This window comes from Ranitomeya imitator, chromosome 1 (assembly GCF_032444005.1).
Source record: "Ranitomeya imitator isolate aRanImi1 chromosome 1, aRanImi1.pri, whole genome shotgun sequence".
Taxonomy (NCBI): Eukaryota; Metazoa; Chordata; class Amphibia; order Anura; family Dendrobatidae; genus Ranitomeya; species Ranitomeya imitator.
In genome coordinates this window covers 636,237,492-636,309,580 of record NC_091282.1, presented here as the reverse complement: position 1 = coordinate 636,309,580, position 72,089 = coordinate 636,237,492, and the positions used below count along the sequence as shown (strand labels likewise).

General features: G+C 43.4%; 1 protein-coding gene across 1 annotated transcript; it reads left to right on the top strand.

Moving 5' to 3' along the window:
* Nucleotides 1-24,104: 24,104 nt before the first annotated feature.
* Nucleotides 24,105-65,617, top strand: ECM1 (extracellular matrix protein 1). Its single transcript, XM_069727064.1, has 9 exons — nt 24,105-24,242; nt 44,670-44,750; nt 48,553-48,618; nt 49,996-50,058; nt 56,094-56,425; nt 58,750-59,217; nt 59,457-59,677; nt 62,228-62,315; nt 64,911-65,617. Exons 1-9 carry the CDS (start codon nt 24,179-24,181, stop codon nt 65,067-65,069), a joined length of 1,542 nt encoding a protein of 513 aa, XP_069583165.1. The 5' UTR covers nt 24,105-24,178; the 3' UTR covers nt 65,070-65,617.
* Nucleotides 65,618-72,089: the final 6,472 nt, after the last annotated feature.

The window sequence follows — 72,089 nt, the reverse complement described above, 5'->3', positions numbered from 1 at the left end:
ATAGCAGACGTGGAATGCAGGAAGAATTTAATCAGCGATATGAGGAAATTAGCTCAGTTATGGCCCAATCCGGACCTGGTAATTTTTCATTTAGGTGGAAACGACGTGGGTAAGGTTAGCACTCTAAATCTTTTAGCGTTATTGCTAATTTTGAAAACGGAATTTTTTAGTTCAACTTTTGTTTTTTCTGAAATTATTTCTAGGTATTTATGGTCAAGGAAAGATATGTTATTTTTTGAAAAAATTCGTAAACTGGTTAATCGGAATATGGAGAAGTTTATGCTCTTAACTAACGGTTTTTCTTTTAGGCATGTAGATTTAGAAGATGTCATTCCAGGCATGTACAGGTCCTTCTCAAAAAATTAGCATATAGTGTTAAATTTCATTATTTACCATAATGTAATGATTACAATTAAACTTTCATATATTATAGATTCATTATCCACCAACTGAAATTTGTCAGGTCTTTTATTGTTTTAATACTGATGATTTTGGCATACAACTCCTGATAACCCAAAAAACCTGTCTCAATAAATTAGCATATTTCACCCATCCAATCAAATAAAAGTGTTTTTTAATAACAAACAAAAAAAACATCAAATAATAATGTTCAGTTATGCACTCAATACTTGGTCGGGAATCCTTTGGCAGAAATGACTGCTTCAATGTGGCGTGGCATGGAGGCAATCAGCCTGTGACACTGCTGAGATGTTATGGAGGCCCAGGATGCTTCAATAGCGGCCTTAAGCTCATCCAGAGTGTTGGGTCTTGCGTCTCTCAACTTTCTCTTCACAATATCCCACAGATTCTCTATGGGGTTCAGGTCAGGAGAGTTGGCAGGCCAATTGAGCACAGTAATACCATGGTCAGTAAACCATTTACCAGTGGTTTTGGCACTGTGAGCAGGTGCCAGGTCGTGCTGAAAAATGAAATCTTCATCTCCATAAAGCATTTCAGCCGATGGAAGCATGAAGTGCTCCAAAATCTCCTGATAGCTAGCTGCATTGACCCTGCCCTTGATGAAACACAGTGGACCAACACCAGCAGCTGACATGGCACCCCACACCATCACTGACTGTGGGTACTTGACACTGGACTTCAGGCATTTTGGCATTTCCTTCTCCCCAGTCTTCCTCCAGACTCTGGCACCTTGATTTCCGAATGACATGCAAAATTTGCTTTCATCAGAAAAAAGTACTTGGGACCACTTAGCAACAGTCCAGTGCTGCTTCTCTGTAGCCCAGGTCAGGTGCCTCTGCCGCTGTTTATGGTTCAAAAGTGGCTTTACCTGGGGAATGCGGCACCTGTAGCCCATTTCCTGCACACGCCTGTGCACGGTGGCTCTGGATGTTTCCACACCAGACTCAGTCCACTGCTTCCTCAGGTTCCCCAAGGTCTGGAATCGGTCCTTCTCCACAATCTTCCTCAGGGTCCGGTCTCCTCTTCTCGTTGTACAGCGTTTTCTGCCACATTGTTTCCTTCCAACAGACTTACCATTGAGGTGCCTTGATACAGCACTCTGGGAACAGCCTATTTGTTGAGAAATTTCTTTCTGGGTCTTACCCTCTTGCTTGAGGGTGTCAATGATGGCCTTCTTGACATCTGTCATGTCGCTAGTCTTACCCATGATGGGGGTTTTGAGTAATGAACCAGGCAGGGAGTTTATAAAAGCCTCAGGTATCTTTTGCATGTGTTTAGAGTTAATTAGTTGATTCAGAAGATTAGGGTAATAGGTCGTTTAGAGAACCTTTTCTTGATATGCTAATTTATTGAGACAGGTTTTTTGGGTTATCAGGAGTTGTATGCCAAAATCATCAGTATTAAAACAATAAAAGACCTGACAAATTTCAGTTGGTGGATAATGAATCTATAATATATGAAAATTTAATTGTAATCATTACATTATGGTAAATAATGAAATTTAACACTATATGCTAATTTTTTGAGAAGGACCCTGTATAGGAATGATTTGGTTCATCTTTCAGATGTTGGCTTGGATATATTGAATTTGGATCTCCAATCCATCATCGAAAAATGTCTTTGGCGTTTTGGAGGGGCCTCGCCTTGTTAAAGCTTGGCGTTTGGGAAAATCGCCCAGTCTTCCGGGTGGATTTGGTACTGTTGGTTTGATTTAATTCAGTTATTACGTTTAAATGGATTAATCTTTTGTAATGGAGTAAAATAAAATTTAAAGAGTAACTCAAAATAAACGCCACGGCCATTTTATTCCAAATCAACCTGGTTGTCATGTGTGAGTTATTGGGGATGTTTTTGCGGGTTTGTGTTACCATGGACACCCTCCCCTTTGAAATTAAAAGGGGGGTCACATGATAACACAGCACCCAGAACAATATGATAGTTTTGGTTATGTTTTTTCTTCAACTAACAGGCTAATTGAGAGGTTTATTAAGGGTTAATATTCTTGGTAAGCTGTGCTATTGCACGAGCAGATTATTTCTGGTTTGATCTGGTAATGTTTCCCCCACTTTGTCTGTGTTTTGATTGGTGGTTTGAAAAAGTGCGGGAAGAATTTATGCTATAAAAACAGCTGTTTCCAACGGTTCCCTGTCATTCACTTGAAGAAGATTGAAGATCCCTCCCTCCCTCCCTTTATTATATGTTTCCTCTTAGTCTGTCGTGTCGTTTATTTGTGGGAAAATCGCCCGGTCTTCCGGGTGGATTTGGTACTGTTGGTTGGTTGATTTAATTCAGTTATTAAGTTTAAATGGATTAATCTTTTGTAATGGAGTAAAATAAAATTTAAAGAGTAACTCAAAATAAACGCCATGGCCATTTTATTCCAAATCAATCTGGTTGTCATGTGTGAGCTATTGGGGATGTTTTTGGGGGGGTTTGTGTTACCATGTAAGTCCGCAAGGACAGGGTCCTCTCTCCTCTGTACCAGTCTGTCATTGTAAATTTGTTTACTGTAAACGTTATCTATAAATCTGTACTTAACCCTTTTCTCATGTACAGCGCCATGGAATTAATGGTGCTATATAAATAAATAATAATAATAAAAATAGTAATAATAATAATAATAATGAAGTGGACACATGTGGCGGAGCAGAAAAAGCTGTAAGGATAGGAAGTTTCCGCTAAATGTAGGTAAAATGGGTATGGTATCACTGGAGAAGTGACATTACTATGATATGGAGGCACAGAGGAGGAATTAATAAAAGACGTGGGCACAGAGGAGGCATTGTTATTAGATGGAGGCACAAGAGGGGGAATTATTATTAGACGGAGGCACAAGGAGGGGGCATGATTAATATAGACGGAGGCAAAGACGGTTCACAGAGGGGACATTATTAAAAGACTGAGGCACAGGAGGGAGCATTATTAATAGACATGGGGCACAGAGGGGACATTATTAAAAGACGGAGGCACAGAGGGGGCATTATTAATAGACGGAGGCACAGAAGGGGGCATTTATAAAGAAATGGAGGGACTAAGGATATAGATTTGTGTTTTGTTTTTTTATTGAGGAGGAAATTATATAGATGCTAGCAACGTCCTTGGGGCATTAGCGCGACAAGCTTGTGGTGAGGTTTGAAAAGCTGCACTGGAGGCCATAAAACTCTGGCTTCAGTAAGAAGCCATATTCACACTCTCAGGAGTGTCGTATATGAAGCTGTGATCGTCCTGACTTCTTATTCTGTGAGGATTTCTGGATATGACAAGTATAGGCAGGTCACAGTGAGAACCAGTTCTGCATATTTCTGGCTGTGTGTTCTGTCTGTTTACATACAGACTGGCCTATATCATGGGCAGCTCATTGGCACATGTATTGGACCCACCTGCCCTGTGTAGATAGACCATGCATGGTGCGGCTGGAGGGGGCCAGGTGGCTGCAGATTTGCTCTTTATTATGTTAACCACATGACCTGTCAGCTCTAGAATTCCTCAGCGGTGTAACCCTTTCTCCACCAGGACTGAACCTATGGGCCATTCTACTTCTGAATATAAATGTGTATATGAAGGAGGGCTCTTAGAAATAAGAAAATGGTCCATCTTTTTTCAGCCCAAAATACCATCCAAAGTTACAAAAGGAGTTCTCTGACACCTCCATTAATATCTCTTGCTGGAGACAAACCCACACTTGACCTACTGGTGACACGTCCATGGGGGGCTGGACTGCCGGGTAAAGTAGTATTCAATTCCGATAGGAAGTTACCTGACTTACAGTTATATGCAAAAATCCTGACTGCCAGTAGTTTACTGGCCAGGTGGCAATGCAAACTTCCAAGCATGTGGCTAAGCTGCTGTAACACCCTTTTAGGGCTACCCCGGTACACTGGGTGTTATTGGGGTCTCACCTCTCCAGGGTGCAGTGCCTCCACCCGAATCTTGACTGGAGCTCTCTCTGGGACTGCAGAAGGACTATTATCTTCTGCCAGGGGCTGACTCGGGAAGCCCCTGCCACACTCAGTACACACTCACAGGGATCAGGAGTAAAACAGTTTAACAGGTTTATTGCTATGCAAAATGAGATGGAGTTAAAAGAATAAAATGCAATACAAGTAACTGTGCTCTGTCAAAGTCATATACACATCACACTCTAATTCTACTTCCAACCTGCAAGTATAACGTAGCAGGTTTTTTGTCTCTTCTGGTTTAACTCAGTCCAAACGCTGGGGCCCAGTTGCTGCGGATGTTGGCACGCAAATTAGAACAGTTTGTGCACTTAGATGAATATTAACGGCAATAGTGTGGGCTGTAGTGTACTCACTGTAAATAGTGCTGGTAGAACCACAAGTCACAGAAGGGCACTCACTGCGTGTCTCCAACTGTCAGATGAGTCTCTGGACACCAGCTGGGGGCGGCCGGATTCAGTCCTTTATACGGTGGGAGTGCCGGCATAACTCTCCAAGTTCTTGACGTAATTTGCTCCAGAGGGTAAACAAAAGCCGCGCTCTCTCCAGGAGCGCGGGTATATCCGAGGGGACAGCAACACTGCAGCATAGAGGGATGCAAATCCGCCGTGCTCAGTCTCTCACAGCAAGTTGCCACACACTTTTCTCATCCAATCCAGGCTATGTCATCTGACTGAAACAAGGGTCCCTGGGAATTGTAGTCCACTGCAGCTCATGGGAAAATCTGCTAATGTCTGTAGGTCCCTGTTTAACAGCAGCTGCAAAGCTCTTCTTAGTGTCTGTAAGTTCCAGTATACCAGTACCTGCCCTGACAGTTCCCAGTGCAGGTGTTACACTGCAAAGAAAGAAAATCGGCATGTGTCCTTCAGATTTGATAAGAGGTCTTTTAGCTGAAAGCTAGTCCTTACTGTTGGCTTGCTGTTCTACCGTAACCATACTCTTTCACCTCCTAGCCAAACATCAGTGATAACTGCTTGATCAGAAAAGCTCTGACTGCTGTGATCACCACTGATTTCCAGAACAGAGGTCCAGTCTCACACATGCGCACTGCCGCTCCATTCATTCTCTATTGAACTGGTTCAGAGGTCTCCAGCTGTTCTACTTGACATGAAATGGCATTGTGCATGTCTACCCCCATTTCTATCCACCTTCTGGTGGTTGGTGTGGGGGTCTCAGTGTTGACCCGCACTGATCTAGCAATTGTCATGACTTGTATCCATTGAATATGGGATAACTTGTGTATTTCTGGAGACCTCCAGTGATCTTGTGTTTGGGGTTCTGTAATCTCTTCCTTTGCAGTCCTATCCTAAATAGACCAGAGGAGCGCCTTCACGACCTCCACTCTATTCATCTCTGTGAATGCCATGTACGATGCTTAACTATTTATAGCAGTCCCATAGATTAGAAATGGCGTGGCGGTCGTGCACCTCAGCTCCGTTTAGGACACGGCTACATTCAGGGCCGGCTCCAGGTTTTTGAGGGCCCCGGGCGAAAGAGTCTCAGTGGGCCCCCCCTTTAACATATACCACAATTCATGATCACATATAAACACAGCCATGTAGTATATAACACTGCCCACTTAGTATATAGCAGCCCATGTAGTATATAGCAGCCCATGTAGTATATAGCAGCCCACGTAGCATATAGCAGCCCACATAGTATATAGCAGCGCCACTCACTCATGCACTGGTAGGACTAGGAGCTCCTCCTGAATCTGCCTCATAACTTCAGCAGCACAGCAGCCAGCCAGGGGCAGAGATCAGAGCAGAGAACATGCTCTCTCCCCCCACAAACAATGTCATGCTGGCTGCCTTCTCTTAACCCCTATGTGTGCCTGCCTGGCTGCACTCACTGAGTGATAAGATGCTTGTGTCAGAGCTGGCACATAGGGGTTAAGAGAACGCAGCCAGCAGTGACTTTGTAGGCGGAGAGAGCATGTTATCTCCTGCTCTGCTCTCCCAGCTGTATCTATGACAGCGTGAGTGGGCCCCCTTCTCTCCCCAGGGCCCCGGCATTTGCCCGCTGTGCCGGGTGCTGACGCCGGCCCTGGCTACATTGCCCCTATCTCAGGACCACAGGGAGGGTAAGTTATCCTTTTTGCAATGGATAGGGGATACCTTGATTTTTGGGGGAATAACCCTGTATGAGTCTGGTCACCTGTAGCAATAGAGACATGTAAAATTAAGTAATAATTATGGGGCAAAGATTGTAGTGTGCTTCCTGTAAATCTCAGTATGGTCAAGGAGCAATCTTCGCCCTTGTTCTTTGTTATTGAAAATTGGTACATAAAACCCTCTCGATAATTACAGCATGTAAATGTTTATTAGGCGGGCACCGATGGCATTGCTATCGCCGTTGCCACTACTTATGGCCAGTTTTGTTGGCCAGGCAAAAGGATTATTTTAGCCTTTAAGTATGACTACACCCGTTTCCCTCCCTCCTTAATGTCCCTGTGAGGAAACAGGGTGTCGACGGGCACCCAAGTCTGCTAGCCGAAACCGCGTGGATCAGGGATCGTCCTGCCTAACGCCCGCTCTCCTATTAAACATGGGCATAACGCTACTCAGACAACACTTGGTTAGGGCAAAACAGTGTGACAATACTTTATTGAACCACAACACGCAATAGCAAAAGAACAGTCCCAGCAATTACCTCCAAGACGGTGCACATTACAGGGTGCCACCCTTCCGCTGACTCACCAGGATAATGGTAGATGTTACATCAGAGCTCTCAGGGTCGCTATTACACCTGTGATGTACCCACACAGACAAGAGATATCGACAAGCGTAAGGAGATGACAGAGAACAGTCCATAGAGTCAGTACAAGGTCAAAAGCCAGTTGGCATGACATCAGAGCTTCCAGAGTCACTATTCTACCTGTGATACACACACAGAGAAGAGGTACCAACAAGCGTAGGGAGATGACCAAGAACAGTCAGTCCATAGAGTCCATGCAAGGTCCAAAGCCAGTTGACACGAGAGTCACCACCTGGCTTATCTGACTATCTCCATGGAACCAGGCAACCAGTGGGTCCCAAACCTGGCTTTCTCCAAACATATCCATGGTTCAGAGATGGTCACTGGATCAGATCTGTGTCCTTCCAACTGGAGCCGAAAACCACTAGGTTGTTTCCTATAGAATCATAGATCTGTGTCCCTCCTGATGGTACCATGATGAATAGGCTGCCGTCCTGTCTCTTGTCCAATGGGTGGTTTGCAGAATGTCGGGCTGGTAGCTCTATTTTACTTCAGATCTAATGATGTGATCTCTGAGTCTTTTTATACCCAAGCATGTAAGCTATTTTTAGAATTACCCAGTGTCCTTCAGTCCAACATCAAGATAAGGTAAACAATGGTGATGAGATCAAGTAGCACTACTTGACCATTCAATCTATTTGCCCAGTCTTTCCCTCTCTGCTTTCGAAGTCAACAAGCTGGTTCCAGAACTTAATGCACAATTAGCATATCACACATCAATAAACAAAGATAAACACACACTATGTACAAGTCACTGTTACAGACTTAAGGTACCGTTACACTAAACGACTTACCAACGATCACGACCAGCGATACGACCTGGCCGTGATCGCTGGTAAGTCGTTGTGTGGTCGCTGGGGAGCTGTCACACAGACAGCTCTCTCCAGCGACCAATGATCAGGGGAAAGATTTCGGCATCATTGAAACTGTCTTCAACGATGCCGAAGTCCCCGGGTAACCAGGGTAAACATCGGGTTACTAAGTGCAGGGCGGCGCTTAGTAACCCGATATTTACCCTGGTTACCATTGTAAAAGGTAAAAAAAAAAACCAGTACATACTCACATTCCGATGTCTGTCACGTCCCCCGCCGTCAGCTTCCCGGACTGACTGTCAGCATCGGCCGTAAAGCAGAGCACAGCGGTGATGTCACCGCTGTGCTCTGCTTTACTGCCGGCGCTGACAGTCAGTGCAGGGAAGCTCTCAGCCGGAGCGCGTGAATTAGCAGCGCTCCTGCCGAAAGCAGTTTTAACCCTGTGGACGCCGGGGGACGTGACAGACATCAGAATGTGAGTATGTACTGTCTTTTTTTTTTTACTTTTACTTTTATTATGGTAACCAGGGTAAATATCGGGTTACTAAGCGCGGCCCTGCGCTTAGTAACCCGATATTTACCCTTGTTACAAGTGAACACATCGCTGGATCGGCGTCACACACGCCGATCCAGCGATGACAGCGGGTGATCAGCGACCAAAAAAAGGTCCATTCCCCAGCGACCAACGATCTCCCAGCAGGGGCCTGATCATTGGTCGCTGTCACACATAACGAGATCGTTAGCAGGATCGTTGCTACGTTACAAAAAGCGTGACGTTGCAACGATTTCGTTAACGATATCGTTATGTGTGATGGTACCTTTACACAGTATATTAAATAGTATATCAGTTTGCAAGCCTGTCTTAATTCCACAAGCCAATATACAGATAAAAAGTCAGTTCTTATTGGATTGCAAAAACATAGTTGTCTGGGTAATTGAGATATACTCTGGTTTCTTCACAGTCCCATCCTTACATGGGACCGTATAGAGTCAGTTACAGGAGAACTGGAAAAAGATACATGGAGCTGTTGGATGAGCTCTTCCCACTGTAAAGCTCCATTAGTTGCTGAATCCCTGCTCCTTAGGCTGTGTGCACACGATGCAGATTTGGTGCAGAAAAATCTGCTGCAGTTCTGCACTAAATCTGCATCTCCTGGCAGAATCTGCAGGTGCGTTTTTTGTGCGTTTTTGATGCGTTTTTTATGCGTTTTTTACAGTGCAGTTTTTGTGCAGATTTGAAGTGCATTTTTGTGCGTTTTTTATGCGTTTTTTCATGCAGTTTTGTAAGCATTTTTTAAAGCTAAGTTAAGCCCTAACCCTAGCCCTAACCCTAGACCTAACCCTAGCCCTAACCCTAGCCCTAACCCTAGCCATAACCCTAGCCCTAACCCTAGACCTAACCCTAACCCTAGCCCTAACCCTAACCCTAGCCATAACCCTAGCCCTAACCCTAGCCCTAACCCTAGCCCTAACCCTAGCCATAACCCTAACCCTAGACCTAACCCTAGCCCTAACCCTAACCCTAGACCTAACCCTAACCCTAACCCTAGCCCTAACCCTAGCCCTAGCCATAACCCTAACCCTAGCCCTAACCCTAGACCTAACCCTAACACTAACCCTAGCCATAACCCTAACCCTAGACCTAACCCTAGCCCTAACCCTAACCCTAACCCTAACCCTAGCCCTAACCCTAACCCTAACCCTAACCCTAGCCCTAACCCTAACCCTAACCCTATTTTAACCTTAGTGGAAAAAAAAATCTTTATTTTTTTATTGTTCCTACCTACTTATGGGGGTGACAAAGGGGGGGATCGGTCATTTACTATTTTTTTTATTTTGATCACTGAGATAGGTTATATCTCAGTGATCAAAATGCACTCTGGAACGAATATGTTGTATGGAATGTATGTTTTATGTGTGTTTGTGTTTTTAACCCATTGTAGTCAGTCGCCTGACGATGGGACAACTCTCCCGTCATCACATTTCGATGGGAGAAGTAGTCCCACCCGACGAATGACTACAATGAGTCACTACTGACAGAGAGACAGACACACAGATCGACACACACACAGAGACCGACACACACACACAGACACTACATACCATTTCCACCATACGCTTCACATCGACCATACACTAACTTCACTACACTCCGCCCACACACTTCCTCCACATCACTGACGTCACTTCCGTCTGCTGCGGTTTTGACACCCAAATCCGCATAAAATCTGCAGATGGTTTTTACATCTGCAGTTTTTATGCGGATTTGACCCACAAAATGGGAGCCTATGGGTGCAGAAACGCTGCAGAACTGCACAAAAGAAGTGACATGCACTTCTTTGAAATCTGCAGCGTTTCTGCACGAATTTTTCTGCACCATGTGCACAGCTTTTTTTTTTCTATTGATTTTCATTGAATTGTAACTCACAGTGCAGTTCTGCAGCGTTTCTGCTGCAGAAAAAAGCGCTGCAGAACTGCACTAAATCTGCATCGTGGGCACATACCCTTACTCCTATAGCGTTCATATATTAAATCTGTCTACGTGCTGACTCCACTAGAGGGAGCTTGTTTTGTACAGCACCAATTGAACTCTATAACAAATCTGTCTTCAGCTAACTCCCCCTAGTGTCAGCAGAGAGTACAACACCTCTATTGGTTCACAAATAATGATTTCTTTCATGTGCTTCCAATAGCTGACACTCCTGGGGCAATAATTCATTACTAAACCAAGTAATAGTCATGATGATGAGTAAGCGACTAATTGTAATAAGTGAATGCAGGATGGTGTTTCCTAGAGAAGTTTCCTGTTGTTATGTGCGTCTCCATAAACAGTTTCTGTACGTAATGTCTCACATGCAATCCATTATTCATGTATCTAGCCTCACACAGATTACACATCCTGGCTGCCGACATCCACCACTAGGTGGAGGCTGACTTATTTGATCTCTAATCTCTTTACACCCCTCTTGTGGTGGCTGCAGGCAGATTTTGTTTTATTATTGGCTCTTTGAAGGAAAGCTGGCTCTTTTGAGCTCTCTGAGAAAATCAGAGGCACTATGAGGTTATACTAGGGCTAAGTTTTCCATTATAGGATGTATATGTATCTGGTCAATGTTATAGGAGGCTGCAAGGCCTAAAGTTATCTGAACCCAAAAAATGTTTTTAAATGGTGTTAACTGTTTCAAAAACACTTTGCATAAATCAAGAGAACAGATGAATATACAAAAATTTGTAATAAGTCTCATAAAAGAAATATTCTTTTTCCACTGCGCCATTTCTCTTCCTGCCCACTGAACGCATCACGATAAAATGTACTGACTATGGGATCAGGATACATGTGCCTATTAAAGTCATTGGTGATGGGAGAGGTTTATTCAAAGCTACACTCCTCTGTATGCTGCATAATATTTTCCATGCTGATGCTCCTGAGACACACAGATGAGAGCAGGAATCCCTCATGTCTGTGTGTTACATAGAGACAGGAGAGCAGGAATCCCTCATGTCTGTGTGTTACATGGAGACAGGAGAGCAGGAATCCCTCATGTCTGTGTGTTACATACAGACAGGAGAGCAGGAATCCCTCATGTCTGTGTGTTACATACAGACAGGAGAGCAGGAATCCCTCATGTCTGTGTATTACATACAGACAGTCTAGCAGGAATCCCTCATGTCTGTGTGTTACATAGAGACAGGAGAGCAGGAATCCCTCATGTCTGTGTGTTACATGGAGACAGGAGAGCGGGAATCCCTCATGTCTGTGTGTTACATACAGACAGGAGAGCAGGAATCCCTCATGTCTGTGTGTTACATAGAGACAGGAGAGCAGGAATCCCTCATAGCTGTGTATTACATGGAGACAGAAGAGCAGGAATCCCTCATGTCTGTGTGTTACATGGAGACAGGAGAGTGGAATCCCTCATGTCTGTGTGTTACATGGAGACAGGAGAGCAGGAATCCCTCATATCTGTGTGTTACATACAGACAGAAGAGCAGGAATCCTTCGTATCTGTGTGTTACATTGAGATAGGAGAGGGGGAATCCCTCATGTCTGTGTGTTACATAGAGACAGGAGAGCGGGAATCCCTCATGACTGTGTGTTACATAGAGACAAGAGAGCAGGAACAGCTCATGTCTGTGTGTTACATAGAGACAGGAGAGCAGGAATCCCTCATGTCTGTGTGTTACATAGAGACAGGAGAGCAGGAATCCCTCATGTCTGTGTGTTACATGGAGAGAGGAGAGCAGGAATCCTTCATGTTTGTGTGTTACAAACAGACAGGAGAGCAGGAATCCCTCATGTCTGTGTGTTACATAGACACAGGAGAGCAGGAATCCTTCATGTCTGTGTGTTACATTGAGACAGGAGAGCAGGAATCCCTCATGTCTGTGTGTTACATAGAGACAGGAGAGCAGGAATCCCTCATGTCTGTGTGTTACATGGAGACAGGAGAGCAGGAATCCCTCATGTGTGTGTGTTACAAACAGACAGGAGAGCAGGAATCCCTCATGTCTGTGTGTTACATAGACACAGGAGAGCAGGAATCCTTCATGTCTGTGTGTTACATAGAGACAGGAGAGCAGGAATCCCTCATGTCTGTGTGTTACATAGAGACAGGAGAGCAGGAATCCCTCATGTATGTGTGTTACATAGAGACAGGAGAGTGGGAATCCATCATGTCTGTGTGTTACATGGAGAGAGGAAAGCAGGAATCCCTCATGTCTGTGTGTTACATAGAGACAGGAGAGCAGGAATCCCTCATGTCTGTGTGTTACAAACAGACAGGAGAGCAGGAATCCTTCATGTCTGTGTGCTACATACAGACAGGAGAGCAGGTATCCCTCATGTCTGTGTGTTACATGGAGACAGGAGAGCAGGAGTCCCTCATATCTGTGTGTTACATACAGACAGAAGAGCAGGAATCCTTCATGTCTGTGTGTTACATTGAGATAGGAGAGGGGGAATCCCTGTCTGTGTGTTACATAGAGACAGGAGAGCAGGAATCCCTCATGTCTGTGTGTTACATGGAGACAGGAGAGCAGGAATCCCTCATGTGTGTGTGTTACAAACAGACAGGAGAGCAGGAATCCCTCATGTCTGTGTGTTACATAGACACAGGAGAGCAGGAATCCTTCATGTCTGTGTGTTACATTGAGACAGGAGAGCAGGAATCCCTCATGTCTGTGTGTTACATAGAGACAGGAGAGCAGGAATCCCTCATGTCTGTGTGTTACATAGAGACAGGAGAGCAGGAATCCCTCATGTCTGTGTGTTACATAGAGACAGGAGAGCAGAAATCCCTCATGTATGTGTGTTACATAGAGACAGGAGAGGGGGAATCCCTCAAATCTGTGCACTACATAGAGACAGGAGAGTGGGAATCCCTCAGGTCCGTGTGTTACATAGATACAGGAGAGGGGGAATCCCTCAAGTCTGTGCATTACATAGAGACAGGAGAGTGGGAATCCCTCATGTCCATGTGTTACATTGAGATGGGAGAGGGGGAATCCCTCATGTCTGTGTGTTACATAGAGACAGGAGAGCGGGAATCCCTCATGACTGTGTGTTACATAGAGACAAGAGAGCAGGAACAGCTCATGTCTGTGTGTTACATAGAGACAGGAGAGCAGGAATCCCTCATGTCTGTGTGTTACATAGAGACAGGAGAGCAGGAATCCCTCATGTCTGTGTGTTACATGGAGAGAGGAGAGCAGGAATCCTTCATGTTTGTGTGTTACAAACAGACAGGAGAGCAGGAATCCCTCATGTCTGTGTGTTACATAGACACAGGAGAGCAGGAATCCTTCATGTCTGTGTGTTACATTGAGACAGGAGAGCAGGAATCCCTCATGTCTGTGTGTTACATAGAGACAGGAGAGCAGGAATCCCTCATGTCTGTGTGTTACATGGAGACAGGAGAGCAGGAATCCCTCATGTGTGTGTGTTACAAACAGACAGGAGAGCAGGAATCCCTCATGTCTGTGTGTTACATAGACACAGGAGAGCAGGAATCCTTCATGTCTGTGTGTTACATTGAGACAGGAGAGCAGGAATCCCTCATGTCTGTGTGTTACATAGAGACAGGAGAGCAGGAATCCCTCATGTCTGTGTGTTACATAGAGACAGGAGAGCAGGAATCCCTCATGTCTGTGTGTTACATAGAGACAGGAGAGCAGAAATCCCTCATGTATGTGTGTTACATAGAGACAGGAGAGGGGGAATCCCTCAAATCTGTGCACTACATAGAGACAGGAGAGTGGGAATCCCTCAGGTCCGTGTGTTACATAGATACAGGAGAGGGGGAATCCCTCAAGTCTGTGCATTACATAGAGACAGGAGAGTGGGAATCCCTCATGTCCATGTGTTAACATTGAGATGGGAGAGGGGGAATCCCTCATGTCTGTGTGTTACATAGAGACAGGAGAGCGGGAATCCCTCATGACTGTGTGTTACATAGAGACAAGAGAGCAGGAACAGCTCATGTCTGTGTGTTACATAGAGACAGGAGAGCAGGAATCCCTCATGTCTGTGTGTTACATAGAGACAGGAGAGCAGGAATCCCTCATGTCTGTGTGTTACATGGAGAGAGGAGAGCAGGAATCCTTCATGTTTGTGTGTTACATAGAGACAGGAGAGCAGGAATCCCTCATGTCTGTGTGTTACAGACAGGAGAGCAGGAATCCTTCATGTCTGTTTGCTACATACAGACAGGAGAGCAGGTATCCCTCATGTCTGTGTGCTACATACAGACAGGAGAGCAGGAATCCCTCAAATCTGTGTTACCTAGAGACAGGAGAGCAGGAATCCCTCATATCTGTGTGTTACATACAGACAGAAGAGCAGGAATCCTTCGTATCTGTGTGTTACATTGAGATAGGAGAGGGGGAATCCCTCATGTCTGTGTGTTACAGGCAGACAGGAGAGCAGGAATCCCTCATGTCTGTGTGTTACATAGAGACAGGAAAGCAGGAATCCCTCATGTCTGTGTGTTACATAGAGACAGGAGAGTGGGAATCCCTCATGTCTGTGTGTTACATGGAGAGGGGAGAGCAGGAATCCCTCATGTCTGTGTGTTACATAGAGACAGGAGAGCAGGAATCCCTCATGTCTGTGTGTTACAAACAGACAGGAGAGCAGGAATCCTTCATGTCTGTGTGCTACATACAGACAGGAGAGCAGGTATCCCTCATGTCTGTGTGTTACATGGAGACAGGAGAGCAGGAATCCCTCATATCTGTGTGTTAAATACAGACAGAAGAGCAGGAATCCTTCATGTCTGTGTGTTACATTGAGATAGGAGAGGGGGAATCCCTGTCTGTGTGTTACAGGCAGACAGGAGAGCAGGAATCCCTCATGTCTGTGTGTTACATAGAGACAGGAGAGCAGGAATCCCTCATGTCTGTGTGTTACCTTAAGACAGGAGAGTGGGAATCCCTCATGTCTGTGTGTTACATGGAGAGAGGAGAGCAGGAATCCCTCATGTCTGTGTGTTACATAGATACAGGAGAGCAGGAATCCCTCATGTCTGTGTGTTACAAACAGACAGGAGAGCAGGAATCCTTCATGTCTGTGTGCTACATACAGACAGGAGAGCAGGTATCCCTCATGTCTGTGTGTTACATGGAGACAGGAGAGCAGGAATCCCTCATATCTGTGTGTTACATACAGACAGAAGAGCAGGAATCCTTCATGTCTGTGTGTTACATAGACACAGGAGAGCAGGAATCCTTCATGTCTGTGTGTTACATTGAGATAGGAGAGGGGGAATCTCTCATGTCTGTGTGTTACATAAAGACAGGAGAGCAGGAATCCCTCATGTATGTGTGTTACATAGAGACAGGAGAGCAGAAATCCCTCATGTATGTGTGTTACATAGAGACAGGAGAGTGGGAATCCCTCATGTATGTGTGTTACATAGAGACAGGAAAGCAGGAATCCCTCATGTCTGTGTGTTACATAGAGACAGGAGAGTGGGAATCCCTCATGTCTGTGTGTTACATGGAGAGGGGAGAGCAGGAATCCCTCATGTCTGTGTGTTACATAGAGACAGGAGAGCAGGAATCCCTCATGTCTGTGTGTTACAAACAGACAGGAGAGCAGGAATCCTTCATGTCTGTGTGCTACATACAGACAGGAGAGCAGGTATCCCTCATGTCTGTGTGTTACATGGAGACAGGAGAGCAGGAATCCCTCATATCTGTGTGTTAAATACAGACAGAAGAGCAGGAATCCTTCATGTCTGTGTGTTACATTGAGATAGGAGAGGGGGAATCCCTGTCTGTGTGTTACAGGCAGACAGGAGAGCAGGAATCCCTCATGTCTGTGTGTTACATAGAGACAGGAGAGCAGGAATCCCTCATGTCTGTGTGTTACCTTAAGACAGGAGAGTGGGAATCCCTCATGTCTGTGTGTTACATTGAGATAGGAGAGGGGGAATCCCTCATGTCTGTGTGTTACATAGAGACAGGAGAGCGGGAATCCCTCATGACTGTGTGTTACATAGAGACAAGAGAGCAGGAACAGCTCATGTCTGTGTGTTACATAGAGACAGGAGAGCATGAATCCCTCATGACTGTGTGTTACATAGAGACAGGAGAGCAGGAATTCCTCATGTCTGTGTGTTACATACAGACAGGAGAGCAGGAATCCCTCATGTCTGTCTGTTACATAGAGACAGGAGAGCAGGAATCCCTCATGTCTGTGTGTTACATGGAGAGAGGAGAGCAGGAATCCTTCATGTTTGTGTGTTACATAGAGACAGGAGAGCAGGAATCCCTCATGTGTGTGTGTTACAAACAGACAGGAGAGCAGGAATCCTTCATGTCTGTGTGCTACATACAGACAGGAGAGCAGGTATCCCTCATGTCTGTGTGCTACATACAGACAGGAGAGCAGGAATCCCTCATGTCTGTGTGTTACATACAGACAGGAGAGCAGGAATACCTCATGTCTGTGTGTTACATGGAGAGAGGAGAGCAGGAATCCCTCATGTCTGTGTGCTACATACAGACAGGAGAGCAGGAATCCCTCATGTCTGTGTGTTACATAGAGACAGGAGAGCAGGAATCCCTCATGTCTGTGTGTTACATAGAGACAGGAGAGTGGGAATCCCTCATGTCTGTGTGTTACATGGAGAGAGGAGAGCAGGAATCCCTCATGTCTGTGTGTTACATAGAGAAAAGTGAGCAGGAATCCCTCATGTCTGTGTGTCACATAGAGACAGGAGAGCAGGAATCCCTCATGTCTGTGTGTTACATGGAGACAGGAGAGCAGGAATCCCTCATGTCTGTGTGCTACATACAGACAGGAGAGCAGGAATCCCTCATGTTTGTGTGTTACATAGAGACAGGAGAGCAGGAATCCCTCATGTCTGTGTGTTACATAGAGACAGGAGAGTGGGAATCCCTCATGTCTGTGTGTTACATGGAGAGAGGAGAGCAGGAATCCCTCATGTCTGTGTGTTACATAGAGACAAGTGAGCAGGAATCCCTCATGTCTGTGTGTCACATAGAGACAGGAGAGCAGGAATCCCTCATGTCTGTGTGTTACATGGAGACAGGAGAGCAGGAATCCTTCATGTCTGTGTGTTACATAGAGACAGGAGAGCAGGAATCCCTCATGTCTGTGTGTTACGCAGAGACAGGAGAGCTGGAATCCCTCATGTCTGTGTGTTACATACAGACAGGAGAGCAGGAATCCCTCATGTCTGTGTGTTACATACAGACAGGAGAGCAGGAATCCCTCATGTCTGTGTGTTAAATACAGAGAGGAGAGCAGAAATCCCTCATGTCCGTGTGTTACATAGAGACAGGAGAGCAGGAATCCCTCATGTCTGTGTGTTACATAGAGACAGGAGAGCAGGAATCCCTCATGTCTGTGTGTTACACAGAGACAGGAGAGCAGGAATCCCTCATGTCTATGTGTTACATACAGACAGGAGAGCAGGAATCCCTCATGTCTGTGTGTTCCATACAGAGAGGAGAGCAGGAATCCCTCATGTCTGTGTGTTACATACAGAGAGGAGAGCAGGAATCCCTCATATCTGTGTGTTACATACAGAGAGTAGAGCAGGAATCCCTCATATCTAGATTATTGTACTTGTTTTTATTATGTATACCCCTCCTCACATGTAAAGCGCCATGGAATAAATGGCGCTATAACAATAAATAATAATAATAATAATCTGTGTGTTACATAGAGACAGGAGAGCAGGAATCCCTAATGTTTGTGTGTTACATAGAGACAGGAGAGCGGGAATCCCTCATGTCTGTGTGTTACATACAGACAGGACAGCAGGAATCCCTCATATCTGTGTATTACATACAGACAGGATAGCAGGAATCCCTCATGTCTGTGTGTTACATAGAGACAGGAGAGCAGGAATCCCTCATGTTTGTGTGTTACATACAGACAGGAGAGCAGGAATCCCTCATGTCTGTGTGTTACATACAGACAGGAGAGCAGGAATCCCTCATGTCTGTGTGTTACAGACAGGAGAGCAGGAATCCTTCATGTCTGTTTGCTACATACAGACAGGAGAGCAGGTATCCCTCATGTCTGTGTGCTACATACAGACAGGAGAGCAGGAATCCCTCATATCTGTGTTACCTAGAGACAGGAGAGCAGGAATCCCTCATATCTGTGTGTTACATACAGACAGAAGAGCAGGAATCCTTCATGTCTGTGTGTTACATTGAGATAGGAGAGGGGGAATCCCTGTCTGTGTGTTACATAGAGACAGGAGAGCAGGAATCCCTCATGTCTGATGGAGACATGAGAGCAGGAATCCCTCATGTGTGTGTGCTACATACAGACAGGAGAGCAGGAATCCCTCATATCTGTGTGTTACATACAGACAGAAGAGCAGGAATCCTTCGTATCTGTGTGTTACATTGAGATAGGAGAGGGGGAATCCCTCATATCTGTGTGTTACAGGCAGACAGGAGAGCAGGAATCCCTCATGTCTGTGTGTTACATAGAGACAGGAGAGCAGGAATACCTCATGTCTGTGTGTTACATAGAGACAGGAGAGTGGGAATCCCTCATGTCTGTGTGTTACATGGAGAGAGGAGAGCAGGAATCCCTCATGTCTGTGTGTTACATAGAGACAGGAGAGCAGGAATCCCTCATGTCTGTGTGTTACAAACAGACAGGAGAGCAGGAATCCTTCATGTTTGTGTGCTACATACAGACAGGAGAGCAGGTATCCCTCATGTCTGTGTGTTACATGGAGACAGGAGAGCAGGAATCCCTCATATCTGTGTGTTACATACAGACAGAAGAGCAGGAATCCTTCATGTCTGTGTGTTACATTGAGATAGGAGAGGGGGAATCCCTGTCTGTGTGTTACATAGAGACAGGAGAGCAGGAATCCCTCATGTGTGTGTGTTACAAACAGACAGGAGAGCAGGAATCCTTCATGTCTGTGTGCTACATACAGACAGGAGAGCAGGTATCCCTCATGTCTGTGTGCTACATACAGACAGGAGAGCAGGTATCCCTCATGTCTGTGTGTTACATGGAGACAGGAGAGCAGGAATCCCTCATATCTGTGTGTTACATACAGACAGAAGAGCAGGAATCCTTCATGTCTGTGTGTTACATTGAGATAGGAGAGGGGGAATCCCTGTCTGTGTGTTACATAGAGACAGGAGAGCAGGAATCCCTCATGTGTGTGTGTTACAAACAGACAGGAGAGCAGGAATCCTTCATGTCTGTGTGCTACATACAGACAGGAGAGCAGGTATCCCTCATGTCTGTGTGCTACATACAGACAGGAGAGCAGGAATCCCTCATATCTGTGAGTTACATACAGACAGAAGAGCAGGAATCCTTCGTATCTGTGTGTTACATTGAGATAGGAGAGGGGGAATCCCTCATGTCTGTGTGTTACAGGCAGACAGGAGAGCAGGAATCCCTCATGTCTGTGTGTTACCTTAAGACAGGAGAGTGGGAATCCCTCATGTCTGTGTGTTACATGGAGAGAGGAGAGCAGGAATCCCTCATGTCTGTGTGTTACATAGAGAAAGGAGAGCAGGAATCCCTCATGTCTGTGTGTTACAAACAGACAGGAGAGCAGGAATCCTTCATGTCTGTGTGCTACATACAGACAGGAGAGCAGGTATCCCTCATGTCTGTGTGTTACATGGAGACAGGAGAGCAGGAATCCCTCATATCTGTGTGTTACATACAGACAGAAGAGCAGGAATCCTTCATGTCTGTGTGTTACATTGAGATAGGAGAGGGGGAATCCCTGTCTGTGTGTTACATAGAGACAGGAGAGCAGGAATCCCTCATGTGTGTGTGTTACAAACAGACAGGAGAGCAGGAATCCTTCATGTCTGTGTGCTACATACAGACAGGAGAGCAGGTATCCCTCATGTCTGTGTGCTACATACAGACAGGAGAGCAGGAATCCCTCATATCTGTGTGTTACATACAGACAGAAGAGCAGGAATCCTTCGTATCTGTGTGTTACATTGAGATAGGAGAGGGGGAATCCCTCATGTCTGTGTGTTACAGGCAGACAGGAGAGCAGGAATCCCTCATGTCTGTGTGTTACATAGAGACAGGAGAGCAGGAATCCCTCATGTCTGTGTGTTACCTTAAGACAGGAGAGTGGGAATCCCTCATGTCTGTGTGTTACATGGAGAGAGGAGAACAGGAATCCCTCATGTCTGTGTGTTACATAGAGACAGGAGAGCAGGAATCCCTCATGTCTGTGTGTTACAAACAGACAGGAGAGCAGGAATCCTTCATGTCTGTGTGCTACATACAGACAGGAGAGTAGGTATCCCTCATGTCTGTGTGTTACATGGAGACAGGAGAGCAGGAATCCCTCATATCTGTGTGTTACATACAGACAGAAGAGCAGGAATCCTTCATGTCTGTGTGTTACATAGACACAGGAGAGCAGGAATCCTTCATGTCTGTGTGTTACATTGAGATAGGAGAGGGGGAATCTCTCATGTCTGTGTGTTACATAGAGACAGGAGAGCAGGAATCCCTCATGTCTGTGTGTTACATAGAGACAGGAGAGCAGAAATCCCTCATGTATGTGTGTTACATAGAGACAGGAGGGGGGGAATCCCTCAAGTCTGTGCACTACATAGAGACAGGAGAGTGGGAATCCCTCAGGTCCATGTGTTACATAGATACAGGAGAGGGGGAATCCCTCAAGTCTGTGCATTACATAGAGACAGGAGAGTGGGAATCCCTCATGTCTGTGTGTTACATTGAGATAGAAGAGGGGGAATCCCTCATGTCTGTGTGTTACATAGAGACAGGAGAGCGGGAATCCCTCATGACTGTGTGTTACATAGAGACAGGAGAGCAGGAATTCCTCATGTCTGTGTGTTACATACAGACAGGAGAGCAGGAATCCCTCATGTCTGTCTGTTACATAGAGACAGGAGAGCAGGAATCCCTCATGTCTGTGTGTTACATGGAGAGAGGAGAGCAGGAATCCTTCATGTTTGTGTGTTACATAGAGACAGGAGAGCAGGAATCCCTCATGTGTGTGTGTTACAAACAGACAGGAGAGCAGGAATCCTTCATGTCTGTGTGCTACATACAGACAGGAGAGCAGGTATCCCTCATGTCTGTGTGCTACATACAGACAGGAGAGCAGGAATCCCTCATGTCTGTGTGTTACATAGAGACAGGGGAGCAGGAATCCCTCCTGTCTGTGTGTTACATAGAGACAGGAGAGTGGGAATCCCTCATGTCTGTGTGTTACATGGAGAGAGGAGAGCAGGAATCCCTCATGTCTGTGTGTTACATAGAGACAAGTGAGCAGGAATCCCTCATGTCTGTGTGTCACATAGAGACAGGAGAGCAGGAATCCCTCATGTCTGTGTGTTACATGGAGACAGGAGAGCAGGAATCCCTCATGTCTGTGTGTTACATAGAGACAGGAGAGCAGGAATCCCTCATGTCTGTGTGTTACATAGAGACAGGAGAGCAGGAATCCCTCATGTCTGTGTGTTACATAGAGACAGGAGAGCGGGAATCCCTCATGTCTGTGTCTTACATATAGACAGGAGAGCGGGAATCTTTCATGTCTGTGTGTTACATAGAGACAGGAGAGCGGGAATCCCTCATGTCTGTGTGTTACGCAGAGACAGGAGAGCTGGAATCCCTCATGTCTGTGTGTTACATACAGACAGGAGAGCAGGAATCCCTCATGTCTGTGTGTTACATACAGACAGGAGAGCAGGAATCCCTCATGTCCGTGTGTTACATACAGAGAGGAGAGCAGAAATCCCTTATGTCTGTGTGTTACATAGAGACAGGAGAGCAGGAATCCCTCATGTCTGTGTGTTACATAGAGACAGGAGAGCAGGAATCCCTCATGTCTGTGTGTTACACAGAGACAGGAGAGCAGGAATCCCTCATGTCTATGTGTTACATACAGACAGGAGAGCAGGAATCCCTCATGTCTGTGTGTTACATACAGAGAGGAGAGCAGGAATCCCTCATGTCTGTGTGTTGCATACAGAGAGGAGAGCAGGAATCCCTCATATCTGTGTGTTACATACAGAGAGTAGAGCAGGAATCCCTCATATCTAGATTATTGTACTTGTTTTTATTATGTATACCCCTCCTCACATGTAAAGCGCCATGGAATAAATGGCGCTATAACAATAAATAATAATAATAATAATAATCTGTGTGTTACATAGAGACAGGAGAGCAGGAATCCCTCATGTTTGTGTGTTACATAGAGACAGGAGAGCGGGAATCCCTCATGTCTGTGTGTTACATACAGACAGGACAGCAGGAATCCCTCATATCTGTGTATTACATACAGACAGGATAGCAGGAATCCCTCATGTCTGTGTGTTACATAGAGACAGGAGAGCAGGAATCCCTCATGTTTGTGTGTTACATACAGACAGGAGAGCAGGAATCCCTCATGTCTGTGTGTTACATACAGACAGGAGAGCAGGAATCCCTCATGTCTGTGTGTTACATACAGACAGGAGAGCAGGAATCCCTCATGTCTGTGTATTACATACAGACAGTCTAGCAGGAATCCCTCATGTCTGTGTGTTACATAGAGACAGGAGAGCAGGAATCCCTCATATCTGTGTATTACATGTAGACAGGAGAGCAGGAATCCCTCATGTCTGTGTGTTACATAGAGACAGGAGAGCAGGAATCCCTCATGTCTGTGTGTTACATACAGACAGGAGAGCAGGAATCCCTCATGTCTGTGTGTTACATAGAGACAGGAGAGCAGGAATCCCTCATGTCTGTGTGTTACATAGAGACAGGAGAGCGGGAATCCCTCATGTCTGTGTGTTACATACAGACAGGACAGCAGGAATCCCTCATATCTGTGTATTACATACAGACAGGATAGCAGGAATCCCTCATGTCTGTGTGTTACATAGAGACAGGAGAGCAGGAATCCCTCATGTTTGTGTGTTACATACAGACAGGAGAGCAGGAATCCCTCATGTCTGTGTGTTACATACAGACAGGAGAGCAGGAATCCCTCATGTCTGTGTGTTACATACAGACAGGAGAGCAGGAATCCCTCATGTCTGTGTATTACATACAGACAGTCTAGCAGGAATCCCTCATGTCTGTGTGTTACATAGAGACAGGAGAGCAGGAATCCCTCATATCTGTGTATTACATGTAGACAGGAGAGCAGGAATCCCTCATGTCTGTGTGTTACATAGAGACAGGAGAGCAGGAATCCCTCATGTCTGTGTGTTACATACAGACAGGAGAGCAGGAATCCCTCATGTCTGTGTGTTACATAGAGACAGGAGAGCTGGAATCCCTCATATCTGTGTGTTAGGCAGAGACAGGAGGGCGGGAATCCCTCATGTCTGTTTAATACATAGAGACAGGAGAGCAGGAATCCCTCATGTCTGCGTGTGCTGTGAATGTTTAGAAAAGTCTCTATCAATTTTTATGAGCCCCAGAGACTTATGGTATGCAACTTGTGGAAGAAACCCATCAGCATGCTGCAGATTGTAGAGTCCCAGGTCCATGAGTCACTCAGGATCTGTATTATTTGCACCTTTACATTGTTGGCTACCAGAATCCAAATACCAGAAAGTGCTGCTGTAACTGAGATCACAAGACAGAGTTGGGCAGTGACCCAGCAGGCGTGACTCACCAGACAGAGGGGTGTGGGGCTGTACTCCCTCATATACTAGAGAGGTAGCACTCAGTGCTCATCCAGGAGCACAGACACCGACTAACAGGCTGCAACCATGAGACGCCCAATGCTGGGGATAGCGGCACAACTGCTGCTGCTAATCTGCTCTGTATGCACAGGTAAGACACAAGGATCTACTAGTGTATGGACATACGTAGGGAACACTTGTGAATTGTAATATATATATATATATATATATATATGTATATATATATATATATATATAAAAGACATATGGCAGCACAAACTTGAGCAGGTTTTGGGTGCAATACTTCCTGAATAGTGCAGTTGTCCAACGCAAAATATAAATGGAAAAAAATCAGGCAGCACTCCAGTTCAAGGAAAAATTGTGCGCTTTAATCCATGTTTCGAGGTCACATCACTGTCTTTGTCAAGCACTTTGCTGGATTAAAGCGCACAATTTTTCCTTGAACTGGAGTGCTGCCTGATTTTTTTTCCATATATACATATATATATATATATATATATATATACACACAACATACTTTAGCCATTTACGTAATGTCTGAAAAAGAAATTACATGAACGCTAATTACTTGGCTCCAGAGTACCCGATAAGTGGCCACTCTATGTATCCTGAAAGTTCCTGTAAAGTTCCCACCTGTGAATGGCTCCATTTTTGTACAAGCATTGCCATGTTAAAACGAGTTTTTCCATTCAATTTTAACTGCTTACAGGGTATAGACCCCTATTGACCATATTTGATCGACGGGAGTACCCAAGTGCAACTGTTTATCTAAACTGTATTGCCGCCACAGGAGAAATTAGGTATTACAAGGCAACTATACAAATCAATCTCTGTCCAATTATTGAGGCCCTCCAGGTCAAGAGGTGCCGATGGCTAAAACATATTCATATGTGTCTACATATGTTTGCACCTTTCATTTACAAGCTTCTCTGCATGAATGGAATTTTAATGATTTAATTTCCCATCCCAAAACTTGACCTACCTTATTAATGCCACACACCCATTTGTTATTGGCTTCGTTTTTGATACTCATGATGTCCTAGAAATAAATTGCAAAATATTTATGCTGCGTTTTAATTACTGGTATTCGAGAGTGGGTTGGGGTTAGGAATTTCCTTTTATATAAGATTTTAATGGTTTTTATTATAAAGGTATGTTATCTAATATTTGGTTACATTTATGACTTTGTATAACTACTATTTGGAGTTGCAGGAGAGACACCGTCTCTGTCTCCACTGCTATGCAGTAAGAGCAGATTTCTCAATGTATCGGCCACTTAATGGTGCCTTCACACTGCGTTTTGTATTTGTCATCAGGGGAAGATTCCCTGACGGACAGCACTGTATAGACATACATTTCCTCAGTATCTTTTTAGACTGAGAACACTTGATAGACCTTTCTGTGGCGTAGCCAAAGCCCTAGTGAAGGGGTCCAATTGCTGTTGGTTGGGTTTTTTTGTCATTTCATACAGTGGCTTACGCTGTTAATGGAAATCCTATCACTGTCTCTTTAGCTTAATGAGGACCTGTCACTTGCCATAAGTACAATGGGTGATTGAACTATTGAAAGCGTCACCTATTTTCTAAGCAAATCTTTTTCTAAGGGTGCTAATGACATGCAATTCTCAGCAGATGTGAGGAACAACCCGTCCAATCCACACAGGCAGAAAAATCAAACCATAGATGTCCATAAATTAAGTTGTGTAATAATGAGAAATGACACAGGGAAAAAGTATGGAACACATGAAGAAAGAGAGGTGCAAAATGCAAGTCATAACAGCTGAAATCTATCAGTAATTAGAAAGCAATCCGGCCACTTAGTGTAAAATAATGTCAGCTGGTTCAAATAATGGACTATAAAAAGGTATCACATTACCAAGATGCCACACAAGAAACATCTCATGATGGGTAAAACCAGTGAGCTGTCTCAAGACCTTCACAACCTTATTGCTGCAAAACATACTAATTTAATTGATTACAGAAGAATTTCTAAACTATTGAAGGTTCCAATGAGCACTGTTGGGGCCATAACCCAGAAATGGAAAGAACATCATTTTACCATAAACCAGTCACGACCAGGTGCTCCCTGCAAGATCTCAGACAAAGGAGTGAAAAAAAAATCATCGGAAGAGTTGTCCAAGAGCCAAGGAACACCTGGAATCTGGAGGTACAATTATTTCAAAGAAAACTGTAAGTAAACTATATAATAAAAAGAAGGGTGCACTCCAGCCGTATATAAAGGAAGGTCTAAGGTGTGCAGAGCCAAGTCCAATAATGTAAATACCTAAACAAACAGAAAGAAGAATGGACTACAAGAAGGCTCGCACAACCATATGTAATATGAAAATGCAAAAACGTTTATTCAAAACACCACAACACAACGAATAAAAACACTAAAAACACAATATCCTATATAAATCACCCACGTATATATATATATCTGTAGGAAATAAATCCATATGGCTGTATCATATGTACCATGCAATGAAACTGAGTTGAACACAGGATATAATACCTCAGACACTATAACAGCTGAGACCAGAGCCCACATAGATATAATAATTCACAGTGGCTCCGCTATGAAAAGAATACCCCCTAATAGAGTCTGGATGAAGACATAAGTAATAATGAGGTATAATACCTATACAGACCTAAAGGGTGACATAGCGCCAAAATGTCAATCTGTTCAACTAAGTAAAAGAGGAGCTGAGCCATCACCCGCACCTGAACCAGCCATGAGATCCTAAACAGGTGTCCATGCCTAAATGTCCGGCATAAGGATGCAAAAAATGGGGTGAAAGGAAAACGCCCCACGCGTATCGCCGCCGCGGCTTCGTCCCCTGACGAAGCCGCGGCGGCGGCGATACGCGTGGGGCGTTTTCCTTTCACCCCATTTTTTGCATCCTTATGCTGGACATTTAGGCATGGACACCTGTTTAGGATCTCATGGCTGGTTCAGGTGCGGGTGATGGCTCAGCTCCTCTTTTACTTAGTTGAACAGATTGACATTTTGGCGCTATGTCACCCTTTAGGTCTGTATAGGTATTATACCTCATTATTACTTATGTCTTCATCCAGACTCTATTAGGGGGTATTCTTTTCATAGCGGAGCCACTGTGAATTATTATATCTATGTGGGCTCTGGTCTCAGCTGTTATAGTGTCTGAGGTATTATATCCTGTGTTCAACTCAGTTTCATTGCATGGTACATATGATACAGCCATATGGATTTATTTCCTACAGATATATATATATACGTGGGTGATTTATATAGGATATTGTGTTTTTAGTGTTTTTATTCGTTGTGTTGTGGTGTTTTGAATAAACGTTTTTGCATTTTCATATTACATATGGTTGTGCGAGCCTTCTTGTAGTCCATTCTTCTTTCTGTTTGTTTAGAAAACTGTAAGTAATGCAATCAACCTCTATGGTCTGTATGCACGCTCACCACGCAAGCCTCCATTACTGAACCAAAAGCATGTTCAAACGCGTTTACAGTTTACTCAACAACATTTAGACAAGCCTGTGAAATACTGGGAGAATATCATCTGGTCAGATGAGACCAAAATTGAACCCTTTGGATGCCATAGTACACAACATATTTGGTGTCCAAAAGGCACTACATATCACCCCAAAAACACCATGCCAACAGTGCAGTTTACGTGTGGAAACATCATGACGTGGGCCTGCTTTTCCCCATAGAGCACTGGCAAACTTCATATAAATTAAGGAAGGCTGAATGGACAAATGTACTGAGACGTTCTTGATAAAAATCTGCTGCCGTCTACCAGGAAGATGATAGAACACAGGTGGACGTTTCAGCAAGATGAAGATGTATGAAGGACTATGGGGCGAGAAGGACCAGTACTTTCCTACAGCCCAAACACCCAACGTGCCCCTTGTAAATATCATATCGCTCATCTGAAGTTTTTTTTTCTTTTATAATGGAGGAGGATTGTTGGGAGTGAAGTATACTGGATTACCAGGGCTCACTCAGATATTCTGTCCCCCCCCCCTCCTTAGCTGAACCCCTAGTTACACCTCTGCAAAGATCCCAAACACACAGCCAAGGAAACTCTCAGTTGGTTTCAGGGAAATAAAATAAAGTTGCTAGAATGGCCGAGAAAATGTATGGAAGGAACTGAAGCTCAGTTTATAGGAGCCCACGGGACCTTCAGGATATTAAGAGTGTTTGTGTGGAAGAATGGGCCAAAATCACACCCGAGCAATGCCTGCGATTAGTTTCTCCATACAGGAGGCATCTTGAAGCTTCATCACCAACAAAGGCTTTTGCGTGAAACATGAATTACATTTCAGTAAATGTGTTCAATACTTTTTACCTGTGTCATTTCTCATTATTACACATAATTTATGGTCATCTATGGTTTGATTTCTTGGATGGGTTGTTATCGACATCTGTCAAGACATTGATTCCAATGGCACGTTTAGAAATATATATACACTACTCAAAAAAAATAAAGGGAACACTAAAATCCCACATTCTAGATATCACTGAATGAAACATTCCAGTTGTAAATCTTTATTCATTACATAGTGGAATGTGTTGAGAACAATAAAACCTTAAAAATTATCAACGTAAATCACAACTAATATCCCACGGAGGTCTGGAGTTGGAATGATGCTCAAAATCAAAGTGGAAAATGAAGTTACAGGCTGATCCAACTTCAGTGGAAATGCCTCAAGACAAAGAAATGATGCTCAGTAGTGTGTGTGACCTCCACGTGCCTGTATGATCTCCCCACTGTACAATGCCTGGGGATGATCCTGATGAGGCGGCCGATGGTCTCCTGAGGGATATCCTCCCAGACCTGGACTAAATCATCCGCCAACTCCTGGACAGTCTGTGGTGCAACCTGACATTGGTGGATGGTGCGAGACATGATGTCCCAGATGAGTTCAATCGGATTCAGGTCTGGGGAAGGGGCGGGCCATAGCTTCAATGCCTTCATCTTGCAGGAACTGCTGACACACTCCAGCCACATGAGGTCTGGCATTGTCTTGCATTAGGAGGAACCCAGGGCCAACCGCACCAGCATATGGTCTCACAAGGGGTCTGAGGATTTCAACTCGATACCTAATGGCAGTCAGGCTACCTCTGGCTAGCACATGGAGGGCTGTGCGGCCCTCCAAAGAAATGCCACCACACACCCACTGCCAAACCGGTCATGCTTAAGGATGTTGCAGGCAGCAGATCGCTCTCCACAGCATCTCCAGACTCTGCCACTTCTGTCACGTACTAAAAGTGAACCTGCTTTCATCTGTAAAGAGCACAGGGCACCAGTGGCGAATTTGCTAATCCTGGTGTTCTGTGGCAAATGCCAAGCATCCTGCACAGTGTTGGGCTGTGAGCACAACCCCCATCTGTGGATGTCGGGCACTCAGACCATCGTCATGGAGTCGGTTTCTAACTATTTGTGCAGACACATGCACATTTGTGGCCTGCTGGAGGTCATTTTGCAGGCTCTGGCAGTGCTTCTCCTGTTCCTCCTTACACAAAGGCTGAGGTAGCGGTCCTGCTGCTGGATTGTTGCCCTCCTACGGCCCCCTCCACGTCTCCTGGTGTACTGGCCTGTCTCCTGGTAGCGTCTTCAGCCTCTGGACACTATGCTGACAGACACAGAAAACCTTCTTGCCACAGCTCGCATTGATGTGCCTTCCTGGATGAGCTGCACTACCTGAGCCACTTGTGTGGGTTATAGAGTCTGTCTCATGCTACAATGAGTGTGAAAGCACAACCAATATTCCAAATGACCAAAACATCAGCCAGAAAGCATTGGTACTGAGATGTGGTCTGTGGTCCCCACCTGCAGAACCACTCCTTTATTGAGTGTGTCTTGATAATTGCCAATAATTTCCATCTGTTGTCTATTCCATTTGCACAACAGCATGTGAATTTGATTGTCAAACAGTGTTGCTTCCTAAGTGGACAGTTTGGTTTCACAGAAGTTTGATTCACTTGGAGTTATATTCTGTTGTTTAAGTGTTCCCTTTATTTTTTTGAGCAGTGTATTTAAAAGCTTGGTGACAGGCTTATTTGACCTGCTGTATGAAATTTTATTTTTACCTGGTGTAAATGCCGCTGTTCTTCTGAATCCGGCTATGTTTTTCTTTTCTTTCTGTGCCTCTCCGTTCCTGAGATATGACCTCCTCTTCCTTGTAGAAAAATCTTTGTCTTAGCCAAGTGAGTGTGGTCTGCAAATCTTCTCTGGCTGTTTCATTGAGGACTACACCCACTTGGCTAAATAGACTAGATTTGTATATAGATACAAAGAGACAGAGGCCATATCTTAGGAATGAAGAGGCACAGGAAGAAAAGAAAAACATTGCCGGATTTGGGAGAATGACAGCATTTACACCAGGTTACAAAAATACCAATTTATGGCACTTGACAGGTCCACTGTTTATCATTGTAAGTAGACTGTGTCTGTCATTTGAATCATGTTACTGTCCAAAAAGATGGATTTGTGAATTTTAGCGCACACTGTTAGAAAAAAATCGCTGGGATTTTATTAGATGCAAAATTGTTCCACATGTAAATTGTCCTATCTGGGCCACAAACACACAGCTTGTATGATGGTCAGATGATGTCTCTCCTGTGATCTCCGGCTTCCTGCAGACAGCTACAACACTCCAGAACAGAATGTGCTGTTGTTTTGTAGCCACCTGCAAACAGCTGTGGAAAGGCCCAAGGTTCTAATCAGCAGTTCTGTTATGTGACAGCAGGAAAGCTCGCTCATGAGAAACCAGAGTCCGAAATTAACAGATCAAAGGGTAAGAATGTACGGAACTCTAGGAACCTGCAAACATAGTTGTAGGACCACAACCTCACTGCATTGGGGATGTGCACACTATACCTGTGTTTGGTCCCCCAGTAGTCAGAGCAAAGCTCACAGCAATGTTTCTAATAAATGGGGTACGTTCACACAGGGTGGGTAATCCAAAATGGCTACCATCATCCCCAGTGGAACACCAACGAAGACACTTTGAATGTGAGGGTTTCCAGGATCCTGTCATATTTGGCCGAGATGACTCACTTCGGGATAACTTGCAATCACTAGAGACAAGTTTTTTTGTATACTAATAATCTTCTCAGGCAGGATAATTATTTTATAAGCGCCCTAGATCGTTCCACTTAGCATCCGAGGAGTCACACGTCTAGATCCTGGGAGGTAACATCCAACCTGCCACAGACCTTTTAGTGGCTGTCCTCTTTTGCTATGATACAACCCCTGGCAAAAATTATGTAATCACCGGCCTTGGAGGATGTTCATTCAGTTGTTTAATTTTGAAGAAAAAAGGCAGATCACAGACATGGCACAAAACTAAATTCATTTCAAATGGCAACTTTCTGGCTTTAAGAAACACTAAAAGACATCAAGAACAAAAAATGTGGTAGTCAGTAATGGTTACTTTTTTAATCAAGCATAGGGAAAAATTATGGAATCACTCAATTCGCAGGAAAAAATTATGGAATCACTCAATTCTGAGAAAAAAATTATGGAATCATGAAAAACAAACAAACAAAAAAAACACTCCAAAACATCACTAGTATTTTGTTGCACCACCTCTGGCTTTCAAAACAGCTTGCAGTCTCTGAGGCATGGACTTAACCCCTTTCTGACATTAGACGTACTATCCCGTCGAGGTGGTATGGGCCCGTATGACCACCGACAGGATAGTACGTCTAACGCGATCAGCCGCGCTCAAGGGGGGAGTGCAGCCGAGTGTCAGCTGACAATCACAGCTGACACCCAGCACTATGTGCCAGGAGTGGTCACAGACCACTCCTGGCACATTAACCCCCGGAACACTGCGATCAAACATAATCGCAGCGTTCCGGCGGCATAGGGAAGCATCGCGCAGGGAGCGTCTCCTCTGTCCTCCTCCCTGCAGGCCCTGGATCCAAGAAGGACGCAGGGCTCCTTCCGGGTCCTGCAGGGAGGTGGCTTGCAAGCGCCTGCTCAGATCAGGCACCGGCAAGCCTCCTGCAGTACCTGTCAGATCGCTGATGTGACACAGTGCAATGCAAAATGTCATATCAGCGATTTGACATTATAACATGATGTTCCACACTGGGACTAAGTAAAAAGGAAAAAAAAAATATTTACATGTGTGTAAAAAAAAACAAAAAAAAAAACAAAACACCTAAATAAATAGTAAAACAAATTGTTACAATAAATACATTTCTTTATGTAAATAATAAAAAATAAATAAAAGTACATATATTTAGTATTGCCGCGTCCTTAACCCCTTTACCCCCAAGGGTGGTTTGCACGTTAATGACCAGGCCAATTTTTACAATTCTGACCACTGTCCCTTTATGAGGTTATAACTGTGGAACGCTTCAACGGATCCCGGTGATTCTGACAGTGTTTTCTCGTGACATATTGTACTTCATATTACTGGTAACATTTCTTTGATATTACCTGCATTTATTTGTGAAAAAGCGGAAATTTGGCAAAAAATTTGAGAATTTCACAGTTTTCCAACTTTGAATTTTTATGCAATTAAATCACAAAGATATGTCACACAAAATACTTAATAAGTAACATTTCCCACATGTCTACTTTACATCAGCACAATTTTGGAACCAAAATTTTTTTTGTTAGGGAGTTTAAGGGTTAAAAGTTGACCAGCAATTTCTCATTTTTACACCATTTTTTTTAGGGACCACATCTCATTAGAAGTCATTTTTAGGGATCTATATGATAGAAAATAACCAAGTGTGACACCATTCTAAAAATTGCACCCCTCAAGGTGCTCAAAACCACATTCAAGAAGTTTATTAACCCTTCAGGTATTTCACAGGAATTTTTGGAATGTTTAAATAAAAATGAACATTTACCTTTTTTTCACAAAAAATTTACTTCAGCTCCAATTTGTTTTATTTTACCAAGGGTAACAGGAGAAAATGCACCCATAAAGTTGTTGTACAATTTGTCCTGAGTACGATAATACCTCATATGTGGGGGTAAACTACTGTTTGGGCGCATGGGAGAGCTCGGAAGGGAAGGAGCGCCATTTGACTTTTCAATGCAAAATTGATAGGAATTGAGATGGGACGCCATGTTGCGTTTGGAGAGCCACTGATGTGCCTAAACATTGAAACCCCCCCCACAAGGGAAAGCATTTTGGAAAGTAGACCCCCTAAGGAACTTATCTAGATGTGTGGTGAGCACTTTGACCCACAAAGTGCTTCACAGAAGTTTATAATGCAGAGCTGTGAAAATAAAAAATCATATTTTTTCACAAAAATGATCTTTTTGCCCCCAATTTTTTATTTTCCCAAGGGTAAGAGAAGAAATTGGACCCCAAAAGTGGTTGTACAATTTGTCCTGAGTACGCTGATACTCCATATGTGGGGGTAAACCACTGTTTGGGCGCATGGCAGAGCTCGGAAGGGAAAGAGCACCATTTGACTTTTCAATGCAAAATTGACTGGAATTGAGATGGGACGCCATGTTGCGTTTAGAGAGCCACTGATGTGCCTAAACATTGAAACCCCCACAAGTGACCCCATATTGGAAACTAGACCCACCAAGGAACTTATCTAGATGTGTTGTGAGAATTTTGAACCCCCCAAGTGTTTCACTACAGTTTATAATGCAGAGCCGTGAAAATAAAAAATCTTTTTTTTCCACAAAAATTATTTTTTAGCCCCCAGTTTTGTATTTTTCCAAGGGTAACAGTTGAAATTGGACCCCAAAAGTTGTTGTCCAATTTGTCCTGAGTACGCTGATACCCCATATGTGGGGGGGGGGAACCACCGTTTGAGCAAATGGCAGGGCTCGGAAGGGAAGGAGCGCCATTTGGAATGCAGACTTATATGGATTGGTCTGCAGGCGTCACATTGTGTTTGCAGAGCCCCTAATGTACTTAAACAGTAGAAATCCCCCACAAGTGACCCCATATTGGAAACTAGACCCCCCAAGGAACTTATCTAGATGTGTTGTGACAATTTTGAACCCCCAAGTGTTTCACTACAGTTTATAACGCAGATCTGTGAAAATAAAAAATCCTTTTTTTCCACCAAAATAATTTTTTAGCCCCCAGTTTTGTATTTTCCCAAGGGTAACAGGAGAAATTGGACCCCAAAAGTTGTTGTCCAATGTGTCCTGAGTACGCTGATACCTCATATGTTTGGGTAAACCCCTGTTTGGGCGCACGGGAGAGCTCGGAAGAGAAGGAGCACTGTTTTACTTTTTCAACGCAGAATTGGCTGGAATTGAGATCGGACGCCATGTCGCGTTTGGAGAGCCCCTGATGTGACTAAACAGTGGAAACCCCCCAATTATAACTGAAACCCTAACCCAACCACACCCCTAACCCTGACACACCCCTAACCCTAATCCCAACCCTATTCCCAACCGTAAATGTAATCCTAACCCTAACTTTAGCCCCAACCCTAACCCTAACTTTTTCCCCAATCCTAACTGTAGCCTTAACCCTAGCCCTAACCCTAGCCCTAACCCTAAAAAGTGGAAAAACACATATCAAAAAGACGGATATAAATAAACATTGTACCGCCGAAAACGTCATCTTGTCCCGCAAAAATCGGAATATGGCAGCATCATCATTGAAAAAATAAAAAAGTTATAGCCCTCAGAATAAATCGATGCAAAAATAATTATTTTTTCTATAGTTTTTATTGTATAAAAGCGCCAAAATGTAAAAAAAATATATAGATGAGGCATTGCTCTAATCGTACTGACCCGAAGAATAAAACTGGTTTATCAATTTTATCAAACGCGGAACGGTATAAACGCCCCCCCAAAAGAAATTCATGAATTGTTGGTTTTTGTTCATTCTGCCTAACAAAAATCGGAATAAAAGGCGATCAAAAAATGTCATGTGCCCGAAAATGATACCAATAAAAATGTCAACTCGTCCCACAAAAAACAAGACCTCACATGACTCTGTGGACCAAAATATGGAAAAGTTATAGCTCTCAGAATGTGGTAACACAAAAAATATTTTTTACAATACAAAACGTCTTTTAGTGTGTGACAGCATGCAAATCATAAAAACCCGACATAAAAACCCGCTATAAATAGTGAATCAAACCCCCCATTATCACTGCCTTAGTTAGAGAAAAATAATAAAATAAAAAAAATGTATTTATTTCCATTTTCCCATTATGGTTAGGGTTGGGGTTAAAGTTAGGGTTGGGGCTAAAGTTAGGGTTAGGGTTGGGGCTAAAGTTAGAGTTGGTGCTAAAGTTAGGGTTGGGGATAGAGTTGGGGTTAGGGTTTGGATTACGGTTGGGTTAGGGCAGGGGCTGATACAGACTGCAGAGGGCCCCTGTGCAAGAAATCTTACCGGGTCCCCTGCCCCCTCCATAGGCTGTAATATTTATTATCAGTTTAGAACACAACTATCAACTCTAAATAATAAATTTAAGTTCCATACTTAATAACTGAATATAACACAAAGCAGTCATGCAATTGATGTCATATCTGCACAGAAGACACCTGCAGATCATCCTGTCAGCTAATCACAGATGTGCTTGTAAGGCTAGGTTCACACTGCATTAACAGCAGCCCATTCAACACATGCGTTAAACGGGCTGCGTTAACACAAGTGCCGACATGCCATCGCGCTAGTGCAGATAGAGGACACAAAAGAGCAGTGAGGCCAAAAGTACTCTGTTGTAAAAAAATCACAGTAATAAGAAAATGCTAGTCAAAAGATGGAAAAAAAACAGGGTATTTAGTGGATACGTTTTTTTGCAAAAAAATGTATACTAAGCTGCTCCACCAATCGTCAAGGTATACCCATATAGAGCAGTCCTACCTAATGTATATAATCCCTATCTGATGTATTTAAAAACCTCATCATCTGTATAGTACCTGTATAAGCAGGGTTCAGAGAGGGAATATCCATGTGGACAATTATAGAACCAGAAACACATGGGCTACTTGCACATTGAACAAGTCTGTAGGAACACGTTCACACACTGTGCTCTTTTGTGTCTTCAAGTTTCTTGGTGGTGTGTGAACGTGTTCCTACAGACTTGTTCAATGTGCAAGTAGCCCATGTGTTTCTGATTCTATAATTGTTTTCTTGTTTCTACAAGACTGGGGAGTCCACCACTCCTTATGGGTCAATTGCACTAAAGCTGTTCCATCCAGCATGTCCACATGGATATTCCCTATCTGAACCCTGCTTATACAGGTACTATACAGATAATCAGGTTTTTAAATACATCAGATAGAGATTATATACATTAGTTAGGACTGTTCTATATGGGTATACCTTGAAGATTGGTGGAGCAGCTTAGTATACATTTTTTTGCAAAAAAAGTATCAACTAAATACTCTGGTTTTTTTCCATCTTTTGACTAGCACTTGCTTATTAATGTGATTTTTTTTATAACAGTATTTTTGGCCTCATTGTGCTCTTTTGTGTCTTCAAGTTTGTTGGTGGTGTGTGAACGTGTTCCTACAGTCTTGTTCAATGTGCAAGTAGCCCATGTGTTTCTGGTTCTAGTGCAGATAGAGCAAGCAGATGCTCTATCTGTGCTAGCGGTGACGAACCCGGAAACGCTGCAGCTCGCGTCCCAGGGTCCGTCACTCAATGACGGCACATCGCTAGTGCACGCCCATTTTGGGGCGTGCGCTAGCGATGCTTCCAACATAGGGCTTAATGGCGGCGTTAACGGACTGCGTTACACCGCGTTATGCCACGGTGTAACACAGTCCATCTAATGGACTACGGAAACGTAATGTGAACCCAGCCTAAGGCAGTGTGTGATTGGCTGAGAGGTCACCATGCACAAATATCACTGTGCACTCCATATAACCTTAAACATGTACCAGGCGCTCTGTAGATCTCTATCCCCATCCACCCCCTATATAGTGGATCGATTATTTTAATACATTTATTTCAGGCGGGCAACCCTTCCCTTACCTAGACTAGTGATTAATTCATTCCTACCCTCACCCCCCTATTTTCATATGTAATGTAAAGACCCAGTCCCACGGATCACTGAGGCTCTGGGAAGAGTGCACGAACTACTGCATGTGCACAGCAACAGTGAGTCACAAGCAGAGCAAGCTTCAGTGACTCACTGTGACTGAGAGGCCCTCCCCCTCCCTCCTCTCTTCCTGGTCCAGAGTCTGCTACCCGTCATCTCACCGCAGACCGCAGCAGTGACAGCCGGCAGGACAGCAGCATAATATATGCTAGCAGGTGAGGAGGGGGGCCCGTTTAACTGTCATATCACGGGCAGCACGGTGGCGCAGTGGATAGCACAACAGCCTTGCAGCACTGGAGTCCTGGGTTCAAGCCCCGCTAAGGACAACATCTGCAAAGAGTTTGTATGTTCTCTCCGTGTTTGCGTGGGTTTCCTCTCACATTCCAAAGACATATTGATAGGGAATTTAGATTGTGAGCTCCAATGGGGACAGCCACGATAATGTATGCAACCTGTAAAGCGCTGCGGAATATGTTAGCGCTATATAAAAATAAAGATTATTATTATTATCACATGCATGCAGCAGAGCGGGCCCCCTGCTTTTCCTGTTAGCAGTAATACTGTCGCCGGCTGTCATTCACATTCATTGCTTTTTATGTCTGTTGGGGGCCCCCTCCCGCTCTGTGCCCCTGTGAGGTTGCACAGGTTGAACAGGCGGTATGTCCGCCCATGGGTTAGGGGTGTCTCAGGGTTAGGGGTGTGTATAGGGTAGGGAAAAATAAAATAAAAAAAGTATTTATTTCTATTTTCCCGTTAGGGTTGGGGCTAAAGCTAGGGTTAGGGTTGGGGCTAAAGTTAGGGTTAGGGTTGAGGCTAAAGTTAGGGTTGGGGCTAAAGTTAGGGTTAGGGTTGGGGCTAAAGTTAGGGTTGGGGCTAAAGTTATGGTTGGGGCTAGAGTTGGGGTTAGGGTTTGGATTACGTTTACGGTTGGGTTAGGGGTGTGTCAGGGTTAGGGGTGTGGTTAGGGTTGGGATTAGGGTTAAGGGTGTGTTGGGGATAGGGGTGTGTTGGGATTAGGGTTAGGGGTGTGGTTAGGTTTGGGATTAGGGTTAGGGATGTGTTGTGGTTAGGGGTGTGTTGGGTTTAGTGGTGTGGTTAGGGTTGGGATTAGGCTTAGGGGTGTGTTGAGGTTAGGGTTGGAGTTAGAATTTTTGAGGTTTCCACTGTTTAGGCACACCAGGGGCTCTGCAAACGCAACATGACGTCCAATCTCAACCCGTACAATTCTGCGTTGAAAAAGTAAAACGGTGCTCCTTCCCTTCCGAGCTCTGCCGTGCGCCCAAACAGTAGTTTACCCCCACATATGGGGTATCAGCTTACTCAGGACAAATTGGACAACAACTTTTAGGTTCCAATTTCTTCTGTTACCCATGGGAAAATACAAAACTGGGGGCTAAAAATCATTTTTGTGGAAAAAAAAGAGATTTTATATTTTCATGGGTCTGCGTTATAAGTGAAACACTTGCAGGTTCAAAGTGATCGCCACAATCTAGATAAGTTCCTTAGGGGGTCTAGTTTCCCAAATGGGGTCACTTGTGGGGGTTTCTACTGTTTAGGTACATCAGGGGCTTTGCAAACGCAACGTGACACCCGCAGACCAGTCCATCAAAGCCTGCACTCCAAAATGCCACTCCTTCCCTTCCGACTCTGTCATGTGCTCAAACCGAAGTTTTCTCCCACATATGGGGTATCAGCGTACTTAGGACAAATTGCACAACAACTTTTGGGGTCCAATTTCTCCAGATACCCTTGGGAAAATACAAAATTGGGAGCTAAAAGATACTTTTTGTGGAAAAAAAAGATTTTTTTTAAATTTTCACGGCTCTACATTATAAACTTCTGTGAAGCACTTGGGGGATCAAAGTGCTCACCACACATCTAGATAAGTTCTTTAGGGGGTCTACTTTCCAAAATGGGGTCACTTTTGGGGGGTTTCCACTGTTTAGGCACATCAGGGGCCAGGGCCGGACTGGGACTAAAATTCAGCCCAGGCATTTGAAGTTACACAGGCCCACTTGTCGCATGGTGACTGTATAATATCTTTGTACACTTGTAGGTTACAAGAAGTGAGGGGAGTGTAACACTACTATATAACATAATTACAGCTGTATCCAGCATTACAGCTCAGTCCCCATAGAATGTAATACAGCACAGCCCCCATAGAATGTAATACAGCACAGCCCCCATAGAATGTAATAATAATAATAATAATAATAATTTTATTTATATAGCGCCAACATATTCCGCAGCGCTTTACAAATTATAGAGGGGACTTGTACAGACAATAAACATTACAGCATAACAGAAATACAGTTCAAAACAGATACCAGGAGGAGTGAGGGCCCTGCTCGCAAGCTTACAAACTATGGGGAAAAGGGGAGACACGAGAGGTGGATGGTAACAATTGCTTTAGTTATTCGGACCAGCTATAGTGTAAGGCTCAGGTGTTCATGTAAAGCTGCATGAACCAGTTACCTGCCTAAGTATGTAGCAGTACAGACACAGAGGGCTAATACTGCATAAAGTGTATGAGAACATGATGCGAGGAACCTTTTTTTTTTTTTTTTTTTTTTATTATGCAGCACAGCCCCCATAGAATGTATTGCAGCCAGCCCCCATAGAATGTAATGCAGCACAGCCCCATAGAATGTAATGCAGCCAGCCCCCAAAGAATGTAATGCAGCACAGCCCCCATAGAATGTAATACAGCACAGCCCCATAGAATGTAATGCAGCACAGCCCTATAGAATGTAATGCAGCCAGCCCCCATAGAATGTAATACAGCACAGCCCCCATAGAATGTAATGGAGAACAACCCCCATAGAATGTAATGCAGCACAGCCCCGTAGAATGTAATGCAGCCAGCCCCCATAGAATGTAATATAGGACAGCCCCCATAGAATGTAATACAGCACAGCCCCATAGAATGTAATGCAGCACAGCCCTATAGAATGTAATGCAGCCAGCCCCCATAGAATGTAATACAGCACAGCCCCCATAGAATGTAATGCAGCACAGCCCCATAGAATGTAATGCAGCCAGCCCCCATAGAATGCAATGCAGCACAGCCCCCATAGAATGTAATGCAGCACAGCCCCCATAGAATGTAATGCAGCACAGCCCCCATAGAATGTAATACAGCACAGCCCCCATAGAATGTAATACAGCACAGCCCCCATAGAATGTAATGCAGCACAGCCCCCATAGAATGTAATACAGCACAGCCCCCATAGAATGTAATACAGCACAGCCCCCATAGAATGTAATACAGCACAGCCCCCATAGAATGTAATGCAGCACAGCCCCCATAGAATGTAATGCAGCACAGCCCCATAGAATGTAATGCAGCCAGCCCCCATAGAATGTAATGCAGCACAGCCCCATAGAATGTAATGCAGCCAGCCCCCATAGAATGTAATACAGCACAGCCCCCATAGAATGTATTGCAGCCAGCCCCCATAGAATATAATGCAGCACAGCCCCCATAGAATGTAATGCAGCCCCCCCCCATAGCCCCACAATCCAGTTATCACTCATTGATGTATATATATATAAAAAACACTCTCCTCACCTCTCCTCATGCCCTGCGCTGCTCCAGGCTCCGGTCTCAGCAGATGCAGTCTGCCCACCCGACACACAGCAGGTGCGCGATGATATGACGGCATCGCGCACCCGCAGTGTCAGAGGCAGAGTGGGGAATGATGGGAGAGGGAGCGACAGCAGACGCTCTCTCCTCCATCATTGCATTCAACTGTACCTATGACACCAGTATAGTTGAATGCGGGGCGCCGGGGAGTGTGCCGACAGCGGGGGAAGTGTGCCGACAGCGGGGGGGAGTGTGCCGACAGCGGGGGGGGAGTGTGCCGACAGCGGGGGGGAATGTGCTGACAGCGTGGGGGAGTGTGCCGACAGCGTGGGGGAGTGTGCCAACAGCGGGGGGGGAGTGTGCCGACAGCGGGGGGGGAGTGTGCCGACAGCGGCACACTCGAGCGGCCCACTACTGCCACCGGCCCTTCTGGCATTTGCCAGAACTGCCCGATGGCCAGTCCGGCCCTGTCAGGGGCTCTCCAAACAAGACATTGCGCCCCATCTCAATTCCAGCCAATTTTACATTGAAAAGTCAAATGGCGCTCCTTCCCTTCTGAGCTCTGCCATGCGCGCAAACAGTGGTTTACCCCCACATATGGGGTATCAGCGTACTCAGGACAAATTGTACAACAACTTTTGTGGACGAATTTCTCCTGTTACCCTTGGGAAAATAAAAAATTGGGGGTGAAAAATAATTTTGGTGAATAAATTAAGATTTTTTATTTTTACGGCTCCACATTATAAACTTCTGTGGAGCCCTTGGGGGTTCAAAGTGCTCACCACACATCTAGATTAGTTCCTTAGGGGGTCTACTTTCCAAAATGGTGTCACTTGTGGGGGATTTCAATGTTTAGGCACATCAGGGGCTCTCCAAATGTGACATGGCATCCCATCTCAATTCCAGTCATTTTTGCATTGAAAAGTCAAACGGCGCTCCTTCCCTTCCGAGGTCTGCCATGCGCCCAAACAATATGGCATATTGGCGTACTCAGGACAAATTTTACAACAACTTTAGGAGTCAAATTTCTCCTGTAACCCTTGGTAAAATAAAACAAATTGGATCAGAAGTAATTTTTTGTGAAAAAAAGTTAAATGTTCATTTTTTTTTTAAACATTCCAAAAATTCCTGTAAAACACGTGAAGGGTTAATAAACTTCTTTAATGTGGTTTTGGGCACCTTTAGGGGTGCAGTTTTTAGAATGGTGCAACACTTGGGTATTTTCTATCATATAGACCCCTCAAAGCGACTTCAAATGTGATGTGGTCCTTAAAAAAATGGTGTTGTAACAATGAGAAATTGCTGGTCAACTTTTAACCCTTTTAACTCCCTAATAAAAAAAATTTGGGTTCCAAAATTGTGCTGATGTAAAGTAGACATGTGGGAAATGTTACTTATTAAGTATTTTGTGTGACATATCTCTGTGATTTAAGGGCATGAAAATTCAAAGTTGGAAAATTGTGAATTTTTCAAAATTTTTGCCAAATTTCCATTCTTTTCACAAATAAACTCAAGTATTGTCAAGGAAATTTTACCACTATCATGAAGTACAATATGTCACGAGAAAACAGTGTCAGAATCACAAGGATCCATGAAAGCGTTCCAGAGTTATAACCTCATAAAGGGACAGTGGTCAGAATTGTAAAAATTGGCCCGGTCATTAACATGCAAACCACCCTTGGGGGTAAAGGGGTTAATGAGTGTCAAACAGTACTCTTCATCAGTCTGGCTCCAACTTTCTCTGACTGCTGTCCCCAGATCAGCTTTGCAGGTTGGAGCCTTGTCATGGACCATTTTCTTCAACTTCCACTAAAGATTTTCAATTGGATTGAGATCCGGACTATTTGCAGGCCATGACATTGATCTTATGTGTCTTTTTTCAAGGAATGTTTTAACAGTTTTTGCTCTACGGCAGGATGCATTATCATCTTGAAAAATGATTTCATCATCCCCAAACATCCTTTCAATTGATGGGATAAGAAAAGTGTCCAAAATATCAACATAAACTTGTGCATTTATTGAAGGTGTAATGACAGCCATCTCCCCAGTGCCTTTATCTGACATGCAGCCCCATATCATCAATGACTGTGGAAATTTGCATGTTCTCTTCAGGCAGTCATCTTTATAAATCTCATTGGATCGGCACAAAACAAAAGTTCCAGCATCATCACCTTGCCCAATGCAGATTTGCGATTCATCATTGAATATGACTTTCATCCAGTCATCCACAGTCCACGATTGCTTTTCCTTAGCTCATTGTAACCTTGTTTTTTTCTGTTGAGGTGTTAATGATGGCTTTCATTTAGCTTTTCTGTATGTAAATCACATTTCCTTCAGACAGTTTCTTACAGTTCGGTCACAGACGTTGACTCCAGTTTCCACCCATTCGTTCCTCATTTGTTTTGTTGTCCATTTCCTGTTTAGGAGACACATTGCTTTAAGTTTCCTGTCTTGACACTTTGATGTCTACCAGTATGTTTGCCTTTAACAACCTTCCCATGTTGTTTGTATTTGGACAAGATTTTAGACACAGCTGACTGTGAACAACCAACATATTTTGCAACATTGCCTGATGATTTACCCTCTTTTAAGAGTTTGATAATCCTCTCATTTGTTTCAATTGACATCTCTCTTGTTGGAGCCATGATTCATGCCAGTCCACTTGGTGCGACAGCTCTCCAAGGTGTGATCATTCCTTTTTAGATGCAGAATAACGAGCAGATCTAATTTGATGCAGGTGTTATTTTTTGGTATGAAAATTTACAGGATGATTCCATATTTTTTTCCTCAAAATTGAGTGACTCCATAATTTTTCCCCTATGCTTGGTTAAAAAAGTAACCATTACTGACTACCACATTTTTTGTTCTTGATTTCTTTTAGTGTTTCTTAAAGCCAGAAAGTTGCCATTTGAAATGACATTAGTTTTGTGCCATGTCTGTGATCTGCTTTTTTTCTACAAAATTAAACAACTGTATGGACATCCTCCAAGGGCGGTGATTCCATACTTTTTGCCATTGGCTAAGTATCATATTCTCGATTTTTTTTTTTTTTTTGGATGGCGCAAGCTGTTCTTAAACATGCCCAACCACTTGTAACCCAAAATAAGGCCATTGCAAATGTTAACATATCCCCTCAATTTGATAGTGCATCTTATATGGCAGCTCATAATGAGATTATGATAAATCCTAAAGTTGTCGACTTGACAAAAATAAAGGGGAACCGAGCCATGAGTCAGTTCCATCTGCTCCACGTTCTGGACTGGTTTTGGGGAAGTTTCTATGTGAACTTCGGTCTAGTAATTGCATATTACATGATTATTCATAGCCAGTGTTGTGACGACGGAGAATCCTTGTGTATTATGGAGTATTATGGGCTATTGTGTAATATGGAGTAACTCTACAGGTGAGCCAAAAAAAAAGAAACCCTACATAGAGTATCTCTGGAAAGCGTGGCATTTACCCTTTTTTGCATTTTTTTTTACTGTGATAGTGGTATAGGGCGTTGGGAAAGGACGGAAAAGTTCTTAGGGGTGCAAAAAAATAGCATTATCGGTAGCTCGAGGAAATGCATATGTCCCGTACGTCTGGGCGAGCGCCACTTTGACCAGTATTTTCATCAACATGATGCCAATCTATTAGAATCCTATGATGGAGCAGGAGGCCATCTGCCCCAGGAATACCTGTCCTGTAGGTGCAATGTCGTCACTCTGTGCAAGAGTTGCTTGCATTAGGTGAGTATAATTTTTCATTTTTCTTTTATGGAAGGGGCACTATTGGAACAACATTTTTAATGGGGCACTGGCCACCCATGCTATACCACTGGAGGTAATGGGAATGCTCTCAGTGGGAAAAACAAGATAATCTTGTAGTTATGACACCTTTTAATGGAGGTAATAGACATGTCTAACCTTTTTACAGTTCTGCACCCTGTGAATGCTGTAAGACACATAAACCATACATTCTTGATGTTTGCAGATGAAGAGATCCCAATAGCTGATCACCATGACATGTTACAGAGAGAGGTGATGCAATTTCCTGTGATGGGACAACATTTAGGTGAGACTCATTTCTTAATATTTGAAAATATTGAATAATCTCCATTTCTCAGGCACTTCATTGGAGGACACCGGAACAATTGGAGCAGACACGTTCCTGAACAGGAACAAAAAGGGATCCCGTCATGCAGAAGAGAACCTGTTGCTTCTGGTATGTGAAGACTTGGCGGGCTGGTTGCATGAAAGCCAGGAAGGATTCCAGAAGGCTGCTCCAATGGTTCCTGTGTCTCCCAAGTAAGGCAAAGAGAAAGATTTTACGGTAAGTACAAAAATCTTCTTTTCCTTAAAGCAGGGATCCCCCAGTATACGGGCCAGGGAATGTAGTGCTTGGGCTGGAGGCCAGCAAGTCAACGTCCCTCGGCCCTTTAGTTGCTCCTGACACTGCGTGCACGCAGTGTTCACTACTGGACGCTGTGGCACATGGAATAAAGGATTACGTCCTGTGTCATGACATACTATGTGGGCAGTACCATCGATGACAGGTATATGTATATGCCCCCAGCGTCTCCTGTCATGTATAAGCCCCTGGCGTCTCCTGTCATGTGTATGCCCCCGGTGTCTCCCATCATGTGTATTCCCCTGGCATCTCCCATCATGTGTATGCCCCCGGCATCTCCCATCATATGTATGCCCCCGGCGTCTCCCATCATGTGTATTTCCCCGGCATCTCCCATCATGTGTATGCCCCCGGCGTCTCCCGTGATGTATATGCCCCTGGTGTCTCTCGTCATGTGTATTCTCCTGGCCCGGCATCTCCGGTCATGTGTATATTCCCCCAGCATCTCCCATCATGTGTATATTCCCCCCCCCCCGTTCTCCCATCATGTATACCCCCCGGTGTCTCCAGTCATCTATATTCCCCCGGCTTCTCCTGTCATGTGCATATGCCCCGGCATCTCCAGTCATGTATATCCCCCCCTTCGAGCATCTCCTGTCATGTATATCCCCTTGGCTGCTCATGTCATGTATATTACCCCCCGGCGTCTCCTGTGATGTGTATGCCCTGAGTGTCTCCTGTCATGTATATCCCCCGGCGTCTCCTGTCATGTATGTTCCCCCCTGGCGTCTCCTGTGATGTGTATGCCCTGAGTGTCTCCTGTCATGTATATATGCCCCCCAGCATCTCCTGTCATGTGTATATGCCCCCAGCGTCTCCTGTGATGTGTATGCCCTGAGTGTCTCCTGTCATGTATATCCCCCGGCGTCTCCTGTCATGTATATTCCCCCCTGGTGTCTCCTGTGATGTGTATGCCCTGAGTGTCTCCTGTCATGTATATATGCCACCCCAGCATCTCCTGTCATGTGTATATGCCCCCAGTGTCTCCTGTGATGTGTATGCCCTGAGTGTCTCTTGTCATGTATATCCCCCGGAGTCTCCTGTCATGTATATCCCCCGGAGTCTCCTGTCATGTATATTCCCCCCTGGCGTCTCCTATGATGTGTATGCCCTGAGTGTCTCCTGTCATGTATATATGCCACCCCAGCATCTCCTGTCATGTGTATATCTCCCCGGTGTCTCCTATCATGTGTATATATCCCCCCCCCGGTGTCTCCTATCATGTGTATATCCCCCCCCCGGTGTCTCCTATCATGTTTATATCCCCCCCCCCGGTGTCTCCTATCATGTGTATATTCCCCCCCCTGTGTCTCCTATCATGTGTATATCCCCCGGCTTCTCCTGTCATGTATATGCAAGACACAAATCTGGAAATCAGTTACGAGTAGTAACATCATCACTAGCACCTAACATCCCAGCCACATGAAAGAGAAGCAGCTCCAGCTGTCACATTAGGGAGAGTTATTAAATGTTTGATCAAATATAGTTGGGGACATTTCATGTTGATTTTGTACGTCCCCCTAGTTATGGTCTAAATATCCCAATGGTCCCTGCAGAAATAAGGTTCCCAATTCTGCCTTGTAGTTATTTCCATCGTTGCAAGGTATCTCCTACACATTTTAAGGATAACTGGTATCTCCGCCTATCCCAAGAACGGGGCTCGCTGGTATAAAGCCATAGCTGCACATGTGCCCCCCTTGTCCATTCTAGGTTTATGGCACTCCTGAGTCCAGCGGTGGGCTATCTTTGGCCATAGACCATGAATAGAATGGTCTCGTGCATGCCTGACCATTATTCAGTTCCAGCTGTGTTTTCAGGATGGGTGGCAATCATCTATCCTGTTTGGATTTACGCTTTAAAGTCTTATACTCAAACCAAGTATTTACCATAAATGAGTGTCCTCAAGGTAAAAAAAGGAAGTACATAAATCAGCATTAAAACATAATTTATTTGCCAAAATAGAATTAATCTATTAAAAAAGAAAGGTGCTAGGAAAGAAAAAAAAGGGAACATATTTCAAGGTGTGCCAAAAAACATGAGGGAGCGGTTCATAATTTAATGTCAAAACAATTCAGGATTCACAAAAGATATTGCCTATGCAGATCCCTGTAATAAAGTGCCAACAGCAAGGTGCATCTATAGTCCTGTGATCCAGATAAAAGGTGAATGAATCCTATGCAATCAGCTTGAAGTGATATGGAGTTACACAGGCTGAAAGGGTTATACTCAACAGAATCCCTATACTAAAGTGCCATCCGTGCAAATGCATATATGGTCCTATGATTAAAGTAAGGGATAAGTAATCTAATATATACCTGTTTATACCTGTCAGGCTGAACTGCTAGGCACATGATGGTGTCCCTCTGCCCCGACGCGCGTTTCGCTCCTCTTCTTCCGGAGGTTATGTTACTTATCCCTTGCTTTAATCATAGGACCATAGCTGCATTTGCACGGATGGCACTTTAGTATAGGGATTCTGTTGAGTATAACCCTTTCTGCCTGTTTAGCTCCATATGACTTCAAGCTGATTGCATAGTATTGATTCGCCTTTTGTCTGGATCACAGGACTATAGATGCACCTTATTGTTGGCATTTTATAACAGTGATCTACATAGGCAATATCTTTTGTGAATCCTGAATTGCTTTGACTTTAAATTGTGAACTCCTACCTCATGTTTTTTTGGGACACCTTGGAATATGTTCCCTTTTTTTTTCTTTCCTAGCACCTTTCTATTTCTAATAGATTTTATCTATTTTGGCAAATAATGTTTTAATGTTGATTTATGTACTTCATTATTTTACCTTGAGGACACTCATGTATGGTAAATACTTGGTTTAAGATTATTTACAGTAAAGTATACCACCATACAAAGTAAAGTATACCACCATACAAAGGACTAATATTGTTAATAATTGTCTTATACTCAAGTCACACCCAGAGCTGCAATCACAAACCTGGTGGCTGTCACTATGAATCTATAAGAACACATAAATATTGTAGATCAAGAGTTTTCAATTAACTAAAAAGTAAGATAAAGAATAAAAATCATTCTGCAGCCACCACTAGGGGGAGCTCCTCACATGTAAATGTAGACAACTAGTATTGAATTCAATGGGGGCTGTATAAATGCAGTGAGCTCCTCCTAGTGGTGACTGCAGGTAGAGGAGATTTTATCATCAAACACTATGCAGATTTTGAGCTCTGTTCACATATAACTCCCACTCCCAGACATAGTGATATACTTGTATAAATACTTCTATTCCCTTCAGTAGAATTAGAAGGGGCTTTGTTTCAAACAATTCAATGAAAGAGTTTTATTTCATGGTGCACCATTAGCTGTATTTAATTTCCCTATAGCACTACTGGAGGAGAAATGAGGAATTACACCAGGCCTCATCAAATCAATAGACTTGGACACATGCATACGAAATATTTCACAACTGGTTAATTTTTGCATTTTTGCAGCGGATGACTATGATGACATCTTCCAGAAAGAGGTGCCGCCCGAGTTTCCAATGCAACAACGTGAAGGTAAGAGAATTGTTCACCCTCTTACAGAGCTTTGCATATTATTGAGGATTCTAGATTTATTTAAAGGGTTATTCCCATCTTGGCAAGATACTGCTTATCCATATGGAAGGCAATAACTTGCAGAAGGTCTGACCGATCCCGAGAACAGGGCTCTGAATTGCGCGTGTAATATTAAAAAAAAACAAAAAACCTGCTTCTAGAGAAAGAGGAGCTAGAAAATGCTTGTAACCACCATTAGGCTCATCGCATATTAATACATACAATTAGATATTATTATTATTTATTTATATAGCACCATTGATTCCATGGTGCTGTACAGATATCACTTACAGTAAGCTAACTAGCAATGACAGACTGATACAGAGGTGAGAGGACCCTGCCCTTGCAGGCTTACATTCTACAGGTTCTGAGTTTAAATCTGAAAATAGCACAATGTAGTGACAGAGACCCTGATTCCAGCGATGTGTCACTTACTGGGCTGTGTTTTGCGGTCTTAATTAAATCTGTGTTTTGTCAGCAGGAGATTATCACTATAGGACTAGGTGTCTGGTGCCTCCTAGTCCAACCACACCCCTATTATTAATTAGCAGCTACAACACAATGTAAAAAACTGCAAATGAGTGTTGTGGGCGGGTTATACACATCTCAGCAATCAGAGCTCTGCTAGATCTGCAGTGGAGAAAACTGATTCTGTTCCAACTGCTGCACCCAGTAAGTGACACTTCGTTGGAATCAGGGTCTCTGCCCCTACATCCTGCTGTTGTCAGATTACTTAGCAAATACCTGCTGATAGATTCCCTTTAATGTATATATATATGAATGCAGTGAGCTCCCCCTTGTGGTGACTGCAGGTAAACAGAGTTTTATCCTAGCATTCTAGGAGATATTGAGCTCTGCCTCAGGAAACAAACAAACCAGTAAAAGTGTTTTGATCGGTGTTAAAAAAAAAAAAAAACACACTAGCCACCCTAAACACCCTAGAATATTCAGTGTTATCATGTCTATGTAATGCACCAGAGAATGAAGCAAACGTGAACAGGTGTAAACAGCTGTGACTGTATTATATACAAATCAAAGCGTGCAGCAGACACTGTGCGCTAAGGTGTAAACACTGAATACATGAATATTAAACTGCATAACTGTCATATAGACTGGACGATAAAACGAAGGAAATTACCGCACAAATCAGCCAAGAAGCTCTGAAGCCAGAGATTCTTCTGGTAGCTGTTCTCCGCTCATCTAGTAGATGTGGGTCCTGAATTTCTAAAACTAGATGCAATTAAAAAAATATATATATGATCCACAGACATATTTTAGGGTAGATCTCTCCCTTAGACATATATCCCAAATATTTCTCAACTTCTAATCTGTTTTCAGCTGACCACCGATTCTTCTTGCAAAGAATTATGGAGCCCCAGATTCCACTGGGACAACGTGAAGGTAAGACCCAATTTCTCTTTTGGAGATTTTACTTTTGATCCCCATTCTACAGAACTGCGCACATTATTCCAGAGTAATCGAGATGAGCGAATTGACCCATAATTAATCAAATGTGAGAAAAATTTCCTACAAAATTTTTTTTTAGATTTACCAGAATCCGTATTTTTCGGGATTCTATTAGCACAAAATTGGCAAAATGATGCCCAACTCTTTTGAAGGCTGGGAAGGGGTTAAAAAATAATAATTCTAGTACACCTGTCCTAGGCTTTGCCCTTTAACTGTCTTATGCCACAGCTCCCTGCCCAATTCTCAGATCATAGAAGATCTTTTTTCCCCTTCGTTCGAGATTAAACGATGTGAAAGATTCAGACCAAAGAGAAGGACAGGGAGTGGAGGAATCCTGGGAGGAATCTCAGTACTCCACCAAAATGAGTGGAGAAATCCTCAGAGAAATTTCAGAACTCCCCCAAAATGAGTGGAGGAATCATCAGAGGAATTTCGGTACTCCACCAAAATGAGTGGAGGAATCCTCAGAGGAATTTCAGAACTCCACCAAAATGAGTGGAGGAATCCTCAGAGGAATTTCAGAACTCCACCAAAATGAGTGGAGGAATCCTCAGAGGAATTTCGGTACTCTACCAAAATGAGTGGAGGAATCCTCAGAGGAATTTCAGAACTCCACCAAAATGAGTGGAGGAATCCTCAGAGGATTTTCGGTACTCTACCAAAATGAGTGGAGGAATCCTCGGAGGAATTTCGGTACTCTACCAAAATGAGTGGAGGAATCCTCGGAGGAATTTCAGAACTCCACCAAAATGAGTGGAGGAATCCTCGGAGGAATTTCGGTACTCCACCAAAATGAGTGGAGGAATCCTCAGAGGATTTTCGGTACTCTACCAAAATGAGTGGAGGAATCCTCAGAGGAATTTCGGTACTCTACCAAAATGAGTGGAGGAATCATCGGAGGAATTTCGGTACTCTACCAAAATGAGTGGAGGAATCCTCGGAGGAATTTCAAAACTCCACCAAAATGAGTGGAGGAATCTTCAGAGGAATTTCGGTACTCTACCAAAATGAGTGGAGGAATCCTCAGAGGAATTTCGGTACTCCACCAAAATGAGTGGAGGAATCCTCGGAGGAATTTCGGTACTCCACCAAAATGGATGGAGGAGTTGAGGTGACAGGATATCATACTTATTGATACCCAAAGGGAAATCGAGAACGCATGTACTTTAACTCTGAGCATGTACAGTGGCTAAAATGGCAAGCAAAGCTTTGTACTTTATCTGCTGTTATGAAACCCACAGCTCTGGAACACTGCCCAGAGCTTTCATGCCAAAGCTTTGCCTCCAGATATGCCCTACTGGAAAATTGAATTCTGCAAATCTGTTGATACAAGTCCATTATCAATCTTGCTCAGTGTTCTGGTTCCTGGCTACCCACAATATGCCAGAACAGCTTCTATCGGTATGCTAGCTTTTATCAGGCAATGCCACAGCACACATGGTTATGTTTACTGTGCAGGCTGCACCGTTGTGGGATCTCCACATGCCAGTAGTGGCTTTAATTCTATATTAATTTAAGCCAACAAATAAACTTCACCAAGTCCAATATCATGCATATTTCTTTATCTCCTGAAAACAGAAATAATTTAGCATCCCTCTCCCCATTTAAAGAATGCTCATCCATTGCATATTTGGGAACCAAACTTAGCTGCTCTTTTTCACGCCTTTTTGATTTAAACTTCAAACCATTGTTTTGTTTGGTTGAGACTACCTTATCAAATTGGAGAGATGTCCCAGTTTCATGGTTCGGTAGCGTCAACCTTATAAAAAAGATAATTCTCCCCAAAGTCCTATACCTTCTCCAAACCCTCCCAATAGACATTCTTCAACAATTTTTCCAAAAACTCAAAAATATAATTTCAAAATTTATACGGGCAGATAAAAACCATAGGATAAACCATAAAACCTTGATAAAATCAAGATGTAGAGGAGGTTTGGGTCTCCCTGATTTTGAAAGATATAGATTATCAACCCACATATCAAGAGTGATTGAGATGCAATCCCCTTGTCCCACAAAACTTTGGGTTCCACTTGAGCTGAATGATCTTCATGATGGTTTTGTCACATTACCTATGGCCCACCCCATTTAATAGATTTAAATACAATAATATCACGAACCCGTTCACTATGACTACATTCAGATTATGGCACAAAGCAAATAGAAAAATGAATCTTATTCCAAATATATGCAAAGCCACTCCTATCTTGCATTTGATCTCTAATAATTATAGATCTCTTAAGAGGAAAATCAGGCTCTCGACTCCCTTCAGAAACTTGCCGATTTACTCCTTGGTGTACAAAAACAGATGTATGAGCAAAAACAAGATCAGCTCACTCACTAAAAACCTTCACTTGAAAGATGAGGAAATTCGAACTCTACAAGAAGTAACAAAACTTTATCTCCCAGACATTTCTACCTCAGCACCTGATCCGAAAATCCTTAAACTATTTATGAACACAATAGGAAAGGAAAAAAATGATAGCCGAAATAAATAAGAACCTAACCCAAACACAGGAGATCCCAGATTTCATTAAAAAAATGGGAATTAGAACTAAATACAACATTTCTCCCAGAAGAAATTCATACAATCTTCAAAAACATCCACTTCTTAACATCTTCAGTGAGAGCTTAACTATAAAATCATATCAAGATGGTATAAAACACCTGATATATTGAATAAAATAGACAGCTCAATCTCCCCTCTTTGTTGGAGATGCAACAAAGAGAAGGGTTCTCCATGTCATATTTGGTTGGGATGCACAAAAAATAAAAGTTTCTGGGAGAGAGTTAAGGTACCGTCACACTTAAGCGACGCTGCAGCGATACCAACAACGATGTCGATCGCTGCAGCGTCGCTGTTTGGTCGCTGGAGAGCTGTCACACAGACAGCTCTCCAGCGACTAACGATCCCGAGGTCCCCGGTAACCAGGGTAAACATCGGGTTACTAAGCGCAGGGCCGCGCTTAGTAACCCGATGTTTACCCTGGTTACCAGCGTAAACGTTAAAAAAACAAACACTACATACTTACATTCCGTGTCTGTCCTCCGGCGCTGTGCTTTCCTCTGCACTGTCAGCGCCGGTCAGCCGGAAAGCAGAGCGGTGACGTCACCGCTGTGCTTTCCGGCTGGCTGGCGCTGACACAGGATGCAGGAGGAGTGCAGAGAAGCACAGCACCGGGGACAGACAGCTGAAGGTAAGTATGTAGTGTTTGTTTTTTTTAACGTTTACGCTGGTAACCAGGGTAAATATCGGGTTACTAAGCGCGGCCCTGCGCTTAGTAACCGATGTTTACCCTGGTTACCAGTGAAGACATCGCTGGATCGGTGTCACACACGCCGGTCCAGCGATGTCAGCGGGAGATCCAGCGACGAAATAAAGTTCTGGACTTTCTGCTCCGACCAACGATCTCCCAGCAGGGGCCTGATCGTTGGTCGCTGTCACACATAACGATTTCCTTAACTATATCGTTGCTACGTCACAAAAAGCAACGATATCGTTAACGATAGTGAGCATATAAAAAAAACCTTAAACATAGACATCCCATTAACGTCAAGTTTCATTCTATTCAATCTGGATCCTTCAAATTTACACTTTGAAAAAGGCTCACTGATACCTCACCTGCTCAACGCAGCTAAAATAATTATCGCAAGACATTGGAAAGATGTAGAGACCCCTACTTGCAAAGAATGGATAAAAGAATCCAACCAAATCGGTATATACGAGAAAATTAGACTTTCAGAATCTAAAAACCTAAAGACTCTAAACGCATGGATAGCCTGGTTGAACACCTCAGAGGACCACCAAATAAGCACAACCGGTAATCCTTGATTTCTGTCTCCCTACAAATTTCTTTTGTTATTCCCTTTTTCTCTTTTTTGTTCACATATGTGATCTCCCAAATCGCTTAGTTAATCTCTATATTTTAAGTAGGACTTTCTGACTCCCTACCCTTCCCTTTCCTTCCCATGTCCCTCCGCACAACTCCCCCTTGTTTTGTTTTTTTTTTTGTTTTGTTTTTTTTAATAAATTCTTCTTACAACCATTTTGGTTCGCAAATCTGCTGCCTTGAAGCGTTATCGTTGTGGTTTATTACGATCGTATTTATGTTTGTTTGTTTTAATATACTTTTACTATTTCTGAAAATATTTACCCTTTTTTTTTCCTTTCCTGTTATATTATTGCATACCATGAGATACGGCCTTCCCAAAACCCTGTCTGATGACAAATGCACACTTAGCTGTTTTTGATATTAGTGTTAGGACCCGCAATATTATGGTGACCCTTGACATTGGGATGCGGGCTTACTTTATTTTGGCCAAAATATTAAACCAATACCTCATATAGTGTATGTATTTATCATATGCATGCATTTTTTTGCACTATATCATATCCTTTTCTGCAGGATGTGGCCAGGCCTCTTTATGTTGGCTAGGTTTTTCTGGGGCGTCTGTCACTGTGCGCTGCATTTTATAGTACTGGACAGCCCGCCTGTTAATACAAGGGGCGTCATCAATAGGTTGCATACAGACACTGTGCACCGCACCTATCAGTGTGACTTGCGTCCTATGTGAGTTATATCAATGTGCATTTTTTCTGCTAGGCAGCCAACCCCTGCAATGTTGGGTTGGGGTGGTTGTTTTTATCAGTAGTTTGCACCTGTGCCGCTCCTAGCCTTTATCAGTGGAGGCCTGCTGCATCCTGCTAAGTGTGCATTTGTCATCAGACAGGGTTTTGGGAAGCCCGTATCTCATGGTATGTATTTTTTCTGAGTTTTTTCTATGTTAGCTGTTATATTATTGACATTTTCTAAATAAAGAGTGTATAAAAAAAAATTAAGCCAACAGATCCCCATGTAAGAAGAGCATATCAATATTACCTATTGTTTAAATAAGGTTTTTGTGTCAATTTGTTTTCTTTTTGTTTTACATTGTGAACTTTTTTATTATCATTCAAATCATAATCTGTATTAAGAATTAGAATTTAGAAATCTTGCAATTCTGACACTGGCCACTGGGGCTTAGTTTGAATCTAACTTCCTGTTTCACATACATACAGTAGAGACCAAAAGTTTAGACACACCTTCTCATTTAAATATTTGTATTTTCATGACTATGAAAATTGTAAATTCACACTAAAGGCATCAAAACTATGAATTAACATACATACAGTACATACCAGTAGCTAAGTGGTCAGATTCTGACACTATCTTTTATTTTGAAGCATCTAATGTGGTCATAATGAAGGAAATGGGAGCTATGACATCACCTAATGTGATTGGTAGATCCTGTGTTATCAGCTGTGTATAGAGGGATTACCTGTAATCCTGCCTCTGATGACAAAGAAACTGATAAACTCTTCCTGAAAGTTCAGGAAATATGAGTTTAAGATTGTAAGATTACTTTTTCTAAAAATAAAGATCATTATAGTTAAAAACATTGTCAAAATAAATGAATGTAACACAAAAACCTGATAGTTTTCCTTTAAATGAGGTCATGTACTGTTGTATCCAGTACATTGCCCTCCCATCGGGGGCTTTTCACATAACACCCCACCTAAAAGAGAAAGGACTGAGTTCCAGAATTACAGAAAATGTTCTACATTTTATATTGCTGTAAGATCTCCATATTTAATGATGCACAGCTCCAAATTTCCTGCATTTAGTTGGATACTAAAAATCTGACTTGTTACCTTCACCACTAGGGGGAGCTCACTGCATACTGTCCATATATTGAACTTTATAAAAAAAAATCTGTATTCAGTTGACTCCCCCTAGTGGAATTTTACTAGTTAAGTGCAACTGGCATAAATTTACGATCCCCAAAAGTCCAACACCACCCAACTGCAGCTTGTTTAAAAAGAAAAAAATGCCAAGGGGTGGGTTTTCCAAAACGCTAAGATATTGAGGGATGTCCATAGTATCAAGGTCGAATTTAGCTCCATATTTCTTTTTTTATATATATATATATAGTTGAGCTGTCTTCGATCCCAGAAGAATCTGTGCTTAGTCCACGCGGGAGAAGACCTGTCTCTGCTTGCGGTGGTCGCCAGCCGTGTCCTTTGGATGAGTTGATGGATTCCTCCACCAACAACTTGAAAACTTTCCCACCCGGACGACCAAATGTTGACAACATTGGAAATATCTGCAGGAAGAATCGTCCAAAAACCTCATACGGGTTCCACAACCTTCCTAGTACAGGGTATTCTTACCTCAGCAGACAAGGAGATGCTATTAATGCGCTCGAAAAAGGGTTCAGCGCATGTTGTGGAAAACCTGACAAACTCCAGTGTGCAGAGAACCTGGTAAGTATGTAACCCACTGAATGCAATGACATGATCTGGATGATCCAAAAATGATGGTGGAGGAAGACAAGTGTCGCTCTAGTGCAGGGAAGTCAACGTCAAGTACGAAAAGGGCCAAAATTCAAAGTTTGGCCAACCTTGATATTTATTGAAAAAATGTCTAGAATTGAGACTGTTTTTCCTTATCAAATATATAACCTTTTCATATAGAAACAAACTAAAAGGGGTTGTCCCACAAACAATGTACATTTTCTTTTTACTGCTCTTACATAACATATTTTTCCAATATTTTATTCTAAGATTTATTAATGAAAAAGGTCCAATGGCCTAATATATATATATATATATATATATATATATATATATATATATATATATATATATATATATATATATATATATATATATATGTAATAGCAAAGGATAAAAAACTCTTGAATAATGCAGATAAAGTTTTATTCCAACAAAAGTGCCCCCCAAACACAGTTAGATACCTCAACAGCAAATTCCTCCACAGTACCCTCCTCACATGAGGTTTGATGACCCTACTGTACCCCCCTCCTTCAACCCCACTGACAAAGAATGGTGAACCCATCACGGTATGATTCTACAACTGTGACCCCCCTCACAGTCCTCCATATAGTATAAAGACTAGTGATGAGCGAGTATACTCGTTGCTCGAGATTTCACGAGCACGCTCGGGTGGTCTCCGAGTATTTGTAAGTGCTCGGAGATTTAGTTTTTGTTGCCGCAGCTGAATGATTTACATCTGTTAGCCAGCATAAGTACATGTGGGGGTTGCCTGGTAGCTAAGGAATCCCCAAATGTAACCAAGCTGGCTAACAGATGTAAATCATTCAGCTGCTGCAAGGAAAACTAAATCTCTGAGCACTAAAAATACTCGGAGACCACCCGAGTGTGATCGGGAAATCTCGAGTAACGAGTATATTCGCTCATCACTAATAATGACTATAATATAGGCCTCCAAATAGAATAATGGGCCTCACATAAAAAAACAAACAAAAAAACCCTCACCTCTCTGAGTTCCCCGCTGCTCAGCTCCGTTCTGAAGCACTTCACTGCTCGGCACAATGTGTGCGCTGCAATGATGTTATGGCGCCCGCTGCATTGGGACGTCAGACGCATAGAAGTAATGATGGTGGAGGGAGTGTCAGCTGACACTCCCTCCTCTATCATTGCTTTCAATTGTATCAGCATCCTAAATACTGGTGAAAGTGCGATACTGGGTGAGGGGCGGCCGTTGTCACAAGCCAAATATACTCTCCAGCTTTGGACTTAATGGAGTTAATAACTGTATAATTTTATGTATTGGACTTTTTACGGAGGTGGAAATACCAAATACTTTCTATCTTTGAATTGGGGAAAAGAGGTGTTATATATAATTGAAAGATTACAAAAGTGTGTGTGTATATATAACATATATAGTGACATGGTCACTGGTGCTGTATATGAAGGGAGATGTGTGGAAGATTGCTATCTTCCGTGATGTGAAATCCAGAAGTTTCTGTCCAGCATGTTATGTGCTGAGGGGTTTATCAGCCATGCCAGGGTTGGGTTTTTTGTGAGTGGCTGTACGAGGTGGGTGGGACGATACTCACCATATCTCCTCCCAAGGGTGTGGCTGGGGAAGTTAAAGTGGGGCTACTGTGAGTTTTTTCTCTGCTGTGTGTTTGGAGACAAGGAAGTCTCCAAGTGGTAGCTTCAGTGGGAGCTGAAGTTTACTGAATCCAGAGGAGTGAATGCTGTAGACATCTGGACTGTGCTATAAGTTATGTTTTGTTTTGTCATTATGCCAGAAAGGTCATGTTTATTTTGTTAAATCCTGCACTGGTTTATGCCGTGTTTTAATAAAACAGCAGAAGATTAACCCAAGAAGTGTTCCTTCGTCCACCTCTGTGAGCAGCTGAGTGAGGTGCATTACCAGAATACATAATTTTTGTCTTTTTTTTAATTTCATTTAATTTTTATTTATTTAAGTCAACACAGGAGATTTGAACCTTTTGTGCCCATCCTTCACCACTTCTGCACTTGTTCTAGGGCCTGGGTGGGTGCCACTACAACCTCTGCACCTGCTATAGGCCCCCTTGTCATGTTTAACTCCCTTTCATCTGACTGCTCAAAGGGTTAGTGTGCAGAGTAACTATAGATACACATAAATTTGCTCTGAAGCTGCATACACAAAATGGCAAGCTTTGTATTTTTTTTTTACTTTAGATGTATTGAAATAATACACATTTTTCTTTCTATAGGTACATATAAGTCTTATGGATGCTTTAGAAGATAATTTTTATGCTCTCTTCTAGTGGAAGAAGACATTAAAGGATTTCTGTAATGCAGAGTTCTCGGTGAAAACGCGACATTTCCATTGCTGTAGGAAGTCTGAATCTCAGAGGGAAACTTGCTTCAGTGATGGGGCCCCCAACCCAGAGTACGTCACGTCGGCCGCTCTTCAGGAAATCAGAGATGAGGACGTTGTTGCTGTGGGGGGTCGTCGAAGCATAAATGTCTGCCCTCCTAACTCTCCTAAGTGCCAGAAGAATATGGACAGCAGGTACCAGCTGTCAGAGCTGGCCTTCCCTCCTGGAGAACCCAAATCTGGTAACATCCAGAACATCTGCAAGCTGAGGAAATATCGCCCACTGTACTCCGACAACATGCTCCCGGACAACGGCTACAATCACTATGTGCGCCGTGCCAAAGCCATCCAACGCATGGAGGGCGAGTTCAAGAAATGCTGCAAGACGGAGGATGTGGCCTGTGCTCATTCTGGGGTCAGTAAGATTAGTGCTACATACACATCCCACCCATATATCTGATATTGATGAGTTGTAGAATATTTGTATTACTATAAAAGAATGGTTAAAGAGGATGACCAGGATTAGAAAAAGATGGCTGCTTTCTTTCAGAACAGCGCCACCCCTGAGTATAGGTTGTGTGCTGTGTTGCAATACCCATTTAATGTTGGGAATGGTTGATTTCACTCTGACGTTGTTTCTTCTTTATTACACAGTGGAAAAAAGTTCTTGGAAAGTTTTGTGCCAAAGAGCAGATGATAAAGACCAAACACCACGAATGCTGCAAGAAGAGAGATCAAAGCAGTGTTTTCAGCTGCTTCGCCAGCGAGGCTCCGTTCCCAGAATACGACAGAGAGGTGGAGGTCCTGAACCTGGGGAACATAATGGAGGATGTGCTGCAGAAGCTGTGTGCAGAGTCCAAGCTCCTCACTAAGCAGTAAGTCCTACTCCCAAGCCTATGACTCTCAGGTGCAAGACTCCCAGTACCAGATTTTTCATCTTTTATATTTTTCACCACTTTAGTGTCCATGTAACTCTCTGATATTCTTTTTTTTCATTTTGGGAGGTGAAGTGATTCTGCCATTTTGATCATAGAATCATCGTGTCCATCCCCCTACACAATGCAGGAGTCACTAAACCATATCAGACAGATGTCTGTCCAGCCTCTGTTTGAAGACTTCCATTAACGGAAAGCTCACCACCTCTTGTGGCCGCCTGTTCTACTCATTGATCACCTCCACTGTCAAAAAAGTTTTCTAATGTCTAATCTGTATCTTCTCCCTTTCAGTTTCATTCCATTGCTTCTCACAGTTTGAAGTGCAAATGAGAATAATGATGAATGATGATCCCTCCACACTGTGACATCCCTTCAGATATTTGTAGACGGCTATTCAGTCTCCTCGTAGGCTTCTTTTTTGCAAGCTAAACATTCCCAGATCCTTTAACCATTCCTCGTAGGACATACTTTGCGGACTGCTCACCATCCTGGTAGCTCTTCCCTGAACTTGCTCCAGTTTTATATTGTCTTTTATAAAATGTAGTCCCCAGAACTGGACACAGTATTCCAGATGAGGCCTGACCAAGAAGGAGTAGAGTGGATAATTGCTTCAGGTGAAATAGACTCTATGGTTCTCTTACTACATCCTAGAACTATGTTTGCCTTTTTTGCTGCTGCATCACACTGTTGACTCTTGTGCAGTCTGTGATCTATTATTATACCCAAGTCTTTTTCACACGTGCTGTTGCTTAGTACTATTCCTCCCATTCTATAGATGTAATTTTCATTTTTCTTGCCCAGATGTAGAATATTGCATTTCTCCTTGTTAAATACCATTCTATTAGTCGTTGCCCATTGTTCAAGCTTAACTAGATCCTTCTGAATCCTCTCTCTGTCTTCTCTAGTGTTAGCTATCCCTCCTAGCTTTGCATAGTCTGTAAATTTGACAGCTTATCTTCAGTTCCCTTATCTAAATAATCTAGAAAAATGTTGAACAACACTGGGGTCAGGACAGAGCCCAGTGGTACTGTGGTAGGTCTGCTCACTCAGGTGCTCCCTGAGGTAGACACAGGAACACTTGGTGTTAAAGTCTCTCAGTGGTTCATTGCTTCATAAACCATAAAGTCAAAATGGTAACCCAAAACAGCCCAGCTGGCATACATGAAAATAAAAAGTCAATACAAAAGTCCTCCACAGTATGGCTCCAGACTTCTGAGACACACTACACTGCAGATCCCACTGGAGCTTGAGGCAGGAGACTTCCTTCCTCCAAAACACACACTAGAGGGAAAAAACAGTAGCTGTACATTTAACTCCCTCCAACCACACCCTTGAGGTGGAGATATGGAGAGTAGGCTTCCCGCCCACCTCTTACACCTACTCACAACAAAACTCAAATCCTGGAAACTGATGATTAACCCCTCAGCACATATCATGCTGGAGAAAAATGTATGGGTTACACATCATGCAGAATAATAACCTTCACGGCACATATCTCCCCTCACATGTGGAGCCAGTGATCCTGTCACAGTACCCCACTTGAAACACTCTTCCAATTGGATGTTCAATCATTCATTACCACTCTTTGAGTACAATCACTGAACCAGTTATGAATTCACCTAACCGTAGCCTTGTCATTCCCATACTAGGTCATTTTATCAATAAGGATTGTATGGGATACTTTATGAAATGCTTTGCTGAGGTCGAGATATACTATATATACCGCATCTCCCTGATCCACCCAGTCAGTGATTCCATCATAGAAGGAAATTAGATTAGTCTGGCATGACTTGTTTGCTACAAACCCATACTGGCTCTGGTTAATTACTGGATTTTTATCCAAGTACTTACATACATGTTGTTTAATAATTTTTTAAAATATCTTTCCTGCTATAGAAGTAAAGCTCACTGGCCTGTAATTTCCTGGCTTCATTTTCTTTCATTTTTTGAATACAGGGACAACATTTGCCCTTCTCCATTCCTATGGGACTTCTGTTCTTCAGGATTTTGCTAATATTCTGGATAGTGGTTCTGCAATTTCCTCTGCTAAATCTTTCAGTACTCTAGGATGTATGCAAATTGTCCCTTCAGAGAGGAAGAGGACTAGAACTCTAGTGCCACCTATTAGAAGTAGCAATCCTAACAGTCAACGTCAACCCTTTAACGAGCCTTGTCACATGACTTAGGTTAAAAGCCAAACTAGAATCTCAATTTGCAGACACTAGGTTTCGGGGTACTGCCCTTCATCAGTGCAAAATGGAGATCTGGTTTGGCTGAGTGAGAGGCGTCTGACCGGGATCCAAGAAGTATTGTTTCTCCTTGCGGAGAGCGACATGTTAAGCATGTGTTTGCAAATTGAGATTCTGGTTTGGATTTAGATTAATTCACTTTGTATTTTGCTAATTGATAATAAAAAATGAAGTGATTGAGGTATTTCAAAACTAGAAGGGTTAAAAGTTTATTTTAATCTTTCCCCCCTTTCATTCTCAGAAAGCAGCTGCCATTACTGGTGTCCAGTCTCAGAGAAATGTGCTGCTCCCTCCCCGTGGAAGAGCAGCTGCTGTGCGCCGCAGAACAGGTACGAGTCTGGCTAAAACAAGAACTACAAAATCACATAAACACTTCCAAGCTGCAGCTCTCCAGCCATGGAGAACTACAAGTCTGAGCATTTCTTGAAGATTAATGCTCAGACATACAGTTGTTATAGTCGACTAAATATATTATATTAATTTAGGATGCTGCTCTGCTGTCCGAAGCTGCAATTACATAAGTTCGCTGGTGACTGTAGCGCTGCTGTGCACAGAAATTCACTTCTGACGCTGTAGTAAAACTAACAATAACAGATATAATGTGTGAATCTCTCTGTGATGCCACTCCATACAGCACAGGTGCTGGCTGTATTATACGCCTGGAACCTGAGAATGACCGCTTTTATTAGCGCTAGCGCCGATCGCAGCAGTTCAACCTCTTAAATGCTGCAGTCTTGATTGACAGTGACATCTAAGAGGTTAAAAAATGTGAAAATGAAGTAAAACAACTTGCGGACTCATAAACCGTGAACCAGCCCTCAAACATTGTGTCCCCAATATCAATGTTGCCAAGATTGACACCTCAACATACAGGTGCATCTCACAAAATTAGAATATCATCAAAAAGTTAATTTATTTCAGTTTTTCAATATAAAAAGTAAAACTCGTATACAATCCCTGGAAAAAATTATGGAATCACCGTCCTTGGAGGATGTTCATTCAGTTGTTTAATTTTTTACAAAAAAAAGCCACGTAGTATATAGCACAGCCCACGTAGTATATAGCACAGCCCACATGGTATATAACACAGCCCGCGCAGTATATAACACAGCCATGTAGCATATAACACAGCCCACGTAGTATATAACAGACCACGTAGCATATAGCACAGCTACGTAGTATATAGCACAACCACATAGCATATAACAGCCCATGTAATATATAGCATAGCCACGTAGCATATAACAGCCCACATAATATATAGCACAGCCACGTAGCATATAGCAGCCCACGTAGTATATAACACAGCCACATAGTATATAGCACAGCCACGTAGTATATAGCACAGCGATGTAGCATATAGCACAGCCACTTAGTATATAACAGCCCACGTAGAATATAACACAGCCCACGTAGTATATAGCACAGCTGAGCCCACGAAGTATATAGCACAGCGCACGTAGTATATAGCAATGTGGGCACCATATCCCTGTTAAAAAAGAATTAAAATAAAAAATAGTTATATACTCACCTTCTGGCAGCCCCCGAATCCAGCCCAGGCCTGCTGCTCCCGGCAGCTCCTGTTCCCAGTAATGCCTTGCGAGACAAAGACCTGTGATGACGTAGCGGTCTCGTGTGATCCTACGTCATCTGGGGTCATTTCGCAAGGCATTACTAGGAGCGGGAGCTGCCAGGAGCATCGCGACGAGCGGGAAGGCTGCGGGGGCCACCGAAAGGTGAGAATAGCGCGATTTTTTATTTTTTTTTAACATTATATCTTTTTACTATTATTATTTATTGTTATAGTGCCATTTATTCCATGGCGCTTTACATGTGAGGAGGGGTATACATAGTAAAAACAAGTACAATAATCTTAAACAATACAAGTCACAACTGGTACAGGAGGAGTGAGGACCCTGCCCACGAAAGCTCACAATCTACAAGGGATGGGTAAGAATACAGTAGGTGAGGATAGAGCTGGTCATGCAGCGGTTTGGTCGATCGGTGGTTACTGCAGGTTGTAGGCTTGTCTTAAGAGGTGGGTCTTCAGGTTCTTTTTGAAGGTTTCGATGCATAGGCAGCATCAGTAATAAAAAGTTGGTCACACTTGTCAAAATGGGTCCCCCCATCTTGCTAGGGCCCCGGCACTTGCCCGGGTGCGCCGGGTGCTGACTCTGGCCCTGTATAGAGTCATTACAAACAGAGTGATCTATTTCAAGTGTTTATTTCTGTTAATGTTGATGATTATGGCTTACCACCAATGAAAATCCAAAAATTATTATCTCAGTAAATTTGAATACTTTATAACACCAACTTGAAAAATGATTTTAAAATCCAAAATGTTGGCCTACTGAAATATATGTTCAGTAAATGCACTCAAAACTTGGTCATCGCTCCTTCTGCGTCAATTACTGCATCAATGCGACATGGCATGGAGGCGATCAGCCTGTGGCACTGCTGAGCCTTCAGTTCATCTGCATTATTTGGTCTCGTGTCTCTTAGCCTCCACTTGACAATATCCCATAGATTCTCTATGGGGTTAAGGTCAGGTGAGTCTGCTGGCCAATCAAGCACATTGATACTGTTGTTTGTAAACCAGGTATTGGTACTTTTGGCAGTGTGGACAGGGGCCAAGTCCAGCTGGAGAATGACATTTCCATCTCCAAAAAGCTTGTCGGCAGAGGGAAGCATGAAGTGCTCTAAAGTCTCCTGGTAGACGGCTGTGCTGATTTTGGTCTTGATAAAACACAGTGGACCTACTCCAGCAGATGACATGGCTCCACAAACCATCACTGATTGTGGAAATTTCACACTAATGATGCGTTCACGTAATTGCGCCTGACTTAACCTCATTCTACGGACTAGAAGAAGAAAAAAAATATTACTTTTAATATAACTTAAATATTTTTATTTTCCTTTTACAGAAAGGGAAGTTTATGAAGATTTTGTGTGGAGCCAAGAAAGATTCGTGGAAAGACACCCAGGACTGCTGTAGTAAGGACGAGCCGGAGCAGGAGCAGTGCTTCACATACTACCTGCAGAGCGTCTCCGTAGCTGTGGCACACAGAACCAGGGGGGAATAGGATAGTCCCAACACACAGAGTACTGGACAGATCTATATAGCCCAACCAGCCCCAGGACATGAATTTTCCTTTTTTTTTTTATTTTAACATTTACAGTTTTTTTCTACAGTTTTGATATTCTCTCTAGGGCACTGTAGGGTGATGTGTGATTATATCCGTAGCGTAGAGTTAATGGGAGGAGCTGAGTGAGTGGGAGGGGTTAGGCGATTAGCGGCACAATGGGTGTGGCTTTTGTAAGATTATTCTAACTGTACTGTGTGAAAGAATTGATGAAACCTGCGCTAACATATGTGAGATATTTGCCGGTAACATCCCATAATGCTTTGCAATTCTCACTGCCAATATGGTCATGGACTAATGCTCAACTGAATATAAAAGTATCAGATGCCAAGAAAGTTTTTTTTTCCTTTTTTTCTAACCTCCTATATCTAGCACTTAAGGCTTCACGTTTTTTCAGTGAAGATTTTGATGTAAAATTAAAAGATGTTGTGGTAACACAAGGCTCCTATTTTGTACACAAAGTTGTAATAAAGAAATGTAAGAAAACACTTTGATGCAGCAATGTGTTGTGTATACTGTGTGACTGAAGACTCCTCCGCCCCCGAGGAGCACGGAAAACGTTACTTCCACTTCCTCAATGCTCTCTTATTGATAATGCATCAGACAAAACTTTATTAATCATAAGCTTTATTCACTGGGAGTCCAACAACAGTTCTCAATTTAAAGCGTCAAGTTTGAGGTCTGTATTTATTTAGAGGTCCTAGTCTGGGGTCTATATTAGTTTAAGGGTGATAATTTCGGTGGATAAGGGCCGCAAAAAACAAAGGGGTACTACCATCTTAGGATTTTATAGCTTATTGAAATTTTATAAGATAAATGTATGATAATTGGTGATTATTAGTGATGGGTGAGCACTAAAATGCTCGGGTCAAGCAGATTGGAACACTCGGGTACTCGGCCAGAACAACGATCCCAATGTAAGTCTATGGGAGACCTGAGTATTTTTACCGCGATCCCCCGGGGGTCCTTTTAAGGTCTAAAAACGTCTGAAAATGATGGAAACACTGCTCAAATGACACAGGAAAATCATTGGGATCGCCCCTAGAAGCATTCCTGACTCCTAGTTCACAGCTTTAATCATTTTTTTCCGAGATTCATGCCATTTTTCTCGGTGCCACAAAAAACACATGAAAACTAAATCAAAACGGGTTTTGCTTGGAAATATGTCAAGGTACATCCTTTGAAGATTTATGACTTGCCTGTAAGGCCAAATATTTAACCCCAGACCAAAAATTTCCTCTCCCACTTAGGCTTAGTTCAGACACTGCGTTTTTTAAGCCTTTTTTCAACTTTAACATTGCTTTCAACCAGTACAAATGCATTCACTGGGAAATGTCATTACATTTAACACCCCTAGCTGGCCATGTGGTGTGTGACACATAAGCAGACCCATCTTGTTTCATTTATGAAGGAGGGACTCTTGAAGTCACAGAGCCTACTTTTACTAGTGCATCAGGGGGCATTAATTTTCTTAAAGGGCCATTATTAAACAGTGGCTCTCCTAAACTGTTATAGCCTATGCTGTGAGTGGATGGGCTGCCAAGAATTACGATGCACCACAATGCCCCTTTTCACAAGATGTCCAGGGGGGACTCCTGAAAAAATGTTGCATTGAATTCAAGGCCTGCCCTGCTACCAATTCATATGCACCCCAATAAGCCTTTGAACCCACATAGTGGATGGGCCCATGAAAATCCACTTCACAATATTTATTTTGTACTTCGTACTCCTTTGTTTTACACATTGGCGGCAGGGCCAGCCCAGCTGTATAGTCAGTCATATGCATCCCATTAGGCCTTGGAACCCACATACTGGATGGGCCCATGAAAATCCACTTCACTTTATGCATTTTGTGCTCCATGCTCATACTCAACAGTGCATACAGTTTTGTATGTGTTAACATACACAGGTTAATAAGTACATATAAGGATTAAATAAATATAGTGCTTACGTATATATGAAGATTAACTACATACAGTATAGTTAGATCATCACCAAGAGGCTTTTAAACATCCGTCTGGAATATCAGAGAAGCAACACCAAGACAGAGAACCCCTGGGAGATTACCTACACTGCATGGGTGTCCCCAATTATGCAGGTATCATCACACTGTACATGTATCCCAGTTTTGGAATCTGTCTTAGTCATGTTTCTCTGGTCTTATATAGTGAATAACACTGTAGTAACTCTAGTTTCACCCACACCTTCAAGTGGCCACTTTTCAAAGTTGGATGAAACTGAGATATTATGGAGTCATCAGACGAGGGGCCATAAACCCCCTAGAAAATAAAAGCCACAAGGATTTAGATCAAACCACCACCAGCATAGTTCCAGTAAACCTTAATGTTTTACAATGACAAACAGCAAACATATAGAGGCTTAGAACTGTTTGTGAAGTGAATAAACAAGCATTTATCAAGATTGTGTCACTATGAGCATTGTCTGTCACATCTCTAAATGTTTTACAAGAAATGCAGCTATGTGATTGAATGCATTCGGTATACAGTATTTCAATCTTGTTTACAAATCGCCATTTGTTTATTCTCCATTTGTACATTTGAGGCAGACAAAGTTAAGGCTCGCAAGGAGAGAAACTAATATAGTGGACAAAGCTATATTTTTAATGAACTACTAAGGCAAAGTAACAGCATTGCTTTATCAAATTTATATGAATTGTATTGTGTCCAATGTTAGCAACCAGGCAACACAAAAAGGAGCTTTTCAAGTGAGCTCTTTAAGGTACACAATGTTATGAAGTGTTTGCCAAAAAGGATGTGGTTTCACCAATGGGGCTACCTTTTGTAAAAATAGACTAGTGCCATCACAGCCCCTCTTAACCAAACTTCACCGGCCTATAACAGTACAAAGCACGTTCACCCTGGTGATCTAGTGGTAGTTAAACAAGAGACAGAGTTAAGAAGTAGGCCCAATGGAATGCCATATCCAATTCCCCAACGTGGGGTCCTGTTTTTACAAAATGAAACAGTGCCTTCACACCCCCGTGCTCAAAAATCACCTGCTTATAACAGTACTGAGCATGTGCACCCTGGTCATCTAGTGGCAGTTAATGGACACATTGCAGGAGACAGACTTAAGATGTAGGCCCAATGGAATGCCATGCTCAATTCCCCAATGTGGGGTCCTTTTTGGACTGATTAAAATAGTGCCATCACAGCCCCCTAGCCCTAAATGCCCCGTACAGAAGACGTTCACCCTGGTGATCTACTGGCAGGAACAGGACAGATTGCAGGCAACCGAGTTAAGAAGTAATCCCAAAGTAATGTCTTGCCCAGTTTTCCAATGTGTTGTCCTTTTTGGATTTAAAAATATAGTGCCATCACAGGCCACTTGCCTAAAATTCACTGGCCTATAACAGTACAGACCACGTTCACCCTGGTGATCTAGTGGCAGTTAAACAAGAGACATTGCAGGAGACAGAGTTAAGAAGTAGGCCCAATGGAATGCCATGCCCAATTCCCCAATGTGGGTCCTTTTTGGACTGATTAGTTCCATCACAGCCCCCTTGGCCAAAATGCACCATACAGAGCACGTTGACCCTGGTGATCTACTGGCAGGTACAGGACAGATTGCAGGAGACCAAGTTAAGAATTAGGCCCAAAGAAATGTCATGCCCAATTCCCCAATGTGTTGTCCTTTTTGGACTTAAAAATATAGTGCCACCACAGCCCACTTGCCCAAAAACCACCGGTATATTTCAATACTGAGCACGTGCACCCTGGTTATCTAGTGGCAGTTAAAGGAGACATTGCAGGAGACAGGTTAAGAAGTAGGCCCAATGTAGGGGTGTGGTGTCTGACACTTGTAATGGAGTGCATGGCCTGACAAGCAATTGCTCATGGGGGGGTAAATGTTTAAAAAATGTTTCATGGGGACCATAGACACCCTTGCCCAAAAATTGACTGTCTTTAGCAGCACAGAACACGTGAAGCCTGGTGATGTAGTGGTGGAGAATGATGAGAGGTGGAGGAAGGCCTCATTAAAACCTATTCCCAATGTAAAGGAGCGGGTTTCCTACACTTGTAATGCCCATAGACTAAGTGCATGGGCTCTGAAACATTTCCCCATGGGGGGTGAATTTTGTAAAAAAAAATTGTTAACGGGCATCAGTATTTATAAACACCTTGCAAGACTGTAAATTGGTTTCCTACACATTTGCTGCTGAGAAGGTTCAGCTTTTTACTAAATATATGGAGGACGAATCGTTGGATGACGTGATTAGGAAAAGGGGCATGGTGATGACAGGAATGGGAATATACATGATTAATAACAGCGGTGGCTATGGGAGGTATGAGATCCAGGATACAGCCTACAATGATTAGTCGTTTAGAAACCACCAATTACCAGAATGTGTTTCATGCCCGTCAGAAGATCGGTGTAACAGATGCGTGTGTTAGACTAGGCCTAAAAAATTCCTGTTAAAAATATGTTGCCAAAGACGCACGTGTCTGTCTAAAGGGCAAAGGGCAACATGTTCGAGAGATGCTGAATTAGAGAAAGCATATCAGTGTGGTAGGAAAACCAAACAAAATGATGGCTGTTTGTGAAAAACAAAGTCTAAAGAGCAGTGCAGCGTCCGTAACTATAAACACACCCGTGGCACAAGCTTCTTCATCTTCACCCATACATATTACCAATAATATCCACATGTCACAGTCAACAATTGTTTTATCTAGTGTAATGAACACTGTTAAAAGAATGCCACCAAATGTACATAACCACGACTCTGGGAAACACCAGATTTCCTCTTTCCGAGATATGGACGATGATGGTATTGATGAACACTTTGAAATTTACTACATCCACACCAAGAAGATGAAGATCACAGCTGCAAGAAATGTGCAAAAAAGGCCGTGAATGTCTGGGAAATAATTTTCTCTTGGGCAAACTTTCCCTCTTACTAAAGTGGTACCGAATGATGCATACACACCTCTCATGTCTATTTAGTGTGAGATGGTTGAAAGATGATGTATTCTGTTTGGTCCATGTCAACTTTTTGAAAGTGAGCACAAAAGAAGGATGAATTAGCGGGAAGACGTGTGATTTTGGACGGTAAGGAGGTGATGTCAGGTAAAGATAGGTAGATACGCGTGTCATCGGCGTACTGATGAGATTGCAAACTGTGCCATTACATCAGCTGGCCCAGGCTGAAGGTGTAGATGGAGAAGAGTAGGGGTCCTAGAACTGTGCCTTGGGGAACATCAAAAGACCATGGTCGAGGTGAGGAGGTGGTGTGGGGGAGGGAGACACTGAAGGTCTCTGTAACAGCCTGGTTGTTTTCTAAAGACTCTGCCGATAACCCCATAAAGGCCATCTGCACCAATGGCCATGCCTGCATCAGCAGGGGTAGCAAAACTCCCATCCTAACCACCACAAGCATGATCAGGCACATGGCAGGAAAGCACCCAACTTTGTGGGTTGAACACAAGGCTCCATGAACAATGTGTGCGGGTGATGCCACTGCTTCTTCAGATGTTGGGCGTGCAAGAAAATCCCCTGTCCATGCTACATGCAAACATGCCTCATGCCAGGTATCTGCAGTTGCACACAAACTCAACTACCACCATCAACAAGCACGTCCACGTCCTTGTCCCAGCGCACTGTTCAGTTGTCCATACCCCAGTCCTTGGAACGCAAGTGGAAATACGCAGGCAACGCCACAGTACTAAATTCACACATTTCTCTTCTGCAGGAGCTCAAAATGGTGCATTTTAGGCCTAAGCTTTCAGCAACCTGATGGCGGTGACCATCACAAGGTACTCACTACCCAGTCGCCACAATTTTGCCCGGTCTGCCATCACGACATTACACAAGCAACGACATGTCCTACAACATTACCCGCGCCCTCAACAATGCTGTTACAGCGAAAGTGCACCTAACCACGGACACGTGGACAAGTGCTTGTGGGCAGGGATGGTACATCTCCCTGACAGCATGCTGGGTTAGCGCAGAGGAAGCCATGACCCTGTTGGACATTTGGAGACCATGTTACAGATGTACGCAGACAGGTTGTGGAAGGCATTACATGTCATAGTTAGGGTTTTGAATTTGAACTGTAGCCTCTGGGCAATTGGAAGTCAGTGAAGAACCTAGCAGAGAGGAAAGGCCGGGGAATAACCGAGCGACAGTTGAATTACTCGGGCATCAGACTTTAGGATAGATTGGAGTGGTGCAAAAGTACTAGAGGGGAGGCCAGACAGTAGAAGGTTGCTATAGTGGAGGCGGGAGATCATGAGGGCGTGCACAAACATTTTTGTAGTTTCTTGGAATGTACAGATCCTAGAACTGTTTTTGAGTTGTAGTGGGCAGGAGGAGGCAAGGGCTTGGATATGTATATTAAAAGAGAGGGCAGAGTCGAGGATCACCCCGAGGCCTCGAACATGCAGGACTTTTTGTGCCGGTGTGGCGTCCCGGCATTGGACAGGCACGAGTCCCAAAACATTACCCGTGCCCTCCAAGATGCTGTTATTGGCAAAGTCAACCTAACCACAGACATGTGGACAAGTGGTTGTGGTCAGCACACTGGGTTAACATAGTGGAAGCCGGGACTCAGTCCGACCTTGGGATGGTGCACGTTCGACCAACCACGGGTATTGCGGACTCTTAGTCAATCTGGGTTGCCCCCACAGTCTTCAGCTACTCCACCTCCTCCTCTTCAGCCTCCATTTCCGCAAGTAGCACATCAGTGACAAGCTGGAAGCACTGCAGCATTGCCTCAGCCATGCGGCAACAGGCTGTGCTGAAGCTAATATGCTTAGGTGACAATCCGCACAATGATGAAGATTTGTGGACACTGGACAGCTCTTTAAAGAGCAGGCTGATCTGTGGCTGACACCGCTGAACCTACAGACAGCCATGGTCGTGTGGGACAATGGCTGGAACCTGGTGTCTGCTCTGTGTCGAGGCGAGCTCACACACGTGCCATGCCTGGCCCATGTGCTT

Excerpts from the sequence above, each read along its gene's own strand:
- ECM1 (XM_069727064.1), top strand. The coding sequence starts at position 24,179 with ATGAGACGCCCAATGCTGGGGATAGCGGCACAACTGCTGCTGCTAATC. Across the intron at positions 44,751-48,552 it reads TGTGATGGGACAACATTTAG|CGGATGACTATGATGACATC; the intron begins GTGAGACTCATT and ends GCATTTTTGCAG. Across the intron at positions 56,426-58,749 it reads TCCAGTGTGCAGAGAACCTG|TGGAAGAAGACATTAAAGGA; the intron begins GTAAGTATGTAA and ends GCTCTCTTCTAG.